Source organism: Procambarus clarkii, chromosome 93 (assembly GCF_040958095.1).
Source record: "Procambarus clarkii isolate CNS0578487 chromosome 93, FALCON_Pclarkii_2.0, whole genome shotgun sequence".
In the NCBI taxonomy this organism is placed as follows: domain Eukaryota; kingdom Metazoa; phylum Arthropoda; class Malacostraca; order Decapoda; family Cambaridae; genus Procambarus; species Procambarus clarkii.
The window spans coordinates 6,454,317-6,526,405 of record NC_091242.1 but is presented as its reverse complement, the minus strand read 5'-3'; the positions used below and the strand labels follow the sequence as shown (position 1 = coordinate 6,526,405).

At 42.8% G+C, this 72,089-nt stretch overlaps 3 protein-coding genes across 3 annotated transcripts in view; all 3 read right to left on the bottom strand.

Moving 5' to 3' along the window:
* Window positions 1-1,852, bottom strand: part of LOC123746923 (uncharacterized) — a 23,505-nt gene extending 21,653 nt beyond the window's left edge. The window contains exon 1 of the mRNA XM_045728831.2: window positions 1,400-1,852. Within this exon, the coding sequence (XP_045584787.2) occupies window positions 1,400-1,462 (63 nt within the window). The 5' untranslated portion in view covers window positions 1,463-1,852. The remainder of the gene's footprint in view (window positions 1-1,399) is intronic.
* A 22,256-nt stretch (window positions 1,853-24,108) lies between these two features.
* On the bottom strand, window positions 24,109-29,433 carry LOC138359821 (coagulation factor V-like). The gene is made up of 2 exons (XM_069319529.1): window positions 29,286-29,433; window positions 24,109-24,671 (listed from the first exon to the last, which is right to left on the bottom strand). Exons 1-2 carry the CDS (start codon window positions 29,431-29,433, stop codon window positions 24,109-24,111), a joined length of 711 nt encoding a protein of 236 aa, XP_069175630.1.
* Window positions 29,434-36,406: 6,973 nt separating this feature from the next.
* Window positions 36,407-38,357, bottom strand: LOC123746792 (mucin-22-like). Its single transcript, XM_045728546.2, has 2 exons — window positions 38,318-38,357; window positions 36,407-37,233 (listed from the first exon to the last, which is right to left on the bottom strand). The coding sequence occupies exons 1-2, from the start codon at window positions 38,355-38,357 to the stop codon at window positions 36,407-36,409; spliced, it is 867 nt and encodes a 288-aa protein (XP_045584502.2).
* Window positions 38,358-72,089: the final 33,732 nt, after the last annotated feature.

The following is a 72,089-nucleotide window of genomic DNA, read 5'->3' as shown; positions in this document are numbered from 1 at the left end:
TCGAAAGATAAATAAAAGGAAACAATTATAAAAAATCTCACAACTGCTATTATTATTGATAGTACTCAACCTGCTACCATTGAAATAATCTACTTGCTACTGCTCCTAGAATTAGAATATGTTTGTATTCCGTTTAAGAAACGACGGAGGAGGTATTATAAATTAAAGCTTTTGTTTAGTAATGTCCATTACTTTACCACAGAGCGGAAATGAAATCCTTTACTTCACCACAGAGCGACAGTGATGTCCGTTACTTCACCACAGAGCGACAGTGATGTCCATTACTTCACCACAGAGCGACAGTGATGTCCATTACTTCACCACAGAGCGACAGTGATGTCCGTTACTTCACCACAGAGCGACAGTGATGTCCGTTACTTCACCACAGAGCGACAGTGATGTCCGTTACTTCACCACAGAGCGACAGTGATGTCCGTTACTTCACCACAGAGCGACAGTGATGTCCGTTACTTCACCACAGAGCGACAGTGATGTCCATTACTTCACCACAGAGCGGCAGTGATGTCCATTACTTCACAGAGCGGCAGTGATGTCCATTACTTCACCACAGAGCTGCAGTGATGTCCATTACTTTATCACAGAGCGACAGTGATGTCCATTACTTCACCACAGAGCGACAGTGATGTCCCATTACTTTATCACAGAGCGACAGTGGTATCCATTACTTCACTACAGAGCGACAGTGATGTCCATTACTTTATCACTGAGCGACAGTGATGTCCATTACTTCACTACAGAGCGACAGTGATGTCCATTACTTCACTACAGAGCGACAGTGATGTCCATTACTTCACAGAGCAACAGTGATGTCCATTACATCATCATTGAGCGACAGTGATGTCCATTATTTAACACAGCGACAGTGATGTACATTACTTCACCACAGAGCGCTAATGATGTCCATTACTTCCCCACAGCTTGACAGAGACGTCATAACTTCACCACTGCCTAACAGTGACATCATTACTTCACCATTACTTGCCAGTGACGTCACTACTTTACCACAGTTTGAGAGCGATGTAAATTACTTCTTCACAGCTTGACAGTGATGTCATTACTGACCCATAGCTTAACAGTGACATCAATGCTCCACCACAGCTTTACAGTGATGTCACTATTCCACGCCAGTTTGACAGTAATGTTACTTTCACATGTTTAGCGATATATTATACCTTACCTTCCATATAATTTACCTATAATCATTTTCACAAAAGCAAATATATAAACTACATCTTCTGTAAGACTCACTTTGAGAGGCTATTTGACAAATTTCACATATTTCCAGCCAATTTTCGATTCATATGACTGCAAAAATAAATGTCAATTATTTGTTTCAGACTATGGGTAAGTTGTGAAGAGGAGCGGGAGATGGACGCACCTGGTGAAGAGGCTGAGAGAGAAGTGCTGTAGTCAGCAACAACACACAGGAGCGAGCCGTCATCCTCTCCCTGAGAGCTACACCTTCCTACTGACGCGTTGAGGTTACTCGCAGCCCGTCACCCCTCCCCTCCTCCTACCACACCACCCACCACCACATCCACTACCACTACTACTACTACCTACCACCACCCACACCACTACTACAATCTAAACTACCAATTTCTTCAGCTTTACCTCTTTATAACAACCATTACTTTAACTGGACACTGGTGTTATATTAGTCTCACTAAACTTCGTATCTTTTATATCCGATGTTCTCTCTGTTGTTAATATATTCTATGCAGGTCTTATCTTTCAACGTTAAATCCACGTGTCTTTGTGTGTAATGGATGTCGATTGAAAAGGTATTCTCACTATCAATTTGCCGTTGGCTGCCTGTTCATTTTGTCCAGACTCTGTGATTCACACCTATGGTTATTTTGTGTGCGTTCGCGTGCTTGCGAGGGATGAGGGAATGAGGAGAGAATGTGAGTTAGGGTGTGTGTGTGTGTGTGTGTGTGTGTGTGTGTGTGTGTGTGTGTGTGTGTGTGTGTGTGTGTGTGTGTGTGTGTGTGTGTGTGTGTGTGTGTGTGTGTAGGAAAAAGGAAAACCAAACAGGAACCAAAGCTGAATGTACCGAAAGCGTCTAGTTTACCCCTTATATACTTGAAATATTTGCCTCGCGTCATTTATATTCTCGCCAACTAGTTCCCAGCTACTGACACCACCTGTTCCTGTCAGAATGAAAAAATGAATAAATTTCTCAAGAGAAACTTCTTTACATTTACGGGCTTCCATCTTATGTAGCGTGTATGTCACTAAGATATTAGTTCGACATTCTAATGGCCTCAACTTCCCCTTTACATCTCGTAGCCTACGTGATGATGTCTATCAACAGGAGACGTGTAGCCATCTGAGAATGTGTGGATATCTGGCACGATGCTCCTCGGCTTTTTCCTCTGTCGTTGGCCATTAAATGTTACGAGACAAAGGTGTGACCCATCCACGGTTCCGGCCACACCAACACATCCCTGTTAGCCAGAGTATTAAAAGGTTCGTATTGTGACCTTCACGAAGTCGCTAAGCGGCCCACGGGGGATTTAAGCGTCACTTGACACATTACGTAATTACCTCTACATTCTCACGGAGTTGACCAACGTCAGATTTGAAATGGTTTCTCCCTAACGAGAAGCGTACTAAGCTATCAAGCCGGACGGTCTCTAGTCCAAAGAGACGTTAATATTACGATGCTATTAGTAACACTAAGGCACTGAAAATGTTACGCTGCGATCGATAGCATCAAAAACACGTGGATTATTAATCAGAACGAGGAAGTTGCTATAGAGGGAGAGACTGCAAGACCAGTCGCTGCTGGCGGCACCGGTGGACTGCATATCTTCCTGGGCATCTGAACAATGGCCCAGTGCCAAGTGTGGCACACCCGCAGTAACCTGGATAGTGGTGGCTGCATGATGATGTTCAAATGCACCTCTCAAGTTCATGCTGATGCCTGATGTTTGGGACCATAAGACATTAGTCTCATATATATATATATATATATATATATATATATATATATATATATATATATATATATATATATATATATATATATATATATATATATGTCGTACCTAGTAGCCAGAACGCACTTCTCAGCCTACTATGCAAGGCCCGATTTGCCTAATAAGCCAAGTTTTCATGAATTAATTGTTTTTCGACTACCTAACCTACCTAACCTAACCTAACCTAACTTTTTCGATTACCTAACCTAACCTAACTTATAAAGATAGGTTAGGTTAGGTTAGGTAGGGTTGGTTAGGTTCGGTCATATAACTACGTTAATTTTAACTCCAATAAAAAAAAATTACCTCATACATAATGAAATGGGTAGTTTTATCATTTCATAAGAAAAAAATTAGAGAAAATATATTAATTCAGGAAAACTTGGCTTATTAGGCAAATCGGGCCTTGCATAATAGGCCGAGTACGGCGTTCTGGCTACTAGGTACGACATATATATATATATATATATATATATATATATATATATATATATATATACTTGGTATAAAATCCAATGATACCCAGTTTCAGCAATGAAATTTGGCATTTTCATTGCTGTTCAGCCGAATTATTTTAACAATCTTTTATCATTTCATCGGCTTAGAACTCTAAATTCGTGAGCATTAAATCGAATCTGCCAATCTTTACTGTCAAAGTTCAGATTGTTCTGAAGCTGTTTTAAAATCTTTATCTGAATTTTCTTTTATATATTATTGTTATTGGTAAATATGCTAATCTTGCAGTTCATTTCTGTTGCTATATTGTATATATAAGGTAAGCAACGCAGGTCCCAGGAGAGAGTTTACATTTTTATACAAACCGCAATAAAATAAGCTTCAGTGAATTCTTCAAAATCGCCATTTAAAGACGTCGACAATTGTACAAAAAACTGTGGCTTTTATTTGACAAACAATACCTGTTTCTGTCACAAGCAGCTCGCGTCCAACCAGCCTAGTATTCCTTTGGGCTAGTGGACGACCCCGTAACGCAGTGAGGTGTGAGCTGGGTTCCTTAGGCATCGAAATAGCTGGTTACTCTTAAGATAAATGACTGCATTCCGACAATGTTTTCACACCTAGCAATCAAGTTATGATGTCAGGGAGGTTACCTTGAGGTTACCTTGAGGTGCTTCGGGGCTCAGCGTCCCCGCGGCCCGGTCGTCGACCAGGCCTCCTGGTTGCTGGACTGATCAACCAGGCTGTTAGACGCGGCTGCTCGCAGCCTGACGTATGAGTCACAGCCTGGTTGATCAGGTATCCTAAGGTAGGATACCTTAGATAAGGGATATATCAACAATAAAATTCCTAACAATAACGTAGTTTCGTAGCGCCTCCAAAGTGTGTGTGCTTTCTAAATCGTTCCCCTGAGACTGATGACTGGCTACTTACCAACAACAAACACAGACCCGACCTTGCAGCTTTCTACCCGGGGAACAAAGCGGCTCTGCACTCTCTTTATGAAGACGCACAGACATGGAACACTGACCCACACAGTATTTCACTACATCGTCGATTCAACCCAACTTTCGCCGCAGCTAGATGGAAACAATCAGAAAAATATGTATTTAGAACTGACGGTTCACAATAGTGAGGTGGAGTGCGATCTGAAGCGTATAGTACAGTTGGGTTCGTACTCGACCTAGAGTCAGGAATCCGGGATTCGAATGCCGGGCGGGACAGAAAGGGTTGGGAACGATTCCTTTCACCTAATGCCTCTATTCACCTAGCAGTATAAAGGAGTCAATCACGGGGTCTGACAGCTGAGTGGATAGCGCTTCGGATTCGTAGTCCAGAGGTTCCGGGTTCGATCCCCGGTGGAGGCGGAAACAAATAGGCAGAGTTTCTTTCACCCCGATGCCCCTGTTAGCAGTAAATAGGTACCTGGGAGTTAGACAGCTGCTACGGGCTGCTTCCTGGGAGTGTGTAACAAAACAAGAGGCCAGATCGAGGACCGGGCCGCGGGGACGCTAAGCCCCGAAATCATCTCAAGATAACGATGTTAGTCAACTTGTAGTGGGGATTACAATTTGGAATGCAGTGTAAGGGTGGATTTTTCGGCCCTAGCTGTTCAGGGGGGTTAAGGGGGAAACCTCGACATAACAGGCTTCCTGTTCCCGACAAGACGAATTATGATTAATTATAATTATTAAAAGAAGGCACCAAGTCGAAGATGACTTTTAACACCGCTGAAACGTGTAATCATAATTCATTTGACGATCTATTCACTACAGACGATTAAATAAATCCCAGCTGCGTCGGGGCACAAGTAACAGGATCACCCAGCGGGTTTGCTTCCTATTAATGGGAGTTGACTTATGCTGCTACTCCGGTACGTTAACTCACAGGATGAGTGACGCTCTCCATCAGACTAGCCATCCGGAGCAACATTCAATTAAAAGACATTACCTCCGCCCACATGGAGGAGTGTGTTACTGGGGGGGTGTCCTCCCCGAGTGTGTGTTACTGGGGTGTGTCCTCCCCGAGTGTGTGTTACTGGGGGTGTGTCCTCCCCGAGTGTGTTACTGGGGTGTGTCCTCCCCGAGTGTGTTACTGGGGGGTGTCCTCCCCGAGTGTGTGTTACTGGGGTGTGTCCTCCCCGAGTGTGTTACTGGGGTGTGTCCTCCCCGAGTGTGTTACTGGGGTGTGTCCTCCCCGAGTGTGTTACTGGGGTGTGTCCTCCCCGAGTGTGTTACTGGGGTGTGTCCTCCCCGAGTGTGTTACTGGGGTGTGTCCTCCCCGAGTGTGTTACTGGGGTGTGTCCTCCCCGAGTGTGTTACCGGGGTGTGTCCTCCCCGAGTGTGTGTTACTGGGGTGTGTCCTCCCCGAGTGTGTTACTGGGGTGTGTCCTCCCCGAGTGTGTTACCGGGGTGTGTCCTCCCCGAGTGTGTGTTACTGGGGTGTGTCCTCCCCGAGTGTGTGTTACTGGGGTGTGGGGGGTGACCTCCCCACTTGTCTGTGACGCCACCAACACCCACTTCCCACGTAGGGAGAAGTGGGTGTTGTCTCGTGAAGGTTTTTCGAGAAAACTCGAAGGTTTTTCTAGTTTTTTTGTCTCGTGAAGGCTTTGCATCCGGGAAGGAGCGGAGAGGAGGTAGAGGGAAGAGAAGGTAGAGAGGAGAGAGACGGTTACCTTACCTTGAGGTTACCTTGAGGTTACCTTGAGGTGCTTCCGGGGCTTAGCGTCCCCGCGGCCCGGTCGTCGATGAGGCCTCCTGGTTGCTGGACTGATCAACCAGGTTGTTGGACGCGGCTGCTCGCAGCCTGACGTATGAGTCACAGCCTGGTTGATCAGGTATCCTTTGGAGGTGCTTATCCAGTTCTCTCTTGAACACTGGGAATTGCCAGTTATGCTCGTTATGTAATACGGTAGGTGGGGAGTAAATAGTGAAGCACCGCATCAAGCATTTCCCATTATTTAGCATTACGACTCTCTTATAACCGCCACCATGACTACCATATCAAAATTCAAACACAATTAAGAACCCCATTAGCAAAGAAACGTCAAAATAAATACTCGTGAATGAAACTTGCAATTCATTACAATGAAAGTGTAATTCGTTACAATGAAAGTGTAATTAATTACATTATCCCGGTTGATCAACTACCCTTTGAAGATGTTTATCAAGTTCTCTTCTGAATACCAGCAGAGTTATGCACAACATAATAACAAAAATATCAAATTAGCCGACCTAAATAACCCCAAATCCAACATTACATGAAAATCTATATTTATATAAATATATAAATAAATAAATAAATGTTTATTCAGGTAAAGTACATACATACAAGAGTTTATACAAAAATTGACAGATTTATAGATAGAGCTAGTACATACAATGCCTAAAGTCACTATTACGCAAAGCGTTTCGGGCAGAACAAATTTCGGGCATATGTAGTCAGTATGTACCGAGAGCTTAAAGCAGCCCCGGTCAGAGGTGTTCACGTTCATGGGGTGAAAGGCTCCACTCTCTCCTGGAAAGTGTTCAGCCAATCATGTGGAAACAGCTCCAGGATCTGCAATTGTGTCTCAATTTTACCCACAGAATGGGTGATTTTGGAAGAACAGGGAATAATATATTATATATATATATATATATATATATATATATATATATATATATATATATATATATATATATATATATATGTCGTACCTAATAGCCAGAACGCACTTCTCAGCCTACTATTCAAGGCCCGATTTGCCTAATAAGCCAAGTTTTCATGAATTAATGTTTTTTCGTCTACCTAACCTACCTAACCTAACCTAACCTAGCTTTTTTTGGCTACCTAACCTAACCTTACATATAAATATAGGTTAGGTTAGGTTAGGTAGGGTTGGTTAGGTTCGGTCATATATCTACGTTAATTTTAACTCCAATAAAAAAAAATTGACCTCATACATAGAGAAAAGGGTTGCTTTATCACTTCATAACAAAAAAATTATAGTAAATATATTAATTCAGGAAAACTTGGCTTATTAGGCAAATAGGGCCTTGAATAGTAGGCTGAGAAGTGAGTTCTGGCTACTAGGTACGACATATATATATATATATATATATATATGTTGTACCTAGTAGCCAGAACACAGTTCTTGGCCTACTATGCAAGGCCCGATTTGCCTAATAAGTCAAATTTTTCTGAATTTCAATTTTTCATTTTTTTGTTATGAAATGATAAATCTATCAATTTCATTATGTATGAGTTAATTTGTTTAAATTTGAGTCTCAACTAATGTAGATATATGATCGAACCTAACCTAACCTACCCTACCTAACCTAACCCATCTTAACCTAACCTGAACCAATATAACTAAATCAATAATTTATGTTCTTAATATGATATAATAATAATATATAAAAGAAATCAAATGAAAACAATTTATTGAAAATAAAAAAAATCACTTGGCCTATTAGGCAAATCGGGCCTTGCATAGTACGCCAAGAAGTGCGTTCTGGCTACTAGGTACGATATATATATATATATATATATATATATATATATATATATATATATATATATATATATATATATATATATATATATATATATATATATATATAACATGGGCAATATCATATGAAGGGCTCTGTAAAATAGGTGGGCTCAATATGGAGAGATTATATATAATTAGGGCTCTAAAATATGGGTGCTCTTCTATCGCTTCATGTGCTCTTCATATCGCCTTAACTGATATCGTCTTCAGCAGTAAAGTGTAGTTAGCATTTATTAGAAATTTAGAAAAAAGAAATCACACAGACACCCAACAACTATATAGAACCCAACACACACTCGACATTCAGACAACCTCGACAGACAACAAAAGTACAAAACCTCTTAGTACAACAATAAAAAGTCTTGACATAAAGGTGCAAGAATGCAGGGCCAGGAGGTATAGAAAGCCTGAATATACAACAGATGTTCAGAATGCATCAACACACAAACAGACGTACAGAAAGTCTCACAATACCTATTGTGACGGTAACGCGTTGGTGTTCGGCTGTTTAAGGCTAGGGGTATGGCCTCGTCACATAGTTATAAAAAAAAAATAGAAAAACTGGAACTTCGTCTGTGGTAAGGTAAGGAGAAGACACACAAAACACAAGTAAACTTTAACAATGAAATTTTAATTACGTTAAATAAATCAAAACATGAAAATAATGCACAAACAAATATGTATAATAAAATCAATGAATCAAAATAATAAGAATACTTAAATGACACAATGAAAAGTTACGTTAAGGCAAAATAACAAGAAGTGCAACACAAAAGTTTAAGTGGGAGGTGCTGGAATATTGGCTTAAAGCCACCACCTCTCTCAGTACACGCTAACGTCTAGCTGGGAGGAGTGCTGGCTACGAAAGCACGGAACATTCTGAAGACTGATGTTGGGGCGACCCCAGACATCGGGTAGTATGGGGGGGGGGCGAGGCAGGTGCAGCCAGACCGGCGACCAATCAGCGGAGTTGTAGCGATCAACGGGTAGTTTGGTGGTTGGAGTTCGAACAGGTGGCTGGTTGCATACGTTTCTGCTCACCCTGGCAAGCCTTGCTGGTGTTTGTTGTCGTTGTTGGACATTTCTTCCATAGTCTTTTATATAGTTGTGAAGACGTAATTTTGGAGGGAAGAGCAGGCTCAATCTCTTGAAGGAGATTATCGTCACAACTCTCCCCCGAAGCCTGCGGTTCTGGAAGAAGTACGTCTTTATGTGGTGGAGTAATGGATGGAGTTGCTTCTACTTCATAAACTCTGGAGAGATCATGGGCTAAGATGTTGTCAGACTCTTGGTATAGCGTGTCTCCAGGTTGAATTTCTGCAGTTAGCAAGCCCATAGTAGAAGACGTTGAGATGAGAAGTGGGCGTGCTGCAGGAGGTGTAGGGTGGAGTGGTCCGTATTGATGGTGGACCGAGCACTTTTCAGGTGTGGAGTGAAGTGCTGAAGCTTCAGGATGAGGAAGAGTAGCTCCTTGCCAATTGTTCCGTAGATCCTTGTAGCAGTAGTCGCTGACAAGTGTATTCTTCTCGCCTCGTTGCTGCATCACGACACCACCCACGTCGGTACCATTGGCGTCGACATGGAGGATGAAGGGCTTATCTGACGAGGTGAGAGTGGAATTAGAAGAGGGCACAGGAGCACGAGTATTATCCTGAAAGCATTTGGGAAGATCATTAAGGATTTTGGAATTAGAAGGCGCCGACTCCTTGTCAGTGCTTTCGGGAGAAGAAGCCGGGATGGTCTCACTGTGGATGTAGGGTTCTGTGAATGTGGAATAGTTAGTCAAGACAGTGGGAGGAGTACCATTATATTGCTTCAGGAGGTTGACGTGGCACAGCTGGGTCTTCCGCCGCCTATCTGGAGTCTCTATCACATAATTATTATTATTCCTGCACTCTTTGACGCAGTAGGGTCCTGAAAATCCGTTCTGTAAAGGTGAACCTGGGATAGGGAAATAAGCAAGGACGAAGTCTCCCGGCTTGAATTTTCTTACTTTGCTGGTCTGGTCGTAATGAGTCTTCATTCTCACCTGGGCTTTCAATAGATTATCATGGGCAAAGCGGTGGACTCTCTCTAGAATGTGCTGAAGGTTTTGAAGAAACTGGGGCACATTCTGATGCTCACTGAAGGTGGCATCTCTGAGAGAGTCTTTGAAAGCCTTAAGGGGAGTACGGCACTTACGGCCGTAGAGCATCTCATAAGGAGATACTCCTAGGGACTCATTGGGGAGACTTCTGAAAATACACATTATTAGGTCAATCTGCTTATCCCAATCCTTTGAGGTTTCACTACAAAACTTTTTCAAGAGTGCTTTGATGGTCTGATGACTACGTTCAAGAGAACCCTGTGAAGCAGGATGATAGGGGCTGGACAATACCTGTTTGATGTTGAACTCCTCCAGTGTCCTTTTGAAGAGATCACTGGTGAAGTTGGTGCCACAGTCACTTTGAATCTCCCTGGGAAATCCGTATTGAGTGAAGATCTTCAATAGATGTTTGATAACCGTAGCAGCCGTGATGTTCTTCACTGGAACTGCTATGGGAAATCTGGTGGTAGGACACAGGATGGTTAGGATGTAGGCGTTACCTGAACTGGTCCGAGGTAAAGGACCGACACAGTCTATTATGAGTCTGTGGAAAGGTTCCGCAGGCACCTGTATGGGAATCAGTGGTGCTCTGGGAATGGAGACGTTCGGTTTGCCTGCCATCTGACATGTATGACACTGTTTTACGTACTGTTTGACGTTGTTTACCATACCTGGCCAGTAGTAGTCTTGACGAATCCCATGGTAAGTCTTGTTGAAGCCGTAGTGGGAGAATGCTCCGTGGGCCAGGTGTAGAATAGTGGGCCGCAGGCTGGTGGGAATCACAAGTTGTTCGGTGTTGGCCCAATCGTCCTCCTCCTTCAGTTTACTGGGTCTATATCGGCGGTAGAGCAAGTCGTTCTCTAGGAAGAACCCAGGAATACTGTCGGGTTGAGTCTCAGCCTGGAAAAACAATGGTGTTAAAGTAAGATCTTCCCTCTGCAACTTACGGAACTCCAACTTGGTCAGATGCGGGGGTAGTTTCTGAGGGTCTTGAGGGACAGCGGTAGCAGTAGAGTCAGCTGGCTGTGGACGTGCGGCTTGTGCACGGGTGGTCACGAGAACCGGAGGAGAAACTTCACTCTCTTGAACCTCTGCTGGAACATACTCAAGAATAGGGTTACTTGGCACAGAGTTACACACCTGGGGTTTGTCCATGACGATCAGGTTGGTTGGTTGCAGGTCTTCTGCCAAGTCGTTGCCTAGGAGAAGTTGCACTCCAGGCATGGGAAAAGGCTTTTCCCTGACGGCGACTTGGACTTCCCCGTTCACGTAGGGACAATCCAGGTGGACTCTGGCGAGAGGGTATGGAGTAGTAGCAGTGAGGTCAGTGATGAAGACCGTTTCCCCGGTGTAGACTATGTTGGGCACAGCCGACTTCAAGATGATCGATTGTAGAGCCGCTGTGTCCCTCAAGATCTTCAATTTGAAACGTCCCTCCGGATTTGAACCGTTGGCAGAGACAGTTCCAGTATACAGGTGGTTACTGAAAAGAGAAAGATCATTAACATCAACACCAACATTCATCACAGGCTTACCGGACTTAGGAGGAGTTGGTTTGGGTCGTTGTTGGTCAGTGGTTCCCTTGTATTGAGACTTACCACACTTGTCTATGGTATGTCCATAGAGTCTACAATACTTGCAGTACAGTTGTGAACCAGCTTGATCGGGGCTCACCTTCTCGTAACTGTACCACGACTTCTTACTGGAGGATGGTTCAGGTGTCAGCCGGTGGATGAGGCTGTAAGTGTCAGCCGACTTAGCACACTTCAGGTAGTCGGTTTCTTCTTTATCTGCTAAGTAGAGGCGGACAGGAGGCGGCACACGTCTCAAGAATTCTTCAACAAGCATCAGGTTGACGAGTTCTGTAAAAGTAGAGACATGTGCTGCTTCCAGCCATTTCATGAAATACCTCCGTTTCGTGTTAGCAAACTCGAGGAAGGTAGTGGTACTTGCCTTCAGGTGGTCACGGAATTTCCTTCTATAACTTTCGGTGGAAAGTAGGTAGGCGTCTAACACTGCTTGTTTCAGAGTGTAGTAGTCATTCTCAGACGCCAAAGTACTGAGTGTGACTGCAGCTCTACCTGTAAGATGGACTCTGAGAAGTGTTGCCCATTGGTCGACAGGCCAACTGAGTTGATTAGCAAGGGTTTCAAAGGTGGTAAAGAACACATCAACTTCTGCTTCTACAAAGGATGGCATTAACTTACTTGCATGTGATATATTAAAACTGACGGGAAGATTGGCAGTAGCTTGTTGGCGTTGAGTGAAGTGTGAAGTTTCCAAGGAGATTTCGCGTTGACGACACTCTAGAGCCAGAGTCGCTTGTTGCTTGTCATGTTCGCGTTGCATCTCCAACTCGCGTCGTTTGGTTTCAAGCTGTACTCGTTCCCGCTCCTGGAGTAGTGCAACCTCACGTTCTTGTTCGTCTCTCCTCAAGGCAGCTTCACGTTCTCTGAGGGTGATTTCTCGTTCTTGTTCTTCCCTCCTCAAAGCAGCTTCGCGTTCTTGTTCTTCTCTTCGTATGGCAGCTGCTTCTCTTTGCTGCTCACGTTCAATCTTGGCCAGCTCTAGTTTAAGTTTCATCGTTGCCAAGTCAGTTTTCTCTGCAATATAGTAAGTTTCATGAGTTTCAGAGTCTATCTTACCTTGCTCTAAATAGTAATCCAGCAACAGGTTGTGTAGGTCATTTTTGTTGGCTTGGTAGGGAACTTCTAGTTGATACTCATGTGCAAGAGTTTGTAGTTCAGTCCTCTTGGCACGACTTAAAGTCCCTATTTCACCTGCTGGATTTGCACGGAAAGTTTGGAGACGAAACATGGTGAAATTAGCAAATAAAGGTACACGAATGTTCAATAATGAAATGTCAGAAACAGGACAACGTGGCAACTGGCACCTATCCTGTGTGATCTTTAACAATTAACGTTAAGTGAAAGATATTAAATGATTAAATTAAATCAAGGGCGCAGGAAATCTTGTACCCGGTACTCATGTAAGAGAATAAGGGCAAGAAAATCCTACTAACAAATGAAACAAAGTTTCGAAAACAAATGAAACAGTTAAATGCTTCAAAAGTAAAATTGGTAGTCCAAGGATGTAGGCATACCTTGCCAAGTCTCTAAAGGACATAAAGCAAGTTTTTCCTACTGAATTTAATATGATACTTACAGAATTAGCGAACTTTTGTGCTCTGAAAAAATAAGCTAATTCCCTACCGTTGTATGTATCATCATCTCTGACTGACGTGTAGGGGTGCGAGGTGTCAACTGGTGACGAGAACTGCTGCTGAGGTCCCAATTCAGCAACTAAAGTTCGAGCTAGAGGAACTATGGCCCTCTTTGTCCTCCTACAGTCAGATTGCAGAAGATTGGGTACTCTTGACCCGGGGCAGACCACAGTACCAGGGTACCAATATGATGATCTGTCAGAATGAGAAATATTCAAGGGACATAGATGGTAAATACGAGTAATAACATGGAGGGAGAGATGACCAATTAAGAGTATGACTGAGGCCTACAGTCACCACGTAATCCAAAGTTGTCTCACCTTCACTATATGTTACTCTCGTAATGCACAATACACCGCACCTTATAAAAAATGAAATTGAATGAAAAATAGTAAAGCTACGTTAACAGAGTTAAATACGCTTACCATAAATTACCACTTGGCACCAGTACCTGAGTGAAGCTCCTAGGACAGGCCCCCATATAACTTGTGACGGTAACGCGTTGGTGTTCGGCTGTTTAAGGCTAGGGGTATGGCCTCGTCACATAGTTATAAAAAAAAAATAGAAAAACTGGAACTTCGTCTGTGGTAAGGTAAGGAGAAGACACACAAAACACAAGTAAACTTTAACAATGAAATTTTAATTACGTTAAATAAATCAAAACATGAAAATAATGCACAAACAAATATGTATAATAAAATCAATGAATCAAAATAATAAGAATACTTAAATGACACAATGAAAAGTTACGTTAAGGCAAAATAACAAGAAGTGCAACACAAAAGTTTAAGTGGGAGGTGCTGGAATATTGGCTTAAAGCCACCACCTCTCTCAGTACACGCTAACGTCTAGCTGGGAGGAGTGCTGGCTACGAAAGCACGGAACATTCTGAAGACTGATGTTGGGGCGACCCCAGACATCGGGTAGTATGGGGGGGGGCGAGGCAGGTGCAGCCAGACCGGCGACCAATCAGCGGAGTTGTAGCGATCAACGGGTAGTTTGGTGGTTGGAGTTCGAACAGGTGGCTGGTTGCATACGTTTCTGCTCACCCTGGCAAGCCTTGCTGGTGTTTGTTGTCGTTGTTGGACATTTCTTCCATAGTCTTTTATATAGTTGTGAAGACGTAATTTTGGAGGGAAGAGCAGGCTCAATCTCTTGAAGGAGATTATCGTCACACTATACAGTAACACACACACAAAACTCTCTAACCACAAACACAATAACAAAACATTCTGCGCCATCACTCGTCCAGATCAAGCCTTAGCCAACCGTAGCCAAAAAAGAACAAGAAAAAAGTAGAGTACACACGAAAGTTACCCAAACGCCAAGGTCACAGGAGACTTGACAAGGGCACTGACCTTCACATTGTGTGCGCGCGCGTGCGTGTGCATGTAAAAAAGATCCTCCCGGTAAATATATATCTTGTTAAATGTGACCCTCTAACAGGCGCTAAGAGCGAGGAAAGTCAAATTATTCGAGTTAAGAAATCCAAATATCCGGAGAAGTCGGCCACTTTCGAGATAAAACTCAAATATTCGTATAAAAACCTCAATTACCCGGATTCGCCAGAGTTTAAAAGTAAAAGTTTTAGAGAATACAAATTTCTACCCACAAAATAAGTTGTGAAGCAGGTGGATGAGTGCTGATACTCAGCTGCGCTTGAGATAGACGGGTGAGTGTAGTTACTCATCCAGCTGCTCTTGATGAGTAGCTAGCGGATTCAACACAATAAACAATGCAACGTGGGATTCAAGTGACTTCTCTAGCGATCTTGTGCATTTGCAGACAATTTATTTATTATTAACATCTTTATTGACAAAATCAATTACAATTTTGCCTAATCTGAGGATTTCGATTAAGCCTTATTAAAGTGACGATAATGCTGGTATTCACTGTCACGCAGGACAGAGGGTCATACACAAGACAATAGGTCTAAACTGGCACATATATATATATATATATATATCAAGGTTACAATCAATGTTTTAATGTATGAATATGTAAAAACAACTTTCTATTGTGCATTGCCACACAAGGGCAGGGATTTGCAGACAAGCGTTGCAAGTAAGATTCGTATACCACTGAAAGAGTGCACCTATGCAATACGCTAAACCTTGTTAGGGATTCAGTAGAAGCCTCAGAACCCCTAGAGGATTCAGTTGAATCCCAGGTTGCATTGCTTGTATGTCGTGGCTGAGTTGCTTAAGGCGTATAAACATGGCACTACCTAATGTGCAGGTTCGAATTGTCATCATGGATTCTACTGATTTTCTTAACACACCATTTAGTGAAATGAGTTCTGCTCCCCCTGTTGTGTTTTGTGCGTGTGCACAAGCGTGTGAATGCGTAGTTGCGTGTGTGAAAAGCAAGTACAAAGCTCACATAACTCCCGGACCTTCCCGCCCTCAGCACCTCACCTCTCCCCCTCTCCTACACACACACACACGTACGTCTGCATTAACAGCACTTTAGAGTCAACACAATGTTTTCACTCAGATTATTTTAATTAACGTTCGGGAATTATTCGTCCTTGAAGTAGTTTTTTTGTTTTCTTTTTATTATATTCTACCACAGACGTGGCCACACATTTACAATGCTAACCAGCATATATACATTTTCTTTTGTCCTCCATGGACAGGGTTAGAGATCTGTTAAACATATTGTTCTCGATGGAGGTGCCATTCTAATGTTTGCTTGCATCCCATATTCCACCAACGTTATCTTGTACATGTTCAGGCTATACTCTAGATTTGTTACTCCGTAAGAAATGTAACTGTTTTCCCTTGCCAGAAATGTTATAGTAAACACAAGCAACTAGCCAATTCCACCGAGGCCGATGCCTAGAAAGCGTCAATATTACGGAGTTTTGTTATTAAATTCGTCGTATTTTTAAGATATTGGTCGACTCCGTAAAAAAAATACGACCAATTAGAAGAGAGGACCGGTTGACGCCCGGCGTCAGCGCTGGAATTACCTCAACCCCCGAACGTTTTCTCTCATTGATTTCTCTACTCTCTTTCCCTGAGGGAAGACACTTGAGGACTCACCCTAGGCCTAGTACGAATCTCTCCACCGCCCTAGGCCTATTATAAGACTATCCACTATGTATTATACGTACAAATCACCACCGTATTCATCTCTTCACACTGCCCCCGTGTCTTACGGGAGGTAAGAAGACCCCGAAGAGGAAGTGGTAACACTGACAGAGCAGAACGTCTGGTAACACTAGCATCGCAGAACGTCTGGTAACACTAGCATCGCTGAACGTCTGGTAACACTAGCATCGCTGAACGTCTGGTAACACTAGCATCGCTGAACGTCTGGTAACACTAGCATCGCTGAACGTCTGTTAACACTAGCATCGCTGAACGTCTGGTAACACTAGCATCGCTGAACGTCTGGTAACACTAGCATCGCTGAACGTCTGGTAACACTAGCATCGCTGAACGTCTGGTAACACTAGCATCGCTGAACGTCTGGTAACACTAGCATCGCTGAACGTCTGGTAACACTAGCATCGCTGAACGTCTGGTAACACTAGCATCGCTGAACGTCTGGTAACACTGACAGAGCAGGAGGAGGTCCCGTTTAGGGTGAAACTGAGAGCAGTTGCCCCGACCCCATCAAAACTTTCTCCCTCCCACGGTGCGCAAACATCCTCCACAGCTATATCCGGGGACGAAGGAAAAAAAGTCCAAGGTGCCGTTTTTTAGTGTGTCGTTTTCGTGTGCGCGATGCAGAGGGCAGGGATGACTAGTGTAAAGCTGAAGCAGGGAAGGTTAGAGGGGGAGACTAGACAAGTTGAAGCCAGAATAGAAGTGAACTAGTATCAAGTTGAAGCCAGAATAGAGGTGAACTAGTATCAAGTTGAAGCCAGAATAGAGGTGAACTAGTATCAAGTTGAAGCTAGAAAGTGTAGGGGAGACTTTTGCAATTCTGAAGCTAGTAGAGGGTAGACTAGTGTAATAGTGAAGCTAGTAAAGGATACGGGAGACTTTCGTAATGTTGAAGTGGGTTAGGGAAAACGTGTTAATTCGTAGCTGCTAGAAGGGGAAATTGATCAAAATTAACAAATGGTTGGGGTCAAGGAGACTCGGGAAGATTAGAAGCTGGGGGCGGGCAGCCTAGCGTCTGACACTCGCTTCATGCCTCCAACAGACTTTCACCTTACAAGCATCTACTCTCTGTTCATTGTCAGTCCTCTTATCTCTTCCTCTCTATTTATCCACGCTCCTGTTATTCCTTGCTCCCCTCTCCCTCACCCCGCACGGATCCTTTTCATTGTCCTCCACCCCCCCCCCCCTCACCCCCGGTTCCCCTCCAAGGCAACCCCCGGCAACATCTTAGCGAGAGTTGACTCAACCGCGCACTCTTCACAGTCACTCAGTTCACTACGGCGAGCACTCTCCACAGCCACTGAGTTGACTCTAGCGAGTACTCTCCAGTCACTGACTGCTTCGCTGGGTATAATTCTACCAGACTTCCCCATTCGCTGGAAAACAAGTATATTTAATTGTTCATTACGTAATACCACATCCAGCTGCGACTGTTCCTTCACTTGTGTTCTCTACTTCAACAGGATATCCCTCCATCAACTTTCAGTACAAGTCTACTGTCGACATTCGTTACCAGAAACAAGGGATACAAACTCCTCTCCTGCCTTAGCATCCCTCTTCTCTCCTGTCTCAGCATCCCTCTTCTCTCCTGTCTCAGCATCCCTCTTCTCTCCTGCCTCAGCATCCCTCTTCTCTCCTGTCTCAGCATCCCTCTTCTCTCCTGTCTCAGCATCCCTCTTCTCTCCTGTCTCAGCATCCCTCTTCTCTCCTGCCTCAGCATCCCTCTTCTCTCCTGCCTCAGCATCCCTCTTCTCTCCTGTCTCACAACCTCCCTCCAAAATTTCGTCTCTTTACCCCACCCTTCTCCCCGCTAATATGACAGAACCCGTGGAACTATTTGACAGAATAATACAGAATAACTCGCTCGGCAAAATGCTAGCATTCACCAAAAGGTACTTGGGGATGCCCTCAACAAGATCCAGAAGAACTATGGGGCAGTACAATTTATTATTCTGCAACGAGAGAGCAACACTCCCTGGGACACTTAGGGAGCAACACTCCCTGGGACACTTAGGGAGCAACACTCCCTGGGACACTTAGGGAGCAACACTCCCTGGGACACTTAGGGAGCAACACTCCCTGGGACACTTAGGGAGCAACACTCCCTGGGACACTTAGGGAGCAACACTCCCTGGGACACTTAGGGAGCAACACTCCCTGGGACACTTAGGGAGCAACACTCCCTGGGACACTTAGGGAGCAACACTCCCTGGGACACTTAGGGAGCAACACTCCCTGGAACACTTAGGGAGCAACACTCCCTGGGACACTTAGGGAGCAACACTCCCTGGGACACTTAGGGAGCAACACTCCCTGGAACACTACGTTGCAGGAAATAACACCAGACAACACGAAAACACCAGTGAACACAACATTAGTCAACTCAAAAGCACCAATGAACATGACACCATTAGTGAACACGATAACGCCAGCGAACATATGAATAACGTGCAAGAACCTCTCAACACAACCACAAAATTTATAATCACAGTGCAGAAAGAAGCACCATACTAGAAAGGAACGGCAGTGGAATTTTTAATAGACTTAATGACATATCACAGTACGTCTGAGAACACCAAACTGGTTATTGTGCTGCAGGAAACACAAGAAAGTGATGACTTCAACCTACTTTCAGCGGCTATCAGATGTTCTCCCTACCCTATGGCGAAGGTAGACGAAGCCTCATTATTTAAATATCAATATAGGTATATTGATATATAAATACTCAGACCGTCAATACACAGAATATTGATGGTCTCCACATGGGGATGATTGTATATCACTAAGAGTAACCTACAATTGAATAACAACACACTGCATACAATTAATCTTTATATCATAGAAAAACTTGGCCTTCACATATTACCTGAATGTGCTGAGGAACTCATCTTGCAGGTCGGTGCCCTATATGCCAGGCACTCAGATTTTTATGCCAACAGTAATCAACCCATTGCCAATGGATGGAAACTCTCACTCTATGTTCGAAGAAGTGAAAATGTCAGAGTCCTGGGAGATGGACAGCCAACCCACCTCAGAGGAAGATTAGAGTGTGCTCTCCTGCTGAATGCGAAGGATAAGGATGCCAGTATAAACATTATGCACAGTGTATATAGTGACCATTGGGCGCTGCCTACCACCGTCGACGTGAGCAAACGAAAGACACAAAAGAGAAAAAGCTGTCACTCGGAGCTGATATGAGGTCGCACTTTATATATACGATGAGTGACTGGTTCGCTGAATACCAAATTCTTTAAGACACACATATTTGACGATGACCTCAATAACCAAGTTGAGAGCCAATAACCAATAACCAAATTGAGACAACAGTCTCGCTACGTGCGAATGGGCGAGTTAACCCTCAAAACAAGAAAACCAAATGGTATGAAACTGATTACATAAAAATGTTCAATAACGATGTACGGCATTCGAGAAGTGAGCACCGAAGACCTGTCACTGGAAGAGACCAAGATCTGTTTACAACTGTGTGTCAAGAAGCTCGGGAAGAGAAGATTGAAGAACGAAGAAGACAATGACTGGACTTCATTAGTTCCATTAGAAGAGAAACATCTGCATGACAAGTGTCGCCAAAAATGTGGAACTAAGGGAAGCAGAACCCGGCACATAAAGATCCCAAAGGTAAGGCTGAAGAACTCAATAGAAGTACTGTATATATAAGTACACATTATAAGTACTGTAAGGCTAAACAGTACTCAAATGGCGAGATGCAGCATCATCATCTTCCTCCTCTCTCCCTGTGGAAATTAGCACGGGTCAGCTTCTACATTATCATGACAGAAAAATTAGGACAGCAAGAGCACAGTCTAGTGACTACGAGTATGGACAAAAATATTTACACTGTGTATGTTCAGCTGAGCAATGGAGCTGGAGAATTTGTGGTGCAAGTGATGGACAGCGCCTTAACTGAGAGATTGTGGCCGCCTATAAGACATTGGAAATATGAGTAGAGTAATATATTCCACACTGAGTTAGGGGAGTACTACAGGAAAATAGCTAAAGCACAGCAGTAAAAAATATTTCGAGCATTAAGTCATTCTTTACGTAGTTTACGATGTAAGTATTTTGTATCGTTTTCTATGTGAATATCGGTGGTCAAGAGATAGAAAATGCTTATATTAGGGTTAACTAAGTTTTCTGTGCTTCTACATATGTTAAAATTGTTAAATTTGTTCTGAGGATGCGATCAGTTTTGCTCATCCTGTCAAAGAATATATACCGCCATAACAACATGTACAGCACCTTCAAATGGGAAGAAAACCCGATAGGTATTCTTATCTTATGTTTTTAGACGTGACTGGGACTCGTCCAATTGTATGAGGTTAACAGACCGTCAAACAATGATATTTTCTAATAATCTTTACGCTTACGTTATCTTGCATCCACAAAATAATTTAATCTTTTATGAACAATATCTATATTATACTAAATTTATTTTCCCAACTCAATCGATGTGGAACTTACTAAATTACACACATGGTTTCGTGGGTAGGCAGTCTATGAAGCAGCGTTCAAGGCGATGTCTTCCTCCACATTACAGATTCTGAAACTGCTCTGATTATCTGTCACTTCCATCCTGAGATTTCAGGAGTACTTGTACACGAGACAATCCTTCATATTATGAGTTTTCACCCTCGACCACCTCCAAGGGAGAATGAATGGATGACTGAGGTTGTCGGCAGAAACTGTTAGAGTGTAGAATTTACCAGAATTTACCTGAAAGCCATTATCTCTAGTGACCTCAGAAACCGGAAGTCGGTGAACTGTCAAAGATCCTACCTCCGCTCAACCTGCTATTATATATGATGATTTTTTTTTTTAGTTGGATTGAACTGGAGTTATATCCACAACTTTAAACCAGGACTCGACAAAGAATTCGAACGTCAGAACAATATAATTATAGCACAACCGGGATAGTAGGCCGGGCATGAAGAGCAAGACCTCAATTTCCTGTAATTACACCTAATTACACGGGCTCACCATAGCCCGTGCTACTTGGAACTTTTTGTTCCGAGAAGCTGAATCTAAAACAACAACAACAACATTTCGCCTCCTTGTAGCGCAGCAGTCCACGTGACACTACCACACCTATTATATACACTGTGAGGAAGAAATATAAGAAAATTCACTTTCGCAAACAGAGTGGTAGACGGTTGGAACAAGTTAGGGGAGAAGGTGGTGGAGGCCAAGACCGTCAGTAGTTTCAAAGCGTTATATGACAAAGAGTGCTGGGAAGAGCACGAGCGTAGCTCTCATCCTGTAACTACACTTAGGTAATTACACTCAGGTAATTACACCTGGAGTCTAGTCGAGTGTGGGGCGTTTACTATTAGAGACTACAACCCTATATTCACGGATTTTGACACGTCGGGGGAAGGAGGCTTCAATAAGATGGCTGCAATCTAACCGAGAAGTAATTTTTGCTTTCGAAGGGCTGCAATTATTACAAGATTTACCTCAAACATTTAAGTTCAAAGATTGGAGAGTGTTTTCATCACGACACATTTCTCATAAACACAGGGGTTCACTAGAAGAATACCACCGCCTTTGGTATTACAACAATATTTGAATTTGTTTAAAATTGTTAACTCCTCGGCAGGAGGAGCCGAACCGGAGGGGACCATGCTCTGCGACCTACCAGAATCACATGGATTGTCTTTAGGGTATTTTCTGTGCCTAGAAAGGATATTCACGCCTTGCCAACCATCACATGGGGCACAAAGATAAAAGATGAAGAAGGTATATAAAGTAAGAGTTTACTTTCACTTCCATCACGGAGCTATATAAGTATAGAGATGACCTCAGGGATAACATGGACAATTAACGCAGATAACCTTTGTAGAGATCGTGAGAGAAATAGATTCTTTCTCTTAGACTCCTGCACCGAAATAGAGACGCAACATTTTCCCCGACAATAACACAAAGGAGTTATCTTGACTCCGGCTTCAAATATTGATGAAACATTCTCAGCCAGGCGCTTCGGCCCCCGCAGAAAACACCTCACCAGAGCCAAAGCTCTGGAGAGTGACTTGCACAAAAATAATTCGGAGAGGATATTGCGCTGGCAGCTTGCTGAATATGTGAGTGCGCTGTGTAGACAGCACAGAGATCAGAGCAGCAACACGTTGACCTGAGATTCTCGAATTTGTATAAACATAATTTAAAGTCATAAACCACCATTGGAGGAAATAACTATCTTTGACAAGAACATACTCAGCAAATGATAGTACCGAGTGTGAAGATCTACGACCTCTGCTTTGTGAACAAGCAGCGGTCAACAGCCAGCGCTCTTAACGGGGCTTTGTTAAGATTGGCTTAGGTTAGGTTAGGTTAGGTTAGGTAGGTTAGATTAGGTTAGGTTAGGTTAGATAGGTTATAAAACCCGTTTCCAAACCGTCGTGTCTTCCCTAAGAAAACATATAGAAAAAATATATAATTTCATGAAAACTCAGTTTGTTATGCACCTTTGCGTATAAAGTACAATATATATTTATATATTTTAAACTCGTCACTCGTCAGGCTACATATATGATCATGTTTGGATCCCATTAATGTCGTAATGATCTTTTAACATTCAAATCAGTTTTTGGTTCTAGTTATGACATTAGGCTCTAACAAGCCACCTGAATAAAGAGAAAAATACATAAACCTGAACGATGTTCGATGCAATTTACAAGTTAATGTAATTCAAACTAATAAATTGAATTCCATGTCCATTGTGGTGAGAGAAAATCGCATACCGCGACTGTTATGTGACTGACGCGATATAATATCGCAAACAGCGACTGTTATGTGACTGACGCGAGATAATATCGCATACCGCGACTGTTATCATCTCTGACTGATTATTAAAGACGGCTTTAAACTAACGGACTATGAGGCCGAGTGTTGCCCCGAAGACAAAAGCTGAAACACTGACTACTGAACTATCCAATTCACTTTACCGTCAAATATCATTGTACCGCTGCTGTACCCGACTAGATCTACGTATACCGTTCCCTTCGACTCACTGAACCATATATGTCATCGTTCCACTGCTGGAACGTGTCATCGTACCCCTTGCTGTACCGTATGACCGTACCTCTGCTGTACCACTGCTGTACCGTACAATATCACAGCTGGCTGCCTGACTCGCTTGGCTCTAGTACCCCGTGTCATTCTCAATTCTTTAATAACATTCCTCGTCCGAATTTCTGAAATAGTTGATACGTCTCCTCCCCCCACCCTCCCTCCCCTCAGGTACTGAACAGCAGCATTCTGCTGTTATGCTGACCTAACGGTATGCTGCCAGTCAGGCTATATAGGTCAGTATTATTCTGCCTTCTCTGTTACTACTAACCAAATATATTATGCTGTTTTCTGAAGAAGCATTATCTTCACACTACACTTTAAGCATTATCTTCATTCAGCGCTATGCTAAATAATAATATTATTAATAATAATAATGCTGATAACTTTATTGCTAATATTTATGATAATACTGCAAAGCCACTGCTGATAATACTACAAAAATATTATTGCTTATGGTAATGACAGTAATATTTCTGATGATAATATTGCAAAGCTGCTGAGGTAATAGTGCTGCTGCTGCTGTTAACCTAAGCTATATTCCACTGTCTTCATGCTGCAATACTTGCCAGAATCCCATGGCAGTCAAAGCAGCTAAATGATCAGCCTTGATATGCTGGTTCTACTGTGGTGAGAGCACACTGTGGTTCTACTGTGGTGAGAGCACACTGTGGTTCTACTGTGGTGAGAGCACACTGTGGTTCTACTGTGGTGAGAGCACACTGTGGTTCTACTGTGATGAGAGCACACTGTGGTTCTACTGTGGTGAGAGCACACTGTGGCTCTACTGTGATGAGAGCACATTGTGGTTCTACTGTGGTGAGAGCACACTGTGGTTCTACTGTGGTGAGAGCACACTGAGGTTCTACTGTGGTGAGAGCACACTGTGGTTCTACTGTGGTGAGAGCACACTGTGGTTCTACTGTGGTGAGAGCACATTGTGGTTCTACTGTGGTGAGAGCACACTGTGGTTCTACTGTGGTGAGAGCACACTGTGGTTCTACTGTGGTGAGAGCACACTGTGGTTCTACTGTGGTGAGAGCACACTGTGGTTCTACTGTGGTGAGAGCACACTGTGGTTCTACTGTGGTGAGAGCACACTGAGGTTCTACTGTGGTGAGAGCACACTGAGGTTCTACTGTGGTGAGAGCACACTGTGGTTCTACTGTGGTGAGAGCCAATATATATCAATAGTGCTGCTCTCTGATCCACAATTCACCTATTATTGATGCCTTTACACCTTGCTGCTGTGATCTCTCTCTCTCTACGGATTATAATAGAACATTTACACAAACATTCCGCTCGTTGACTGCGAAAAATACTCGAGGCATTATTTTTTGCGAGTTTCCCCCGAGAACTATATACTGGTAAGGTGCTTTCTGTGGGCCGGTTGCTGGATGAATCCAGAGTGTACAATAACCACCTCTTGCTGGATGAACCAACTCGTTCTCGCACTTGCTTACAGCAAATATTGGCTTATGTAATAAGTGCATATGTGACATACTAATTGATTGTGAATATTTTAGTTTACCTTGAAAAGCTTCATAGAAAACACCGACCTCACCTAACCTTCTTAATATGTTAAGATTATATATATCTTATTATTTCTTATTATTAAGATTATATATATCTTATTGCTTCTTATTTACAATTATTACTTAACCTATCAACGGTATAGGTTAAGTAATAATTGTAATTAAGAAGCAATAAGATGCTTATCTTAACATACTAAGAAGGTTAGGTGAGGTCGGTGTTTTCTATGAAGCTTTTCAAGGTAAACTAAAATATTCACAATCAATTAGTATGTCACATATGCACTTATTACATAAGCCAATATTGGCTATAAGCAAGTGCGAGAACACAGGGTGCACAATAACTACCGCTTGCGGCAACAACAATAATAAAAACCTATTCCACCCCTCGAGTACTATACCGCAGTCTCTTAATCCTTATCTCAAAAACTCTTTCAATCTCTTTAAAACATCAATTTCCCAACACTCCGATTATTCAGTTTACTGAATAATCAGTAATTTTTATTCAGTTTACTGAATAATCGAGTGTCGGGAATGAGCTTCATCGCTTCATCACATCGCGATGAAGCACATTCGATAGTGATCAGAACCCACAATAACCCCATAAAAAAAACATTAATGCCATTTAGGTGTAAAATTATACTCTGCGATTTTAGTGGTCTCCAGCCGCTATGTGTGGCATTTTCATTCAGGAAATATTTTTGCGGCTTTGCGTAAAGGATATTAATGGAATTTTGGTAATTAGTGTAATTTTTAAGCAGAGCGGTGGCGCTATTTATATTATATAACAAAATAATAATAATAGCTTATTAATATTACTGTTATTCAAAATATATGACGTACTATTAATAGTATAAACGTATGATAACATCCACTAATGGAAGTTGGAGTAATACAACTATTATCAATTACAAAAGTGGAAAATTAAAAAACAGATATCACTAAAGACATAATGATATCAATATAGATATAATTTAATTCGATCTATATTGACCAAACATTTAATTCTACACAGCCTACTGCCCAGTTATGGTGTGTTCTTGACCCTCTGTTGGCGGGCTCTGATGTAGTTTTGCTCTTCTGTTGACAAGTTATGGTGTTGTTTTGATCTGTTGACAGATTATGGTGTGTTAACAACTTATAGCGCCCTCTGTTGACAACTTTTGGTGTCGTCTTGACCCTCTGTTGACAACTTTTGGTGTCGTCTTGACCCTCTGTTGACAACTTTTGGTGTCGTCTTGACCCTCTGTTGACAACTTTTGGTGTCGTCTTGACCCTCTGTTGACAACTTTTGGTGTCGTCTTGACCCTCTGTTGACAACTTTTGGTGTCGTCTTGACCCTCTGTTGACCAATTAACTGTAGTCCTGGCTGCCATACTTCCATGCCTCTAATTTCTTAAGCAAAGTACGAAAGACTTTCCTGATACAAAATAGATTTTGCAATACATTTAATTTTCAACAGACTCCTCTGTTTGTTTACCTGTTTACGTATATTGCATACCTAACTTCAAATGAAATATTGAAATGTTGCTCAACTGTTGAGCCCCTCAGCCAGGCTTTTGGAGTTTTGAATAGTTAATGGAAGGGAACTAGTCGGTGGTTAAGCTTGTCAAGCAGCTGTACTGAAAGCAACGGAGGGAACACAAATTTCATTACTGGTGATGGATATTTCACGCGAGTTTATGTGATATATAAACCTGTTGTGGAAGGTGTGGAGCACAGGGCGATGTTGTTGTGGAGGGTGTGGAGCTCAGGGCGATGTTGTTGTGGAAGGTGTGGAGCTCAGGGCGATGTTGTTGTGGAAGGTGTGGAGCTCAGAGCGATGTTGTTGCGGAAGGTGTGGAGCACAGAGCGGTGTTGTTGTGGAAGGTGTGGAGCTCAGAGCGGTGTTGTTGTGGAAGGTGTGGAGCTCAGAGCGGTGTTGTTGTGGAAGGTGTGGAGCACAGAGCGGTGTTGTTGTGGAAGGTGTGGAGCTCAGAGCGGTGTTGTTGTGGAAGGTGTGGAGCTCAGAGCGGTGTTGTTGTGGAAGGTGTGGAGCTCAGAGCGGTGTTGTTGTGGAAGGTGTGGAGCACAGAGCGGTGTTGTTGTGGAAGGTGTGGAGCTCAGAGCGGTGTTGTTGTGGAAGGTGTGGAGCTCAGAGCGGTGTTGTTGCGGAAGGTGTGGAGCACAGAGCGGTGTTGTTGTGGAAGGTGTGGAGCTCAGAGCGGTGTTGTTGTGGAAGGTGTGGAGCTCAGAGCGGTGTTGTTGTGGAAGGTGTGGAGCACAGAACGGTGTTGTTGTGGAAGGTGTGGAGCTCAGAGCGGTGTTGTTGTGGAAGGTGTGGAGCACAGAGCGGTGTTGTTGTGGAAGGTGTGGAGCACAGAGCGATGTTGTTGCAGAAGGTGTGGAGCACAGAGCGGTGTTGTTGTGGAAGGTGTGGAGCTCAGAGCGATGTTGTTGTGGAAGGTGTGGAGCTCAGAGCGGTGTTGTTGTGGAAGGTGTGGAGCACAGAGCGATGTTGTTGCAGAAGGTGTGGAGCACAGAGCGGTGTTGTTGTGGAAGGTGTGGAGCACAGAGCGATGTTGTTGCAGAAGGTGTGGAGCACAGAGCGGTGTTGTTGTGGAAGGTGTGGAGCTCAGAGCGGTGTTGTTGTGGAAGGTGTGGAGCACAGAGCGGTGTTGTTGTGGAAGGTGTGGAGCACAGAGCGGTGTTGTTGTGGAAGGTGTGGAGCACAGAGATTAAACGTTATGTGGAAGGAATGGAGCAAAAAGCTATATCCTAGTTTATATAGCGTGAAAGATTTTATTGACACTTTAGAAGGGATAACTAGAAGATATTCTATTATTAGTAGTAAGAAACATATTATAATTATTATTATTACTTTTATTATTATTATTATTATTCACAACAATTTGTTATTCTCTTCGAAAAAGACAAGATACTTTTTAATTATACTCACTTTAATTTCTCTATTAACTTTGAATTCAACGCATCTATAAATTATCCCTCAAATAGATTTAAATAAAATAAGTAATGATTTTGGAAATTTGGTCTTTCCCTTGATGATAAGATTTTTTTTATCGAACGGACTTCATTCTTCCCGGCACCGCTTACCAGGAATGGCTTTGTCTTCTGGGCTATCACGCGTTTATGCAACCACTTACGAAGCCTGTACATCATTCCTCAATCATGGCGACTTTGTTTACATTTAAACCGTTTATGAGCTCCAAGACACTTCGACGTTGTTTATAATAAAATAACCTTGGGTTGTGATGTTTAGAATTTCATAAACTGTTTAATAGATACCTCCATGATTAAGGAAAGATGTATAAGTTTCGTAAGTGGTTGCGTAAATGCTTGATGAATATTGGCCTATGTTGCAGGCTGCCAATCTGAAGCTTCCCAACCACTCGGGCTGGACGGTAGAACGACGGTCTCGCTTCATGCAGGTTGGCGTTCAAGCCCCGACCGTCCAAATGGTTGGGCACCATTCCTTTCCCCCGTTCCTTCCCAAATCCTTATCCTGACCCCTTCCAAGTGCTATATAGTCGTAATGGCTTAGCGCTTTCTCTTGACAATTCCCTTCCCCTTGCTACAAACAGGCTCGGATGTTTCCCCGGCTCACACAGTCAAGGCAAGCGTTTAATACCTCACACCAGCAAGCTGTAGACGCACATAAAATTTTCTAAAATATACGAGGCACATAAACATACCTCGCCCAGCGCTGCGTTATCTCCGGGGTTCCCTCCTACCAGCAGGCCTTCAGCGGGGTTAACAAAGTGTAATATACAGTGTCAGTATACATATCCACACTGACAGTATCTCCAACCACTTTTTACGCTATCTAGACATGCTTGCCGGATGGGGGGTATTTATGTATGGGTAGATCAGAGCACTGGAGGGGTAAGGGTGGGGTGGGGGTGGGGGGGGGGGGGTGGAGGAGAGGGTCTGCGGGAAGCCTGTTCAGATGTTTGGTGTCTGTGTGGTTCGACTTCTGGATAAAGTGTTGTTCGCCGTTCTTCTTTCCTTTTAGTGAATCCATCGACATAAAACGTCAATTCCATCCACTGGTTTTCAACCACGGTTCCTTCAACTACGCGTCCTCCACCCACGGATGGGTTATCAGTGGGTGGAGGATCAAAAATATAACTTTCATAAACACGTCTTCCTCATATTTAAAATCATGCACTGAAATAGCTTCAAAAATTTTAGCTGACCTTTTGCACATCATTTAATTTTAAGAATTCTAAATTTTTCTGACCTCTGACCCATTTGTGTCCCAAGCCTACGTCCGTGACCTTCGTTCTGACAGTCCTCACTTTCAGTATAACTTTTAAATTTCCCTGTGAGTCTTATTCTGGACACCATTATGCCCACGGTGTTCTCTCCTCCAGGGCGGTGAGATCCAGTCCCCATTGTCTTTACATGTAACTCAGGCAAATCGGCTCTGAAAAAAATCCTTGTTAGTGACTGCTGGGCAAAGCTATAGAAATATTTCAAGATACCCCAAGAGGAAAAAAAAAATAAAATATGCAAAAACAGATCTGGCTAAAAAAAAACACAGAAATTATGAAACAAAATAAAAATCGTAGTTCTGTTAGGAAAAAAATCCTGCAGTTTGCGCTTTTATCACCAGCGAATATAACCGCGTACAAAAAAAAATCAATTTGCCCTATTATGAATTTCCAATTTGATTTAAAAACTCATTCACCGGCGAGATTTCTGTAGTAAAACTGGATGTTGGGAAAAATAGCACTTTATTGTTTCAATTCATTCCTTCTTTCTCACAGCTTTTCTTTATTACCAAATGAGGTAATTTTTTACACTAAAACTTTTAATTTTCATTTTCGTAATTACCAAATTTGCTTCCCCCGTGTTAATTATTAAACTTGTGAAAAAGTTGATTTTCTTTTACATCCAATTATTCACATCACATCCCAGGACTCAGGAACATTGAACACTATACAGGAGCGGATATACCCACAGACTGGAGGACGAAGATATGGGATAGATAAGAAGATAAGAAGATATATCTTACATAGCATTTTAGACGGATCAATAGCTTTTGTAATAAAACAAACTAGGCGACGAATTAGGCAAAAGGACGATTCGACTGCGATGTTCCCTCTACAGTAGCATTAATGAGCGCGCACACAAGGAATTCCTGTGTAAGGAATCATTCAGAATCTTGTATACCACATATGTAAGACCAATCCTGGAGTATGCGGCCCCAGCATGGAGCCCGTACCTTGTCAAGCACAAGACGAAGCTGGAAAAAGTCCAAAGGTATGCCACTAGACTAGTCCCAGAACTAAGAGGCATGAGTTACGAGGAAAGGCTGCGGGAAATGCACCTTACGACACTGGAAGACAGAAGAGTAAGGGGAGACATGATCACAACCTACAAAATCCTCAGAGGAATCGACCGGGTAAACAAGGATAAACTATTCAACACTGGTGGGACGCGAACAAGGGGACACAGGTGGAAACTGAGTACCCACATGAGGCACAGAGACGTTAGAAGGAACTTTTTCAGTGTCAGAGTAGTTAACGGATGGAATGCACTAGGCAGTGATGTGGAGGAGGCTGACTCCATACACAGTTTTAAATGTAGATATGATAGAGCCCAGTAGGCTCAGGAATCTGTACACCAGTTGATTGACAGTTGAGAGGCGGGACCAAAGAGCCAAAGCTCAACCCCCGCAAGCACAAATAGGTGAGTACAAATAGGTGAGTACACACACACCGATGGGGGCGCCGGTGGCTGAGTGGACAGTGTGCTTACACGTAATCCTGTGGTCCGGGGTTCGATTCCCAACGCCGGTGTAAAACATTGGGCAGTTTCTTTCACCCTGATGCTCCTGTTACCTAGCAGTAAATAGGTACCTGGGAGTTAGACAGCTGTTAATGGCTGCTTCCTGGGTTTGTGTGTGTGGGGGAGGGAAATAGTAGTAACAGTAGTAACAGTCACCATTTGACAGTTGAGAAGCGGACCGAATAGATATAATCTCAATCCCAATCAATCCCTCAATCAATCCCCGCAACCCACCACGTCTGCCACATTCCTCCTCCGTCACCTATCCCTCAAGCTTCACCACCTTTTCATCACAACTGCCACAAATTGACTCGATTCCTGACCAAAGTGAGTTTATTATACTCTTAAACCAGCTTCCCTCTCGTGTGGCGGCGGCGGCGTGTCGCGTCCGCTTAATTGTCACCTGGTCAGGTGTTGAGCGGTGTACTTCCCTAAAAAGACTTACCTAAAAGTATCGACGGAGGAAGGGAGGGAATTATCAGGGGAAAGCGAGGTCTAGCCTCTTACGCCCCGCGTATTATCCTGATGTACCTATTGCGTTACAATTTAACTATTCTGACGTTCAAATTCTTTGTCGAATCCTGCCTGAAAGTTGTGGATGGAGATGGCTCCCAGTGTTTTGGTGTGTGTGTGTTGGAGCGCATTAAAGACGTTGGAGGCGTTGGGGGAATGCAATCAATGCTGAAGAACAGGATAGGAATAGAAGAGGATAAAAACAGAATAGGATAAAGGTAGAAGAGAAATGAAGGATATTGCAAGAAATATAGAGGCTTCAAGAATGATCAACAAATGACTACTTGAATTCAATCGCAATAAATTCACAGAATAGATGGAAGAACATTTATGCAATAAGAATGTCAAAAGAGAATAAGGAGGAAACCCCGACATACTTCACAGACAGACAAGGACCAAAATGTGTTAACACGAGGACTTTGCGACATACTCATAATTTGAAAAAAAAATACAAAAGGCCTTTAGGAACCTAAGTAATAAATTAGTATGAACGCTATACACTGTATACAACATACAAATGGAACTCGTGGGTGAATCGTTACTCAGAAATTGACAAGATGGCATGTATAAGAACTAAGCAATTAAAGTGATTTTACGAGAAAAACAAATCCTGGTCCCTTCTGTCTTTGAAGCATGCTTGTGCATATCATTATCATGCTGTATTGATCTTCTGGCCTCGTTTCTTTTTCCATCTATCTTCATTACATTGCATTTCCTACGATTTAATTCCAACAGCCATTTGTCGACCATTTCTAGAGTTTATTTCCTGTAATATCCTTCAAAATTCTTTTAGCATTATCCTCCTTATCACTCGAAAATAAAAGAACCCAAAAGATTGTCACAATGGTCCAGATACTGCAAGGAAGAGATAGTTGTATCAGGTAACCGACAGATGAGGAGGCGGGACCCAAGAGCCGTACCTCACTCCCCGCAAATACAGGAAGGCAAATTCGCGCACACACAAATAAAATTATCGCTTAAGAATGGCGTTGAACCATCATTCCGCCTCAGGGGAAATCAGATTTAAGGGCAATATCACGTAAAGACAAACGATACTTCGATCCCACAGACACGCCCGCTACCTCCTCCAGTGGACAACCCCAGGTACCGTTATGTTTATATTGACGTGTCTGTTGTGACGCACCTGTTTGCTTATTATAGATGTGTCTGTTGTGACGCACTTGTTTGCGTTACTACACAACAGACGTGTCAGTTGTGTAGTAACGCACCCGTTGCCTTAATATAAACGCGTCTGTTGTGTAGGTACGCAACCGTTGCCTTAAAATAGACCCGTCTGTTGCGTCAACGCCAACAATGTTTTTCACACTGCCTGTTCTTTGACTCCTAGGAACCCTACCACTGCACCGACACACCTCTGCGTTCGCAGCATCTACCAACAACGAATCTCTCCATTAGCAAAGCAGAAACCTTATTGAAATGTTGCAGTGCCTCTACGTGCAACCTTTCATCGGGTTCTCAACCAAAACGCTATAATACAATGTAACGCAACTCCTCGCTTGGTGGGGTTAACCAGGCAATTCGCGTTCTTAACTAATACGTCTCATTTTGCACGTTATGGTCTCGAACGTACAAATTACATAGTATGAACAGTAGCGGATCATAAAATTTCGCGTTTTCTGTGCATCGATAGGATAGGTCTGGTGGAGTAGGATAGGTTTCTGGTGGGGTTAAGTTTGTACGTTTCTGGTTAGGAGATGACTTTGTATTTAGTACGTTGTGACGTATTAAGCGTTACGTTAACGTACTCTAAGTCAAGAGAAGGGGCACGACCACGAGGAGGGAAGAGAGTTCAGCTTATGTGACACCAAACACCAAAGGGGTCAAGGAGGGTGAAGACCATCAAATATTATAAGCCTTCGTCCAGATTAAACGCATTTTGGGGACTTTGCCGGTAATGGAGAATTACGTGTCGGAACATTTCCGCACAATCGCCTTTTAAGATTCATTTTGATTGAATCCCTGAACGCAATTATGTTACATTAGGTAGTTTGCATTCAAGACTATTATTATGAAGCAGTTCAGTTTCAATAAAACTTGGAAACGACCCTGTTTAATAGTTATTTTATATGTTTTCTCGCCAATATGGATACTATTACCGTTTTACAGCGACAGGTCGTCCACGACCTGTGTTGGGGTATTATAGCGTCGACGACCTATTCAGGTGTTATAATTAGCTGGTTAGGACAGTATGGATCTTCAGAAGATAATACGTAATAAAACACACGCACACACACACACACACACACACACACACACACACACACACACACACACACACACACACACACACACACACACACACACACACACGTGAGTGTAAGTTACCACCAACTGACACCTGAGTTGACTAAATATCAACTGGATTAAGAAGTCAAATGGTGGCATATCTCCGCCCCTGCTGACAATTGTACGAACTCCCTGACTCGACCAGAATTTAAAGAAAGTTACGTAGGACCAACGTGACAGGAGTAGGTATGGCATATATATACGTGTGGGAGGGGAAGGGAGAGGAACGGAATGAGAGAGGAGGATTGGAAGGGGAAGAGAGTGAGGGATGAAGATAATTAGTTGAGAGGAGAAAAAGGTTTGATAATCGAAGACAAAACTGACACTCTTGCTTATATGCTTAATACCTGCTTGATGGGGTTCTGGGAGTTGTTCTACTCCATAAGCCCGGCCCGAGGCCAGACTTGACTTGTGAGAGTTTGGTCTACCAGGCTGTTGCTTGGAGCGGCCCGCAGGCCCACATATCCACCACAGCCTAGTTGGTCCGGCACTTCTTTTAGAAAATAGTCTAGTTTTCTCTTGAAGATGTCCACGGTTGTTCCGGCAATATTTCTTATACTCGCTGGTAGGACGTTGAATAGCCGCGGACCTCTGATGTTTATACAGTGTTCTCTGATTGCGCCTGTGGCACCCCTCCTCTTCATTGGTTCTATTCTGCATTTTCTTACTTATCGTTCACTCCAGTACGTTGTTATTTTACTGTGTAGATTTGGGACCTGGTCCTCCAGTATCTTCCACCTGTATATTATTTGGTATTTCTCTCGTCTCCTTTCTAGTGAGTACATTTGGAGAGCTTTGAGACGATCCCAATAATTTAGGTGTTTTATCGCGTCTATGCGTGCCGTATATGTTCTCTGTACTCCCTCTGTATTTCAGCAATCTCTCCTGCTCTGAAGGGGGAAGTGAGTACTGAGTCTGCACTCGCAGACATGCAGGCACTCGCCGAAACAGCTACACTAACAACCAGGTTAATGTAATCAAGAACTGGTGGGAATAGGTTGAGGACCCGAGTTACACCACACTGGCAGCTAGGATCTTAGGGAAGGGATGACACATGTTGACACATGATAGGGATTTGTCGACACACTCCAGGGAGGGCGACCCTAGTAGGCTATAGGATGTCGTGAGGTGTAGGGGAAGGGCGAAGGAGGGAGGGGGGGGGGGGGGAAGAAGAGGGGAGGACGAGGAGGGGTAAATTGTCGATAGTGATCAAGATAATGATGGTAGCTGTGAGTGGGGTGATGTTGGGATGCTCATAATGATTGTGTCAATGTTTTTCAATTTGTTTTTTTTCGCAGGGACACACACACACACACACACACACACACACACACACACACACACACACACACATATATATATATATATATATATATATATATATATATATATATATATATATATATATATATAAGCCCCCAGCTGGCCTACTAAGTGTTACTCATTTTTGTCTTACTAAGGCGGTGGATGAGTATTTCTGACTCGTTTATTGGGTTCAGTAACATTATATCCAAAATAACTTCTGAACTGTTATTTCCCAGTAGAATCTTATTTGTTTCGTAACTCTGCCGTGTGTTAATGCTCGAGTGGTCAGCCAGTCTCCACAGTGCTGACATTTCCTTCACCTTCTTCTGGGACTTGTAAGTCTATTTCCCATGCACCTGGGTATACAAGCCTCATGCTGTTTAAGTGCACTTCTGTTCTTCTATTGTTCCCTTTCGTTAAAATAAATGGGTCGTAGTTGGTTGAATTGAGTTGTCATCCTCTCGGGTATTTATCTACCGCTAGGTGAGCAGGTGCATCAGGTGAAAGGTAATATGCCTAACCGTCGCTTTCCCGGCCTGGGGTTGAAAGCTGGGAGCCTAGCTTGTGGGCCGAGAACGCCCCGACTGAGCAAAAGGACCCAGTATAAGGATGCTTAAACATATTATTAACAATAAGCAATTGTATACAAATTGTCATCCACACTTCCGTGGAAATGAACAATAAGGAAATAACTTTCCTTATTAAGACTACTCAATAGCTCGGTCGATAGAGTTTCGACCTCACACGCGTGGGGGCCACGGTTCGAGTCTCCTAGAGCCCAGGTCAGTGGAACAATTGTATACAATTAACATCATTGTGCTTTTGAAAAAAGTTAAGATTTTATTTTTTTACTTTCGAGAACTCCGAGTTCCATTGTTGACCGCGGGAGGGAAAGATAAATTTCCGTTCCTATTGCCGCTGTCTCTTCCATTAAACAGGATGGAGGAAACTTTAGAAATAAGTATTATTGTTTTATCGAGAGAGGCGGAAGGAAGGAGGAGGAAGAGGATGGTGCGAATGAGTGTGAGGGTGTAAGAGGCTGAGAGTGCGAGAGTGTAATTACAGGATGAGCTGTAACTACACTACTGGATGAGGGGAAGGAGGTCCAAATGTGTGGCCAGCATCACAGCGACATAGAAATAGAACCGTCAACCCGCCAAGGTGTCTCCAATCACCATGACATATAACGAGTTATTGCTATCATCACTAGGACTCAACCCGGGTTTTACCACCCCTCTCCCTCGCTCTCCCCCACAAATTTCCATTTACACCCCCCCCCTCCCTCCCTTCATCGCATCCCCTCGTTTCCTCCCTCTCCCTCACCTCGTCTGTCTTTTGTCGATGTTTAGTACATAATCTTACCGACTTGGCGCCTACTTTTGATAATTATTAACTTTTGTCGATGTATCATGGCTCCAGGTCCCAAGTAGTGTTTACAGTATTCTCTTAGCTAGGCAAGTGTCCCAGCTGTGCACAGGGTCTTAACAGGTGTCCCAGCTGTGCACAGGGTCTTAACAGGTGTCTCAGCTGTGCACAGGGTCTTAACAGGTGTCCCAGCTGTGCACAGGGTCTTAACAGGTGTCCCAGCTGTGCACAGGGTCTTAACAGGTGTCCCAGCTGTGCACAGGGTCTTAACAGGTGTCCCAGCTGTCCACAGGGTCTTAACAGGTGTCCCAGCTGTGCACAGGGTCTTAACAGGTGTCCCAGCTGTGCACAGGGTCTTAACAGGTGTCCCAGCTGTGCACAGGGTCTTAACAGGTGTCCCAGCTGTGCACAGGGTCTTAACAGGTGTCCCAGCTGTCCACAGGGTCTTAACAGGTGTCCCAGCTGTCCACAGGGTCTTAACAGGCGTCCCAGCTGTCCGCAGGGTCTCCACCAGTGTCCCAGCTGTCCGCAGGGTCTCCACAGGCGTCCCAGCTGTCCGCAGGGTCTCCACCAGTGTCCCAGCTGTCCGCAGGGTCTCCACAGGCGTCCCAGCTGTCCGCAGGGTCTCCACAGGTGTCCCAGCTGTCCGCAGGGTCTCCACAGGTGTCCCAGCTGTCCGCAGGGTCTCCACAGGTGTCCTAGCTGTCCACAGGGTCTCCACAGGTGTCCCAGCTGTCCGCAGGGTCTCCACAGGTGTCCCAGCTGTCCGCAGGGTCTCCACAGGTGTCCCAGCTGTCCGCAGGGTCTCCACAGGTGTCCTAGCTGTCCACAGGGTCTCCACAGGTGTCCCAGCTGTCCGCAGGGTCTCCACAGGTGTCCCAGCTGTCCACAGGGTCTCCACAGGTGTCCCAGCTGTCCGCAGGGTCTCCACAGGTGTCTATAACCTACTTTAGCAAGAAGAGGATATTCACTAGGAGGAATATTCTTGACAATGTAATACTGACAAGATATATGATTAGTTTGTTTTTCAGTGTTTTGCACTTAATATGTGCAAACATATATGTACAACTACATACACAAACATATATATATGCTAATAAGAAAAGTTTGGTATTTCCTATACAAGATACTACATGAAAATCTGAAATATACAGACAATATGTTTTTAGAGATGCTGACAAATTAATATTTATATGTGAATAAACCAACAAATCAAACACGTTTAGGCCATACAAAATGCAATTTCCCTTATTAAAACATATCAATCAACATGCACAAAGAGTTCGAAGATGAAAAGCTGATGGTGTTGAGGAGTTTCACAAAGACGAAACAAATTTGTTCTCTCTCCCACATTCTCTTTGCAACTATTTTGGGCTAAACTATTTTTTCACTACTCATTTATATTTTCAGGGAGCGGCAAACAGTTGCACATGCACTTAGGTTATAGGGAAAATGTATTTCGGAATTCTCGAACCAAAGTTTCACGAGTTTCTTGGCAGGTTTAAGGTACAGAGGACAGAGCGATGGTCCACGACACACTCACCTCACAGGGCTATTTCCTCCTGTCTTCTTTCTGTTGTAAATGTTGGAGTTTTTATATTTTTAGTGTGTGTGTGTGTGTGTGTGTGTGTGTGTGTGTGTGTGTGTGTGTGTGTGTGTGTGTGTGTGTGTGTGTGTAAATGGACATACAAGCATGCACTCAAGTGTTGGTAGGAAGGCACTGGGGGAAAACAAACTTATTCTCCTTCTTTTTAACACTTACCGTTCCCATTCTGCAATCCTAGTTGTATCTCTTGTGAACACAGACATCAAGTAACTATTAGTGTCCTAGTTATTTCCTAAATTTTGTAATGACATAGATGAAGAATCCTTTCGGGTTTGGATCATCATGAGCTACACTACTTTGTACTCAGCTCTGCCTTCCATAATTGGATATGTTAACAAATGTTTTTACATAAGTTCTTACATTTTGGCTTAAAACTTTATGCACATTTACTTTCTGACCAATGAGAAGCTTCAAATATCTGGCCATCCATTTCGGATCATTGTTGTTTGATCTAAGTGACTTGATAGAAATATTTGATTTCAGAGTTCACAGAAAATCAGTAAAAGTGTTGTACTTTCGTCTAGCGACAGAAATATAAGTATGTTCACCAACAAATATTTACCAAGCTAATTCCTTTAATTCCTGTCGTATCCCTCTGTCAAGAGGTTATATTGTCTAACAGCAGCCCCTCATCAACATAATTAGCTAGCAACAGCCACCTATCAAGAGCCTCAACTACCTAACCACCACCTAACAAGAGGCTCAGCTACTAACAAAACGCCACCTATCAAATGACCTCAACTCCAACACTTACCAGGCATCACTCCTAATTATATTCATAAAATTTCAACTGCCACACCAGCTTCGCATAACAACAGAATATTTCTGAAAATTCGGAAGTTAAGCGGCTGGCACAGAGGTGCCGTAAACACACTAGCCGGGCAAGGGGCGCTGAGAGCGGAAAATACGCTGCCGGGGGAAAGTCTACCGAGTGTGTGTAAAGCAATTATCTTAACAGCTTAATGTTTTAGGGTGAGAGGGGAGGGTAGGAACTTATACGTAAACGTCAACCTGCCTTGCGTTTATCGTATGACAGGACCTCAACACCTTCTCCTGGACCTGATCGGCCCTCCACGGGACCCTAAGGGCCTGTCTCAGACCTCAACAGCACCGCAACGATCCCTAAAAGCCCCACCTTGACCGTAACAGTCTCATCCAAGCTCTAACAGCTCAACTCATACTTTATCAGTCACTTGCAGAACCTCAACGGCCCCTTCTGGATATAAACAGCCCCTCCAGTAGCGTCATTACACTCTCTACACCCATACTTTATACCCCTCACGCCATCACCATACGTAGGGGAGAGTGTTTCCTCATTTGATGGAGCTTGAGAGTGTTTATTTGCACCGCTACACACTAGGCTCCTTCATCGACCTGGCTAATACACCTCTCTTAATTTATTCATGCTTCCACCTACGTTCTATATAGTCGTAATGGAATAGCTCTTTCTCCTGATAATTACTTTACCTTACCACCTTCGTCCACTTTCATCCACACTAGACAGACTACACCCACACTAATCCAGAGACTCGTCCACACTAGATAGACAGAGACTACAGGGCGGCCTGGACAAACTGGAGGAATGGTAAAAAAAATGGCTGCTAAAGTTCAACTCAGGAAAGTGTAAAATAATGAAATTAGGCGAAGAGAGCAGAAGGCTGAACACAAGGTACCATGTGGGAGGTGAAATCCTGCAAGAGTCAAATAGAGAGAAAGATCTGGAGGTTGATATCACACCGAACCTGTCCCCAGAGGCCCATATCAAAAGCATATCATCAGCGGCATATGCTAGATTTGCCAACATAAGAACTGCCTTTAGAAACTTGTGTAAGGAATCGTTCATGACCTTGTATACCACTTATGTCAAACCAATCCTGGAATATGCAGCTCCAGCCTGGAGAACATACCCAGTTAAACACAAGACAAAGTTTTAAGAAGATTCAGAGAAATGCCACCAGACTAGTACCAGAACTGAGAGGTATGAGCTACAAGGAAAGGCTAAGGGAGTTAAACCTCACGTCCTGGAAAACAGAAGAGTAAGGGGAGACATGATAACCACTTACAAAATTCTCAGGGGAATTGACAGTGTGGACAAAGACAAACTCTTTAGTACGGGTGGAACACGAACAAGGGGACACAGGTTGAAACTTAGTACCCAAATGAGCCACAGAGACGTTAGAAAGAATTTTTTCAGTCTCAGGGTAGTTAACAGATGGAATGCATTAGGCAGTGATCTGGTGGAGGCTGACTCCATACACAGTTTCAAATGTAGATATGATAGAGGGCCAATAGGCTCAATAATCTGTACACCAGTTGACTGACAGTTGAGAGGCGGGACCAAAGAGCCGAAGCTCAGCCCCCGCAAGCACAACTAGGTGAGTACAACTAAGTGATTTCACGGTAACACATGAACAACAGAACAACATCACCAGTTCCGCCTCCCCTATCAATGAAATAATCTACTCCATCAATCCCACAACCCCGTTCCCCATCAACCAGACTGCTCCTCTCCCCATCACCCACTCTACCCCTCCCATCAATCACGTTACCTCTACTGTCAATCACGCCAACCTCCTCCCAACAACTACACTAACCTCCGCTCATCAACCACACAACCCTTCCCATCAACCACATCACCCTTCCCATCAACACCACCACCCTTCCCATCAACACCACCACCCTTCCCATCAACCACACCACCCTTCCCATCAACCACATCACCCTTCCCATCAACCACACAACCCTTCCCATCAACCACACCACCCTTCCCATCAACCACACCACCCTTCCCATCAACCACACCACCCTTCCCATCAACCACACCACCCTTCCCATCAACCACACCACCCTTCCCATCAACCACACCACCCTTCCCATCAACCACACCACCCTTCCCATCAACCACACCACCCTTCCCATCAACCACACCACCTATCCTCCTAACAACCGATTCCATGAATACAAGTCCCATTCTCTCTGGTCCCATACCAGTTTATTGCTTCATTTCCCTTGCAAAATTCTCCTTTGTTTTCATTAATGCTCTTATTCCATTTCGCTCCACTCGACTCATCTATTTTTATTTTGTGTAAAATTCAGAGATTTTATATTTTACAAATATTTTAAATTACACAATGACGCTATTTATGAGAAACTCACTGGATCAGTACGGGAGTCGAACCAGCGTCCTGGTTAACAACATACGCGTGCCATAACCCTATAGGCCACCACATGTGGTCAAGGGGGTATGGCGGCCGTCTGGTGTAAATCATGGCGCTGGTTCAAGCCGATGTTCTAATATTTTCATTTCTGTCTTTGTTTATTCGAAGGTATTTGTCTCGGATACGAATAATAACATTAAAGTATAAACCGAATTCTTCAGAATTGTTCGAATTCGAACTGGGGAGGAAGATATGCAAGTCCTTCTTCTCTCTGATTGGGTTGTTACAACTCGGCGAAACTACAAGGGTTGTGTCAGGCTCCCACAACTCTCCAGTATATTGTTTCTATATACCTTCTCAATAATAATAAAAAATTCCCTTGGTACCTGCCACAATTATATCTGCCCCTTAACTCATATATTAATACATGTTTCTAAGTATCTACTAATAAAGATATATAGCTAGTTTGTATGTCAATTAATAGATGCTATTTTGCAAGTTAAATGTTTTGCATTAAGTGATGGGCGTTTGTATATCTAACACGGAATCTTAATACAATAAATGAATAAATTCACCATACAAATGAGAATAAATAAAATACAATTCCGCGACTCTATGTTTTTGTTGGAAATAAATTAATAGTATCTATTTCTATAGAATACAAATGTATCTACATTTGTCTTCTCGAGGTCTGTGAATCGCGTTATCTTTTTCATCAGACGGGGATTCTTCAGCTTTATATAGTTGAATTAGTAGGTATGATAGACGTCGCGCTTTTTGTAGGGTTGACGTTCGATTCCCGATGGTCTCTCAAAGTAATTGGGGACCGTTCCTTGACCCCGTCCTCATAACTCAGCAACGCCAAAGAAAAACAGACAATATTATATATATGTGTTTAAATCACGAAAATTAACGTGATGAAAAATGTGACAGTGTCAGACAACGGAGGAAGAATTGAAACAGGATTTTCCTTAAGTACTTTCGTATTTGATAATACATCTTCAGAAGGGTCTGAAGATATAATATATATATATATATATATATATATATATATATATATATATATATATATATATATATATAAAGAGAGAGAGAGAGAGAGAGAGAGAGAGAGAGAGAGAGAGAGAGAGAGAGAGAGAGAGAGAGAGAGAGAGAGAGAGAGAGAGAGAGAGAGAGAGAGAGTACCACCTCTGGCTGGAAGAAAGGGAACCCTTAGCCTCGGAGGAAAGCACACATAACACATTAGAAGGAATGTTTAGGTCCCCTCCAATACAGTTTCTATGTTCTTTTCTCCTACCACCTCCTTCCTTTCGTGTTTCGTTGTGCTTTATTAGATATTTAAAGGTATATATATATGAAACTGGAAATTTTCAAGTGAAAAGAAAATGCGTAAATATGAAGGCTTGGATCTGAGAAAGAAACTCAAGAGAGCCTTAAGATTTTTCTTGTGATGCAATGGTAAGCGTAGACGGGTCACTGAAGAAATGTCCCAAGTTAAATTCTCACAGGCAAGTTAGATGCGTTTGGGCAACGTTTCCTTTCACCTGATGCCTCAGTTCGCCTAACAGAAAATATATACATCTGAGGGAACGAATCTTAACTTAGGTAACTTGTGATCTAGGTTTGCGAATGAACCAGAAACTCGAAATTAACTCTTGATAGAGCTGAGAGTCGGCTGGGAGATTTTTCAGAGAGAAAATTACTAAATGATAAAACAAAATGATCAAGAGCCGAGAAACCTCCGAGAAGAGCTGTGAAAAACTCTCACGCTGGCACCCTCTTCTGAGAAAGTGTAGAGAGTAACCTCGAGAATTTTATGAGAGAAAGAAGCATAAAAACTTGCTGATAGAGAACCCCGACGTGGTCAGGAAGGCATACCCCGAAGGAACTCATATGAGAGAGAGAGAGAGAGAGAGAGAGAGAGAGAGAGAGAGAGAGAGAGGGGAGAGCTTGGGTGACAGTCGCTGGTATCCATAATTCTGTATGTTAATGTTGCCCGCCAGCACTAGCCTACCTAACGAAGGCCAACGTCTTATTTGTCCAAGGAAACACGGAGAGTGAAGAATTTTTGTTCTTTGAAGATTGTCTTGATTCTATGATGCGGGATTTTTGTAATGCTGCCGCTGTTTGTTTTTGTCGTTCTTTGCTGCTATTAGTATCCTTGTTATCGTCGTTTCTACTGTTGTTAGTGCTGCTTCTAAAGATGACTGTACACACCTAGTTGTGCTTGCGGGGGTTGAACTCTGGCTCTTTGGTCCCGCCTCTCAACTGTCAATCAACTGCTGTACAGATTCATGAGCCTATTGGGCTCTGTCATATCTACATTTGAAATTGTGTATGGAGTCAGCCTCCATCACATTACTGCCCAATGTATTCCACCTGTTAACTACTCTGACACTGAAAAAGTTCTTTCTAACGTCCCTGTGGCTCATTTGGGTACTCAGTTTTCACCTGTGTCCCCTTGTTTGCGTACCACCCGTGTTAAACAGTTTATCCTTATCTACCCTGTCAATTCCTCTGTGAATTTTGTAGGTAGTGATCATGTCTCCCCTTACTCTTCCGTCTTCCAGTGTCGTGAGGTGCATTTCACGCAGCCTTTCCTCGTAACTCATGCCTCTTAGTTCTGGAACTAGTCTAGTGGCATACCTCTGAACTTTTGAGTCCATACCTCTGAACCATATTTATCCATGAACAATACTTATCCATTTGTATACCTCTGAACCATACTGAGTCCCCTAAGGAACTCTGGAAGACCTAAGCTGGTGCTACAACTACTACTACTATTACTGATCCAGCAACAAATTTTACTACTAACAAACTACTACTGATTGTACCTATACCTTTGCTACTTTCAAGTAAAAACTCTTACTAAACATGTAATGTATAGACACTGGTTTTAACATGTCATTTAAGTTGATGAGAATGTCGTCCAGATGTCCAAAGACGCGGTGGAGTTCCCCCCTCGCACAGTGTCCCACTAGTCATAAACTTAGTTACGACTTGTTCACACGGCGCCATGTTTACCTGAAGGCACAATTCTTCCCAAACGTGCACTCAAGCGGCGAAAGCCGAATTTAAATAAGATTGGCGATGGAATGAATCGCTGCCCGAACGCTTGCTGCCGGTGTCGTTGTTCTTATAATTTACCAGTCTTCATGTTGTCTTATATCGTCATCTTAGCACCAAAACACAATGAACAATTTTGCAGCCCCGTCCCTTTTCTTTAGAGTTCTGAAACGTGGCTCCAGTCTCAACGTGAATGCTAAAGATTCCTTTTCCACTGGGGACTATTCGTGCCAAATGACGGACGCCTCACATGAGCCATTTGGCATTATATTAGCGACGCCATGTGGTAGTACTAATCCCTCATCGGTCAATCAGTAGACTACTGAGAAGTAACCAGTTGTTGTTGATACCTCCTAACTACAACATTAATTCTTCTCTGCTTCAGCCTTACCTGGTGGTTTTATGCATCAGAAAGTCTAACTTCTCAAATTGCAGTATGCGCAGGTTCACTTCTCGCGAAAGATCTAATCCTCTTTTCCAAGCTCACTCTCCCTCGCTTCTCTTCCCCACTCCCTCATATTTCAAATCCCTACCCTCCTCCTTTCTACCTCACTCTGCCTCTCACCCTCCCCATCTCCCCAGTCCTTTTAGCCACACCCGGCTCCTTCATCAACATCACGGTTCAACCCTTTTAAAGGACTACACTTTATACGTAGCCTGATGCCCATAAAGCTGGCTCCCAAGAGTGCATGTGGCATCAGGCACCCAGACGCCAGTGCACACTGGTACAGTGCCATGCACACCAGCACACAAACATGCATACACATGCAAATATTGCAAGACACGCAAACACTGTAAACAAAAATAGTACCAAATGAACACGAAAACATATGCATGACAAGAACCTCATGAACAAGCATGATGAACGAGTGGAAAAGACCCACTCACGACAGGAGCCTCGACAATCAAATCCACCAAAATGATAGTACAAACGGCAAACGGAGGCCTATATACAAATCATGAACAATTGCATATACTAAAATCCACGTTTTTGTACCAGCGAAAACGGTACGATTCATCCTGAGGCCTAGAAAACAAGACACGAAGACCTAACCTAACATCACTGCCGTAAATAATTATCAAAAGAAGGCACCAAGCCAGAGGAGACTCTGTAACACCATCATAACTGCCATGAGAGTTCGCAAATCAGATCTACTCAGCCTAAGATAACAAGATGCAGTTGGTCTATATATAGGTTTACCATACAAGACCTTCTATACCGTTGATCACAAGCACCTCAGGCTCAACTATAGACGAAACTATAAGAGAGAATTTATTGTAGAGTGAGGCAACTATAGAGCAAAAAGACTCTACCTATGATGACTCTACCTATACCCAGTCATAACTCAGACAAACCAATAAGTAGACATTAACAACACTGTCAAATACCTTTCATAATTCAATAACACCAATGGCGTATTCCAGAATAAATACGTTCGTGTGTAATATAAGAACTTAATTATTTAGTAATTATTAAATCTAATGCTTTATGATAAAAACTCTCCATCTTTTATTTAAGTCTTTTTAAACGTTAACATTTAAATATTTAATCATTTCTATATTAATTTTTTTTATTACAATGAAGCATAGTATTCCTGTAAACTAATTCCATATTCAGAGTCGAAACCCACACCAAGCAAAATTTCAGCAGCCAATAATTAAAATACTTTACTGTAAAGTAAAAAAAAAAATAGAGTGAAGCAAAACCAAGACAGAGTGAAGTGAAATCAAAATAAAGTGAAGTAAAATCAAAATAGAGTGAATAAAGATAAAAATAAACTCATTTGCTTGTATTGAAATTGAAATAAGTTTATTGAGGTAAAATACACACAAAGGGATGAGGTAGCTCAAGCTATTCTCACCCCGTTCAGTACATCGTGTTAATACATACATAGACACACATCACAAACAATAAACATATTACCAAACATTCTGAGAGATAAACATATACATTTCCTCCTTTACACAAGTATTTGGTTGTATGTTTACTTTTAATGTATTCTCACTTAGGGAGAGTCACCCCCAGATGCTCAGCGTAAGAACATGCATCTATCTCACTTGGCCACTGGAGTAAAAGTTCCACAGAGTATTTTGTCAATTATAATAAATTATTCCTAAGTAGTCCTACAGTCCTGTATGACTAACGATACTGCGAGATGGTGCATTTTTAATATAGTAGCTACTTTATACTCTCGGGCGTTCTTGAGGATATCCTCATAATACATCCTTAGTTCCACAGTGTAGACTGCTGATCACGTGTATGATTAATCATCCTGTGAGATGGGGAGCTTTTAGTATCATCTAGCTAGGTATTGACAAACTATTTAACACTGCATATAGTCTAGGATAGCTGCACAAATGGCCATATACCTATGTTAATATCAAGCCCTATAGCAGAAGATTTTTTCTATGCTTCAAGTGCAGCAACATTATTATTATTATTTTCAATGTAGCTATACCGTCCTCAGGAGCTGTTCCCTTCTTTATGCCCAGGCTTTGTCTGGCTCTCTTAGGCATTTCGTCTCCCTTCATGCCTCGGTCCCAGGCCTCTTAAATCACAATCTGGTTCATTTCCCCGGTCCTGCGTTGCTCTCTACGAGGCCAATATGAGCTAACGTCACAGTCGCTCGTATTAAGTTACAACCGCGAATCTAAACACTGCCGGCACACACAGCCTCAAACTGCCACCACTCTTCTCTTTTTGAACCAGCTCAACTGTAGTTCCTGGATTCCTAGACATGTACAATATCAATAGCTGTACTGCATGGTATTTTTTCTGTGCCTACAGATGTATTGTATTGTGTCCCATATACAAAAAGCATTTATCCCCATCATCAATGTTATCTGTTTCCATCAGCACACCCAAAATTATAATTATATTCTAATACATTCAGCTCGATACATTATGTAATGCAAAATAAATTAATAATCAAGTAATATGTAGAATATTAACACTGCTCTTTTCTTTCTAGGCTGTAATTTGATTGTTCCATTACCAGTGGGGACAAAATTCAAGAATGGCATTGTTTCCACGTAAAATCAACGTTGAAGACGTTGATCCGACGTTGAATTAGCGTTTCTCTTGTATATTATCCACTTTTAGCAAATGAGACGCATTGTGGCAATATGTAGCGACGTTCTCGCTACCTGATAGGCCGGTTGGCAAACACTTGTCTGACATCAGCAAGAAAGTACTGTCAACTTCCAGCTCTACACTCAACCCCGTGCGAAGGACTGACCCATTCTTTTTGAGCAGCTACTAAATAAGAAAGTGTCGGTAGTGGTTGGAGGCTCGCTCTCACCAGCAGGGGCCATCAACGGTGAAAAGTTGACTGACGACCAACCCGTCCTTATGGTTGGTCCGTATGCTCGTGCAAACAGCGGCCTACTCCGAAAAAAATATACATAAATAACGTAATGTTATAAAAAAGCTATTTTCTCAAATACAATAAATATCGTATATTAAAATTTGGTTTATAGTTAGGCTTATATTAGGTTAGGTATTTAGGTTGTGTTGGCAATTATTTGTATTTAGATATTGTAAGAAATAAATTATGTGACTTGCTGATAAATGTAATTATAAGGTGTACAGGTTAGATATAATTGTTAATGTAAAAATCTCCAATGAGGTCTGATTAAGACCTTTTGTGCCCTCTGTAACCCTCTTTTGCGTTACCGCTCACAGGATGATGATCAGGTGCACAATAAAGTAGTCGCCTCTGATGGCATCAATCAAATCATCATCTCTACATCCTTCAACCTCTTCAAATTACCTGTCTCATCCATCCTCTCCCTTTTCCCTTTATACCTCATTCCCTCCCTCATTTGCCCTACATCCCCTCCCCCCTCTCATTCTCAATATCCTCTCTTCCATTTAACCATGTCTCCATCTCACCGACCCCTACCTCAATTAATTATCCACCCCTTTCTTCCCCCTCCCCTTCCTCTCACCCCTCCCCTCCCCCTTCTATCACGCTGGCATCCCCTTTAAGTATGACAAACAAAATTGACCCTTGCAAGAATAATATATATCCCCAGAGATAAAACAAAGTTTATATTACCCTGGCCTGGCTGCCTTCCTCATGCCCATGGGACAAGAGTTCTGAAAAATGTTCTTAGCAACACGGATTCATATTTTTCCAAGTTGGCAAGAAAATGTTTCCAAGTAATGGGAGAGACGGATCGGATTACTTGGGGTTTGTAGATAACAGGATGCTTTATGAGGTCGAGGTCGTCAACGGTGTGGTTAGTATCTATTAAAAATGTATTAATTGGAGGTAGGACCCCAGTTATATTTATGGGTTCACTATAACCCGTGCTTCATGGACATTTCGTTCTGAATAGCTAAGTGTAAAACAACAACACTCCAGTATATTTCTCAATGTGTTAAATGTGTACAAGACTGCTATAACCACAGGTAACTGATTTCTGCACTAGAGATTGTTTAAGAAATAGAGATATGTCTGATCAACTTTCTATAATATTAAATTTCATTGTTAGTTTGGATTATAGTCTAAGTTTTAACACACCCACAAGAAGCAGACCGTAGCAGATGTCTAACTCCCAGATATTTACATCAGGTAACAGGAGCATCAGAGTGAAAGAAACTCTGCCCATTTCCATCGGATGGAACCCGGAACCTCAGGACTACGAATCCGAAACGCTATCAAGGCCCCTCATTTGTTGGGTACGTACGTAAATATTAACACCTATAAATAGAAGGAAATTTCAAAGAAAATTAAATGATTTAAGTATACTTCTTGCGTGTAGAGAAACAACAGATATTATCGAACTATCAGAAACATGGTATATAGAAAACAGGGGCATTAAGCATGATAGGCTAATCGAGCTCTCCCGTTGCTAACGACAGAGTACTAGGTGAGTGAAACAGAGTACCCACGACAGCTGACAAGCTCATGAGGTGAAGAGTGGCACTAGGTGGAAGGAAGAGTGGCAATGGGTGTTAGAATACGTGCCCAAGCGTCTAACTCAGACCGGGAATCAAATCTGAACTAACATCCATTTTTACTATAAAGTTATATACTGACTTGTTTACTCTTAAGGGAACACGGGAATACACTTTGTTTACCTTTTTTACGAATTTCAGGAGAGTTCTCAAAGAACTCGAATTATTTACCTCAAATCATCCCTTCGTTTTAAAAACTTCAGCCTAGTTGCTTTTATAGCTAAAATATTAATGAAAGAATACTGAAATAAAAAAATATGTTGGTGCCAGCCTATTATGTGAGTAAATGAGTGAGCAAATAGGGTGACCTAGAATGCCACAGCTAATCTGATGCTCTTAAATGCGTTCTCTCCGATTTTGTGATTTTCCTCCAGGAAAGTGGGGTGGCACAATTAATGGGCTTCAACAAGGAAAGGTGGATAGCAAAGTTGAATCGTTAATGACATATCCCTGGAGGCGATGCCGATGATATTTAGCTGACTGTGCAGTGTATATGTCACAGCCACAAAATGGATAATTACCTGCACACTGGGGATTCTGATCCCAACAGTGGTAATTAGCGCAGTGGTCCTCAGAGTGTGCAACATTTGCTGGTTGTGTCCCAACCCTCGGAAGACAAATCAGCCCGTTCTGACGAGCGTTCTCAACGTCAAGAAAGTACTAAAGTGCCTTTTCCTAACCGACCAAAGGACCCCACGAACAGAAAACGGGACATTATGTAAATTTTGCTAGCCGCTACCATTTTCTTGTAGGACAGTTTTTGGTCTGAGGTAACGAATACGTCAAAATATGAGGTGCTATTAGGAGGACAGGTTGGGTAGATACCTTGATGAGGACATCAAGGCCGCCTCAGCATCTCCCTAGGATTGAAAGCATATTTCCCTCCCACTGAGTAAAGTATTCTAATTTATTGAGGAGACTGGCCTCTTCCCACAGATACAATGTTATACACTGTATCACATTGATACAATATTACTGTATGGGTTATGTGTTATGATCACAGTGTTATTTTCATCACATTGAATATTACATTAATTTTAGACTGAATTTGTTCGGCAACAATGGCTTCTTTGTTACGATGACCAAGACGTTATCGATTAAATATCTGTTACATTTATGTCTTTGTAAAGATTATTTACACGCATCGAGACATGGAGGAGCTCATACACACGCGACCAAAACTGCAACGTCTTGGTTTTATATGGAAGGTCTATACTGCTTATCTTTATTTTTTGTTTAATAATATTGGTGTAAACTGCTACAGAAAATTGCCAGGTGTAAATATTTTATCAAAGACTTGGAGTTAGTTTATAATATAAATTTACTGTTTACAAATATTCATGTTTAATTAGTGGTAGTGATGGTGAGGATAATGTGTGTGTTAGAGATGATAGCCTTGTGGGGGTGATAGTATTGAGGGAGATTGAATGGGTAGCGGGGGAAGGAATAGTGGGTGATGGTCTATGTTATGGTAATGGATGAGGTGATACTGATGGGGCTGGTGGTGGCGTTAGGGGGTGTGGTGGTGGTAGTGGTGATGGTAGTAGTGGTGGTGGTAGTGGTGGTGGTGGTGGTGGTGGTGGTGGTGGTGGTGGTGGTGGTGGTGGTAGTGGTGGTGGTGGCGTTAGGGGGTGAGGTGGTTTTAGGGGTGTAGTGGTGGTAGTGGTGATGGTAGTAGTAGTGGTGGTGGTGGTAGTGGTGGTGGTGACGGTAGCTGCCAGGCCCTCGGGGGAGCTGTGGCATCACCCGAAATTATTCGCCTGAGTTGAACGTTCCATGAATTATTCAAGCGACGGAACTAAATGTTCAGGTGGAGCCGGTGAATTACAAGAGCTTCCCCTCCTCGGGCCGCACACTCACCACCCTAATGAAAACGATAAGGTTTTACCCATGTGTAATGTGGACGTAATTCTTCATTTTTATTTCTTTTTGTCTTCCACGTGAATTCCTTGGCGTTTAAGATCTTATTAACGTAATTGAAGAATTGTTAATAATTTTTTCTAGGGGTGAGAAGTTTAGTAGTTAATGCTTCATGTATATATATTTCTAAATATATATATATGTTTATTCATATATATATGTCATAAGTTATTAAATTTATTTTTAAATATATAAATTCAAAGATACTTTCGTTTGTTATATATTTAACATCATTCGAGGGTTTCAAACGGAATCAATTTTAAATTTCCAATTTCGTTTCTAAACACATTTTATTTATTAAGAAGCATTGGCAAAGTTGTTTTTATTATTAAGAAATGGAAACTAATCACTGAGTTAGTTTAGACCGGCAGGTATACCACTCTTAGTGTCGCTTAATACAGTCTTATCACCCCCCGTGACATATATATATATATATATATATATATATATATATATATATATATATATATATATATATATATATATATATATATATATATATGCCTATACTTGCATAAACCACAAGTGAAGATAAACAATCTTTGGACAACACCCACCAGTGGGACTCAAATGCCAGCTACTGGAAGGTAGTTGTGCTTTCTGGGTTCGAGTCCCACTGGTGGGTGTTGTCCAAAGATTGTATATATATATATATATATATATATATATATATATATATATATATATATATATATATATATATATATATATATAATATATATATATATATATATATATACACACCAATATTGAGGATAATTTATATATTGAGGTACACCTTTGCATTATACCTGTGCTCAGTCCTTCCATTAGCTAATTACTCACACACTGTTCGCGCCCTGAATAAACTAGTTGGCAACAGCATACAAGATTTATGGAACCCGAGGCCTCCAAGAAGGCGCGCGCATCTACAGATAATTTACCGCGATCGAGGACAGGAAGCCTGTAACTTAGAATTATGGAGGATCCCTCTAGAGCAGATATACTGACCTTCACCAGGATGTAATCCATAAGAGTTGACTAACTCACGGGTATCTATTTTTACCGCTAGGTGAACAGAACATCAGGTGAAAGGAAACGTGCCCAACCGTTCCTCTCTCGGCGGGATATGATCACGGGTTCCACAGTTATGAGTCGAGGATGTAGATCACTGCTGCAGGACCCGAATAAACATACTTATATCACACGTGTGTGTGTGTGTGTGTGTGTGTGTGTGTGTGTGTGTGTGTGTGTGTGTGTGTGTACTCGCCTAGTTGTGCTTGCAGGGGTTGAGCTCTGACTCTTTGGTCCCGCCTCTCAATTGTCAATCAATTGGTGTATAGATTCTGGAGCCTATTGGACCCTATCAAATCTACATTTGAAACTGTGTATGGAATATGCCTCCACCACATTACTGCCTAATGCACTATGTGTGTGTGTGCGCGCGTGTGCATGTGTGCGTATGCCTGCTGATATTGCTGTGCGTGAGCATATATACACATTTATCTTCAAAGCAATAAACCCAATTAGACAAAATAGTCCCGCCCACAAACCACTGTGAGGGATCACCACCATCAACGTTCTTTATGTTCCTGTACAATTAATTGTTATGTGTTTCCAATAATTTGAAGCCATCTTCACAGCCCTGAGGAAGGGGAAAGCATTGCAACTTACATACCCTACACCCTCCCCATGCATATGGGAGAGTTACAGCGTAGATTAATTGATTGATGAAAATTAAGCCCACCAAGAGGTGGCACGGGCATGAATAGCCCGTAAGTGGTTGATTTTTTGGGGGAATGAATATCATCTTTGGTCGTGAAAGGATAAACTGCGTGATGTGCTCGCATTTAAATCCTCAGTCCTTACTATGTGGCAGCTATCGTGGGGGAGGATACTGCTTGACAGTATTTATGAGGGTGTCCAGCTGCTGGACACCTTTCATTACCAGAAGAGTGGCAGTGTTGATGGCTTCAGGGTGGTTACTGCAAGATTCAGGGACTCTTGAAGCTCTTCTGAGGTCCTTGGTTGCTTCACATTCCAGGAGATTGTGAAGTAGTGACTTTTCTGTGATTGTTTGGCAGAAGATGCATTCCCTCTCTCTGGGTTCACCAATCTCCCAGTTGCATCTGTAACCTTGACGTTGTCTGAATAACCGAACTGGTATTTCCCTGTGGATTCCTTTTGGGATATTTAACCTGTCTAACTTGGTGGCCTGAAGATACCATATTGCAGAGGGCGAACCTTCTGCTACTCTGGTGTAGATGAGCTTTGTGGAATGTGTGAGAGTTTTTTAGTGATGGTGTTTTTATATACGCTATGCTTGGTTGGATTGTTTTGTGGATCACTGGATGACGAGTTAGCAGTTTAGCAGTTTCATCAGCTCTCTCATTTAATGGGATTCTAACATGGGATGGGATTCAGTTTTGGGTTATGTTGAGTCATTTGCCTTTAGCTACTGCTCCTAGATACAAAATTGTGGTAATTATTTCCACGTTGTCTTTCCACTGTTTTTTCCTAATATTTGAAGTGCAGCTTTTGAGTCTGTTTGACTGCATTTTGAGTGTTTTGTGCAATCACATATGCGAATGCCTGTTGTATGCCAAAGAGCTCGGTTTGGGTTGGCTTATAGCATGGGGGCAGGGTCTTATGATAAAGGGAGGAGGAGGAGAGGTCGATGAGAGTGGAAGGAGGAAGAAAGGTGAGGGGGAGACAGTAAAAGAACAGAGGGAGGAACATATTTAAGGCAAATAAAGAACATCTATAACAAAGATTATCTGCTGGGAACACTTAACTACTGTCGCTGGTACAGCAGCAGAGATGTATTGCAGATGAAATCTGTATAGAAGAGCAGAAAATAGGGAGAACATTTTTGAGAGAAGAGTGTGGGATGGAGATAGAGAAGAAAAGAGAAGACAAACGGAGAGAGTACTAGCAGTGGGAAGCCTACGGTTGACTCATGCGTAAAGAAACTCAAAGACCAGGAAGTCGTTAGTACAATACACTACAAGACTCCCCTACAGAAGCAAATTAAATTGACCTCTCAAAGTATTTTCAGAGATATCGCCCCGAAACCCCTAATCTATGTCAATAGACTGCACCATGATGTTGAGCTATAGTTACCGGCAAGAGATGCTTTACAACGAAGCCAACTCTACCAAGGGAGAAAAACTCGTCGTGTTTCACCACAAAAAACTATCCATGTATATGGATCTTGGCCAAGACTTTCTCAGCCATCCTTAACAGTCAGGAAAGAAAAAAAAAAGGTAAAAAAATTAGCATATGCGTCTTATTATATAGCTGGAAAGGAATGTCTTGCTATATGGGTTACACAAACACACACAAACATATCTCACCTATCAGAACTGCCTTCAGAAACCTGTGTAAGGAATCTTTCAGAACCTTGTATACCACATATGTAAGGCCAATCCTGGAGAATGCAGCCCCAGCATGGAGCCCGTACCTTGTCAAGCACACGACGACGCTGGAAAAAGTTCAGAGGTATGCCACTAGGCATACTCATGCCCAGAACTAAGAGGCATGAATTACGAGGAAAGGCTGAGTGAACTGCACCTTACGTCGCTAGAAGACAAAAGAGCTCGAGGAGACGAGTACAAAAATTCACCACGTACAAAATTCTGAGGGGAATTGACAGGGTAGACAAGGATGGATTATTTAACATGTGGTACACGCACAAGAGGACACAGATGGAAGCTGAGTACCCAAATGTGCCACAGAGACATTAGAAATAACGTTTTTAGTGTCAGAGTAGTTAGTAAATGGAATGTACTAGGAAGTGAAGTGGTAGAGGCTGACTCAATACACAGTTTCAAATGTGGATATCATAGAGCTCGAGAAGTTCAGGAATCTACACACCAGTAGATTGACTGTTGAGAGGCGGGACCAAAGAGCCAAAGCCCAAACCCCGCAAGCACAACTATATCAGTACACACACACACACCCCACCAACCTCCTACCCCATCACCCTGCTCTGCTACTACAGAAGGTGGCTAACAATAGTTCTAAGTTGCAGTAGTTTAATTTCCAACTGGCTTTAATGGTTTCCGGAGGGTAACCAGCTTGCATACTCATGCGTCCGAACCGGGCAGTTCCAACCTTTTGATGGGATTTGTTTTGTCGGTAGAGAGAATTAGAAACACTTCTGGAAGCATTTACACGTAATATTTCCTAATTATGAAAAAATCTTTTTACAATTTATATTATTACTTTTCAACTCGGATCAGAAATGGTTTGGGGGGGGGGGTTTACCTGCTTCATGAATTACTTTAATAGGTTGTATGAGTATTGTGGGGTGATACCTTGGGGTGATAAATTCTACTAATTGCTTAGTACGTCAATATTTGTACTGTGGTGCAAATAGTTACAAAAACTACTATTTAAACAATAGGATAGGCTCCAGTTTAAGTATACTTAGGAGTAGACAGTGTGATGCGAGCTGCGAACACGACCCCTTTTGATATGCAAATATCATTGTATATTTCTGGTCAAATAAATTCCTGCTTTGACTTGAACAGCAGAGCGACGCGTACTCAAGGGGCGGAATTACCATGAAAATGGGATGCTCTTCTTTTCAATACTTTTGTAGATGTAGAGGACGGTTTTCGTGCATCTATGTTAGTAAATGCAAAGGCTGGCTTTCGTGAGTATAAGCATCTGTAAATGTATAGTGTAAAGTATAGTGTATAGGGCTTTCTGCGAGTGTAAAAATGTTTGTCAATGTACAGGCAGTTTTTCTAAAATAATAATAATAATAACAAATTCCTTTGTTTCTATTATTAAATTTATTTTTTATTTATTTATTTATTTTACATAGGTAGGTACAGGAGCATACAACCTCTGACTCTTGTTAGCAAGTTGAGATTTTTCCCTTCCCATAGGTTCCCTTACATACATATGTAGGTAAGTAGCCTTACCTACTAGTTTTACCTGAAACACGACTCGTCAAGCTGTTAACAACCAATTACTGCGGGGGTGAACAAAGGCGAATAGTTAAGGATTGGAGCCCAGCCAATCCTCCCTGAGAAAGACTAGAATCCAGACCAACTCGCTCTGTATGTTGCGCATTACATTATATTAAAGCAATATTACCATTCGTAGGATTGAAATTATTTGCATATAATTTTAAATTCATGTAATTAACTAATTTGCAAAAACCCATTTTTATACATGCAAGCATACATTATAATTAACCTGTTTCTCACTTCAAAGGGGCGGGGAGGCATAAGGCTTGAGAAAAGATTGATATGGATAAAGATTACAGAAAATACATAATAAATATTACAAATATTAATAAAAAAAATATTACTCTCGCCCATTCATTACTTCACAACGCATTACACATGAGTGATAAACACCCCCACATTGCAGCAGTGATCCACAGCAGCTGCAACCTGCCGCTTCATACAACATAGTATACATATACAGCACTGACCAATACATTTATTCCTGTCACACATACAGCTTCCACTCAGCTTAGTCCCTTATGTCTCGTGTCATGTCCACACTCAACTCCAGCTTCCTCACACTCATTTTTCCGTTTCTTCATCATGTCCGCCAATCTTTTTTAAGCTGCGAAATTCTATGTCACTGAAGGAGCTTACATAAACTCTCCTACATAATTTTCCATGGAAGAGAGTAAGAAAATGGTATAATCTCAAGGGCTCGACTCTCTTATTGATGTCTATAGTGTCTCGCAGCTCGCTAATTCTGTAAATAGATCAAAATCTGCACTCTGGCATAGAAGGGTTATAAATAAATCCTTGATACTTCCCCAAGGAACTGGAACACAGGATGAAGCTAATGTATGCCTCCATTAGGCTAGGTTACCCCGTTCAATGGAAACTGGGCATCGAAATACCGAACCCTTGGGCATTACTTAATGAACTGTCAAGCAACATAAGACGAAAGAAGGACACTCAGTTTGACAAAATCGCTGGTGGAGCTCTTGTGTACTACACCCTCACCAATGATACAATCAAACTGATAAACATATTCACCACTGAGAGCGCCTGGCTTGGTCGAGAGCACCTGGCTTAGTCGAGGGCGCCTGGCTTGGTCGAGGGCTCCTGGCTTGGTCGAGGGCGCCTGGCTTGGTCGAGGGCGCCTGGCTTGGTCGAGAGCGCCTGGCTTGGTCGAGAGCGCCTGGCCTAGTTGAGAGCGCCTGGCCTAGTCGAGAGCGCCTGGCTTGGTCGAGGGTGCCTGGCTTGGTCGAGAGCGCCTGGCTTGGTCAAGAGCGCCTGGCGGCGATAACGAACGCCACAGGGGAAAACTGCAGGAAGCTTAACACTTGCTCAAATGAAAACCACTAAATTATATCAAACAAATTAAGGATCCTTATTGATCGGGTCCTTATTTTGTTATGCTCCCTTCTCGCCTCCAGACACTTATTATCCTAAACTGTCAAGGTTTTGTATCCCACTCATCATTGAGATATTGAAGGTTTTAATATCCTACTCATCAGTGTGAAGATCATCATATTAATATGGAATATCACTTCTACCTCCTCGTGCGTTATCGAGCTTCGTCAGGTGCGCATTCCATAATTAACCAGCTGGGATTACCATTAACCCGCTGGGATTACTACGGTCGATACCCACTCACCGTAGGCACTCAGGTTCCTCGATTCTGAGTAGATTTTGATTGATATAAATCTAAAATTTAATTTGTAATACTGCCCGAACCTAATCAAACCGAGGACCTACGAATAGAAACTGGGCCTTCGGTTTGGTTAGCTTCATCAGTTTTGCTGTCCGCTATGATTATTTAGTACAAGAGTTTTTTGGCCTTAAGGAATTTATACGTCAAAATGCGACGTATTATTCGAGAGACTAGGTTGCTGTGTGGGTGTAAGGGAGGGATGTCTGTCTGTATGTGGTGGGAGGAGAGGGGGGAGTGTTTAGGAAATTAAAATGGTTCCCGAACTTAGATTTACAGCTTCCACTCTATGTCACTTGCCATGGACTTGAATGTTTGCTGCCGAGGTACAGGAAGAGTACTGTCTTGAGATCATCAAACCGGTGATGGAACAAGTAATGTATGGAAGGCAACGAGGGACACACGCCGCAGTATTGTGGTAAAGGAAGCATGTGGGGCTCACCACCTTCCTTATCAGATCAATGGCTAGGTGGATACATACAGCACTCGATTGCAACCTGTACACCGGTCGATTGCAATTCGAGAGGCGGACCCAAGAGTTGAAACTCAATCCCCCGCAAGTATAGCTAAGTGAGTACACACGAGGGCAAAGACAGCAGGTCAGACCAGACCTGCAACAGAGATATTCACACACATCACTAGTTTTCCCCGAGCAATTAGGCGCACTAAAATTTAATACAAATATATACCTCTTAACTGACCGATGACTTCTGATCTATACGTGCATTCTTGACCTGTGGTTAGTTGACCTTCCCCGCGCCCCACCTCCCTTCCCCTCCCCATCAAGTTTCGACCTCATCCAATAGTATGAACAGTTTTGATGAAAAGTCTTTCGGTTAATTTGCACACACGCAAACAGCTGAAGAACGACATATGGTAAACAAAAAATATAATTATGAAGCTAGAGAGAGATATGGTAAACAAAAAATATAATTATGAAGCTAGAGAGAGAGAGAGAGAGAGAGAGAGTAGAGAGAGGAGAGAGAGAAGAGAGAGAGAGAGGAGAGAGGAGAGAGAGAGAGAGGGAGAGTCAGAGAGTCAGAGAGAGTCAGAGAGAGCCAGAGAAGAGCGAGAGGAGCGAGAGTGCAAAAGAGAGAAAGTGCAAGAGAGAGAGTGTGATAGAGAGCGAGAGCGAAGAGAGAGAGATGAGAGCAAGAGAAGAGAGAGCATGAGAGAGAAAGAGAGAGCGAGAGACAGGATAAAGACAAAGATAGGGAAACCGAAAATTAGAGAAAGAAAAAACAGAAGAAGTAAGAGAGAGAGAGAGAGAGAGAGAGAGAGAGAGGAGAGCGAGAGAGAGAGAGAGAGAGAGAGAGGGAGAGACGAGGAGAGAGAGAGAGAGAGAGAGAGAGAGAGAGAGTCAGTCAGGATAAAGACAGAGATAGAGAGACCGAAAATTAGAGAAAGAAGAAAGTAAGAAAGAGGAGAGAAAGGTCATAAATCAAAGAGCCAATTTGCCACCTAAATCTGTCCCCACCCCCGGCCTCTCCCCTGATATCAAAGGCAGTCTTTCATCATTAGCGCGGCTAAGAATGTCCCCTTGCCCCCCTGGGCGTCCTCCAACATATCCTGTTGGTGGACCACTGCAGTTTCCCAGGTTCAAGGGCCTGTGAGGAGTGCGGAAGGAAGAAGAAATAAACCTTGAATGCCACAATCTGGGTGACTGACGAGTGAGATGAGACACCAAAAAGGCTTGCTCGAGGATAACTCTTCACAGTCTGATAAAGACCTTTTGTGCCCTCTGTAATGCTTTTGCGCTACCGCTCACAGGATGAGTATGGGGTGCACAATAAACTAGCCGCCTCCGGCGACAACAATCATCAGTACGATAGACTTTCGGGAGCCCCAATGTCAACGAGACCGGGTTCTGGTCAATGTGCAACGACTTCTGAAGCTGAACTTGTAATGCCTTGCGTTGATTTACCTAAGTTCACGGGTGTGTGGGGGTTTAAGGCGGTGGGGCTCGAGCTATTTAATGAGAAAATCCTTGTGGATGGTTCTCACATTAGCCTGAACCAGGGGACGAACTTCAAGGACATTTAAAACTCAAGATGTGACCGTGGCCCGGTCTCTGACCGCGGGGCCGGTCTCCCGGTCTCGGCCCCGCGGCCCGGTCTCTGACCGCGGGGCCGTTGATCCCCAAAGCAACACAAGTTAGGTAGGTAGACCAACATACCCGGAAGACCACAGAATCTTTATACGATTTCCTCTTCAGCATTTGTACTCTCTAGTGACTACAACTAACCAAGGATGTTTATGGAATTATCTAAGGAATATGATGGAATGAGCTTCTAAAAGTAATTACTTTCAAGCACAAGCTTGAGACGTTCGAAAACAGAATTGGAATACTAACTACACAGAGTTTCTTTACAGATACATAAAACTGTGACAAATACCTAGGTATTGAGGACACTGTAAATTCCAGGTAGTATTAAGTAAAGAAATTTGGTGCGACTGAAGAAACGCCCAGGTATGGTACTGTTTTTACCATACGATTTGCCAATGTTCATTAAAATATTATTACACGATCCCCTTCCCTCCTGATAATGATAATATAGACTCATGGAGATGCAAATCCAGGAGTTATTCACTTCTCAGCAGACCAGTGGTAGCTTGTTTAGACCAGTGAGTGCTTGTTCAGACCAGTGGGTGCTTGTTTAGACCAGTGAGTGCTTGTTCAGACCAGTGGGTGCTTGTTCAGACCAGTGGGTGCTTGTTCAGAGCAGTGGGTGCTCGTTCAGACCAGTGGGTGCTCGTTCAGACCAGTGGGTGTTCGTTCAGACCAGTGGGTGCTTGTTCAGAGCAGTGGGTGCTCGTTCAGACCAGTGGGTGCTCGTTCAGACCAGTGGGTGCTCGTTCAGACCAATGGGTGCTTGTTCAGACAAGTGGGTGCTTGTTCAGACCAGTGGGTGCTTGTTTAGACCAGTGGGCGCTTGTTCAGACCAGTGGGTGCTTGTTTAAACTAGTGGGTGCTTGTTTAGACCAGTGGGTGCTTGTTCAGACCAGTGGGTGCTTGTTCAGACCAGTGGGTGCTTGTTTAGACCAGTGGGTGCTTGTTTAGACCAGTGGGTGCTTGTTAAGACCAGTGGGTGCTTGTTCAGACCAGTGGGTGCTTGTTTAGACCAGTGGGTGCTTGTTCAGACCAGTGGGTGCTTGTTTAGACCAGTGGGTGCTTGTTTAGACCAGTGGGTGCTTGTTATTATATAAATATAAAAGAGCTTGTGAAAATAGCTGTGTGTGTATGTGTGTGTGTGTGAGTGTTTATGAGAGTTGTGGAGGGGAAGGGGAGACGACTAACGCTAATATTCCCTGATCAATATCCACGTTAAAAGGCCGCAGCTGACCCTTTCCCCTATCATTACCCCCCCTCCCCCTCCCCTTCCTCACCATATGCTCCTCTTCATCCATCCCTAACGCTCCCTTTCAACCCTTCTACCGTCCCATTCCCTTTACTTCCTATTCCCCTCACTCCCACTTATTCCTTTTCTTTCCCTCCCTTTTTCAGTCTCTTTCCTCTCATTCATTAATACATAACTAATTTGTTCTGCATATTAGTAGACTACTTCCTATCCTTATTCGCAGACTTGGAGCTTTCCCGTTCCGTAACTCATCTTAAGTATTGGTCTACTAGTTTTCCCTGGTGCATGACCAGTTTACAAATTGGTCCCAACAAATTGTTAAGCGAACAGAGTCGATCAGCTAATAATCGGTGCTCAGTTGATTCTCCTTGTCCTCTAACCCGGCTGAAATTACTCGACTCCCTGCTTGCTTGACTGCCTGTGTCTGTCTGTCTGTGTGTGTCTCTCTCTTTCTCTCTTCTCTCAGCAGCGACAGGAATGGGTTAATACCCGACAGTGTGGGGATGGCACGCGGCCGTCAGCTTAGGTCGTCAGGGAAGGTGGGGATGGGAGTGGGGCAGCCACTGACGGATTATATCTGGAGCGCGGGATTATTGTGGCCCAGGGAGGCGGCGGCTGTCAACCTGCTGCTGTTGCTGCTGCTGCTGCTGTTGCTGCTGCTGCTGCTGTTGCTGCTGCTGCTGCCTATTCCTACCTTCCTTGTCTCGATGCTCGACTCCCTACCTTCCTCTCACTGTTTTTCTCCTCACCTGTCTGCATCGATACCTTCTTGACTGTTTATCTGCCACCCAGCTGCTTCCCTGCCACCCACCTGCTTCCCTGCCACCCACCTGCTTCCCTGCCACCCACCTGCTTCCCTGCCACCCACCTGCTTCCCTGCCAACCACCTGCTTCCCTGCCACGCACCTGCTTCCCTGCCACCCACCTGCCGCAGCAGCTGATCGCCTGGTCTTGACACCTGTGTGGCAGCGTGTTCTCTCTCATGTCGGTGGATCATCTAGTGTATTGGGGCGGCCTCGCGATGCCCACGGCTTATCCCGGGGGGTGTAAAGGTACTAGCGAGAGATGGAACATAATGTGTTCTTGATTTAGTCTCGTTCGCCTGTGGTTGAGACATATAGCCATCGTTGACTGTGTTATTGTAATTGTTTAACACACTGCACGTTATGGTTACAACTATATATGAGGAGGTGATCGGATAATGTTAAATGTTTAGTCTTTTATCAAAAGGTTGGAGTAGCATTGTAATAAACTCATGTGCCTGTATTTGTTCACCTATATACGCCTGCACGATAGTGTTGTTAGCTCTTGGACCACGCCTATCCAGCCTTCTAATGTATAATAAATATACTAGCCCCCGACCTATTACCTCTAGTATACACACACACACACACACACACACACATTCCTAGAATTCAACTACCACAGCAGTTAAACTTCCAGATATCTAGTTATTGCCAAAGAGAGGATGGGGCAGTGAAGGGGAGTGCATGCTTGCCTGCAGCGTACATCTGAGCGCTCATGCACAGGTACATGTTCACTACACGTACAACACGCGCATACAAACATGAAAGTGACCCATTGAACAATGGAAATGAAAGGGAGAAGATTCACTGAAACAACAATAAATAAGGACCAGGGATTTGATATGACCCCGAGGCTGAAACTAGAGGCTCAATGAAACAGGCTGACATTTTCAACACAGGCGAAACAGAATCACAAATAGGAGCCTAGGTAAGAAGGCTTTAGCATACTGTATAGGTACACAGTATGCTGAAAAGTATATAGTATTATATCAAACTTGAAAATGTCCATACGTACACAGAGTATTTTTAGAGCTACGAAAATTAAACTACGGTTAAACTGCAATTTAAAATTTAGCAAATTTAGTGATTCATAAGTGTTGTACAGGAAAGGCTATATAGAGCAGCCGTCGCACTATACGGAATCAATGATACATTATTATTACATACAAAATCCTCAAGAAAATTGATATAGTGGATGAAAATGACATGTTCAGTGTAAGGAAATAAGAACCAAGAGGTATAAACCAGGAAGAACCAGGGGCACGAGGCTGTGAGAACCAGGAGACACGGGACAGAAAAAAACAGGATACGAGGCAGGAAAAACCAGGATACGAGGCAGGAAAAACCAGGATACGAGGCAGGAAAAAAACAGGATACGAGGCAGGAAAAACCAGGATACGAGGCAGGAAAAACCAGGATACGAGGCAGGAAAAACCAGGATACGAGGCAGGAAAAAAACAGGATACGAGGCAGGAAAAACCAGGATACGAGGCAGGAAAAACCAGGATACGAGGCAGGAAAAACCAGGATACGAGGCAGAAAAAAACCAGACACGTGATGTAAACAAACAGCAGATGAATGTCACAGAATATAAACAAACAACAATCAGCACGAGACCAGTGAGCACATGGAATGAACTAGCGAGAGAAACAATAGTTAACTATTTCAATAGTTTGAAAAGTAGATACGACACGAAACACACAGGTATTATTTTGCTGAATATACGCAAACATACGCATGTGTATATTTATGCGATAAATCCTCAGGGCTTGACGGAAACGCGACGAACAGAAGAGATTATACCAATCTCACATCCATCATAGTCTTATAGGCCTATGACAGCTATTACTGGGCCAGAAAGTCATAACGCTTATGGGTCTCTTGCCTATACCTCTCCATCTGTCTGTAACAGCTGTATCGCGCCAGATTGTCAAGAAGTATTACAGACGGAATCAAATATTTTCTTTGGCTTGCGAAGCACAGAAAAGAAGCCAACTGATTAATGATAAGATCTACGACTATCCGTCTATTGGTGTTGTTTGTGGCTAAGCTCAGTCGTGTGTTGGTGATGCTTGTGGTTAAGCTCAGTCGTGTGTTGGTGATGTTCATACGTGGGGCCACGCTCCTCTCTGCACCATGAAGTTCCTCCAGGTCACTCCCCCATCGTCTGACACCTAGAGGTTCCGTGTCACTCCCCCATTGTGTGATACCTAGAGGTTCCTCCGTGTCACATACCGTCCCTTCCCCTCCGGCTTTGCCCCCAGCCGGAGGGGGAGGCGGCTTCCCCTTTGGCTGGAGCAAAGGCCCCCTCTGTGCCAAACAGCGTGTGCACGCATGCACAACAACACTATCTTCGCTGGGCATCAAGACATTTCTGATCTTTTCCATCATCCTGGAAACAGTTTATGATAACATTCTTACCCTAAAAGAAACATCTTCTAGATGGCTGCCCCTTCCAGCTATTTTATTATGGAAATATTGAAAATGTCGGCGACTTTGAGAGGCCTGGGCCTTCAAGAGAACCCTTAGGAGATGCTTACCTCCGGTATAGGAGGCATACCTGCGAGGAGGAGGAAGAGAGAGGAGAGAGAGAGAGAGAGAGAGAGAGAGAGAGAGAGAGGAAGAGAGAGAGAGAGAGAGAGAGAGAGAGAGAGAGAGAGAGAGAGAGAGAGATGGGGGAAAATGCGAATGACCTGCCTTTCATTAACAAAATTTATAAAAAAAAACGGAGGATAAAAAACACTTTCCAATACCATCCACCTCTTCGCCTTTGCCTACGGGGCCAACGGGCAACAATATGCCAAACTTTTCCTGCCGTACAACCCAGAATTAAAGGGGGAACGGGGTGAGGGGGCAGGAGGCTAGAAATGGCTCGGAAACAACGGGCAAAAGCTATACCAGAGTTGAATCAGTAGTGGAAAATGAGACAAATGTCACCTTTTGAAACTCATTCGTAAAATATAATCTCTCTCACAATGATTCGGGGTCGCTTTATTTGCGAAATTTGAAGATAATGCTTATTTGAGAATGATAGAAAAAATCCTTAAGGTCCCCAAAGCCTCTTAAAGACCTTTTATTTCTTCAGAAATTCTTGAAAATGAGTGTATGTGTACACACATATACACACACTGTCTTCCAGTTCATCACTGGAAGACAGTTGAGTTGGGAGACATGATCACCACATACAAGATTCTCAAAGAAATTGATAGGGTAGACAAAGACAGTATTTAACACAAGGGGCATATGCACTAGGGGACACAGGTGGAAATTGAGTGTCCAAATGAGCCATAACGACATTAAAATGAAGTTTTTAGCCTCAATAGTTAAACGGAATGCATTAGGAAGTGATGTGGTGGTGGCCGACTCCATGCGCTATTCAAGTGTAGCTATGATAGAGCCCGGTAGGCTCAGGAACCTGTACACCTGTTGATTGACTGTTGAGAGGCGGGACCAAAGAGCCGAAGCTCATTGCCTAGTTGCAATCCCCCACACGCAAAACTAGGAGATTGCAACTAGGCGAGTACAAACACACACATTATATATATATATATATATATATAATATATATATATATAATATAATATATATATATATATATATATATATATATATATTTTACAACACAGTTGCGAAATTTACGGTGATTAAACGAATTAGGTGCAACACTGTGTATCAAGCGGTCTGTAAAAACCTAATGTTTACATTTACTAAACTCTCAGGTTCTATTTTTTGTCGGGAAGAAGGGGAGAGGGGTGGGTTTGCATGATTCAGGTGTCAGAATAAATTGCTTAAAGTCACAATATTCTTGGTCTCTCTCTCTCTCTCTTGGTCTCCTAGAACAGATAGAGGGAGAGGGATGGGAGGCGGAGAATTATTCATTAAGGTTGAGGTAATAGGATAAGGAAAAGGTATTATTTGCTGGCTCGTCCACTGTGACGCTGATCCCTAATGTTGGGGTATAGTTGGATAGTGTCTGTATTGCTGGGAAGGACGACGTTGGTGGTGGGGTCCTCGACCTAGGAGCGCCGGTGGCGGCGGCTTGGGCCTGAAGGTTCTGTTGGCGAGTGAGATTCCATATGAATGGCTGCCTGCCAAGAAATTGTGTGTTCATGACAGCCAGTGCGGATATAATTAAATTTTTGCAACGTTTAGAAACGTTACGGGAAACAAACGTTCACGCTTACGGTGAGTGAGGTTCGAACTTGGAACTACTGTAAAGCTATTATAACCAAGCAGCCATGGCACTCTTGAATCTAGATGGTAACATACGCTGAAGGACGCTAATTAAATCTATTTACCTCAAGAATTTTAATATGCATGTTGGCTTTCACCGACCTGCACTAGCGGTCATCTAGAGCAGCACTCCACTGTTTCACAGGACGTAGTGTAACGCCACTGCTTCATATGACCACGTGTACCTCACTGCTTCATATGACCACGTGTACCTCACTGCTTCATATGACCACGTGTACCTCACTGCTTCATATGACCACGTGTACTCCACTGCTTCATACGACCAAGTGTAAGCCACTGCTTCATATAGCCAGGTGTACAGTGCTCCCTCAGACAATCACCTACCAAATGAACACATTACTTGTGACACGTCACTTGTTCAACGATATAAACAACATTTTTTGTGGTATTTTGTAAGCCAGAATCTGTAAGTCGATAGATAAGTGAAGCTTCAATAAGGTTCTAAGGAGAATGACTGTAATGGGACATGGGATCGGTCACTGGGAGCCAATCCTATCATTCTAGTTAAGTTGTAAAAAATATGCGGCTTGCCACCACTAATATTAGAGTATCCAAACAGCGAGTTGAGGCCGGAGAGCCAAGAGCCTCGCCACTCTTGACTCTTGTACGTCAGGAGTGACTGTGACTGTGCAGGGAGGCTCTCAACAACGACCCAGTTTCTCCAACATGGTTTGTGGCTCCCTTGTGGTGTGTTTACAATATTCTCACTATTGGCCTGGGGCCAGATTCACGAAAGCACTTACGCAACCACTTACGAACGTGAACATCTTTCCTCAATCTTTGACGGCTTTGGTTACATTTATAAAACAGTTTACAAGCATGAAAACTTCCCATTCAACTGTTGTTATTGTTATAAACACCTCCTGGGTGCTTCGGGGCTCATTAACTGCTTAATAAATTGGAAACAAAGCCGCCAAAGCTTATGAAAAGATGTACAGGTTCGTAAGTGTTTGCGTAAGTGCTTTCGTGAATCTGGCCCCTGGCACTTGGTCGCAGGTGCGAGTCATCCCAGGTGTTTATATTTCCCAATAATGATGCGATGGTTTTCATGACAAATACGAAACCATGCATTAAATCCATTGACATTTTCACAGTGGTTTTTATACCTTCTGAATCAAAAGAACGACAACAAAACATAAGAGCACAACTACTCCTTTTATGATAGTTTCAGATGTCTTCGTGATAAGTAAGAGATTATTCTGGCTTAGCAATTCACTCTGTTAATTGTTTTATAGTGGAAAGCAATATATATAAGAGGGACAAATGTTAATTTGCAAGAGAGGTAATGTTAAGTGATTCTTTACGACCTAATTTGTGAGGCGCCTGCCTGCTGCGAATAATATTTGCATAACATTATACTCAAAATATATTTAAAGTATATTGTGAAGTGTCAATATGCAAGGACAACCCAGGAAATGTGAGGCAGAAACAAAGGGGGGAAGAGAGGAGGGAACAAGAGAGGAGGGTGGGGGGGGGGGGGGGAAGAACAAGGGAGAAGGAAGGCAGGGAGAAGAGAATATATGTAGGTTAAGACAAAGGAAAACAATGAAAAATGTATTTAATTTTATAGTATCTGGAGCCGTAAAACGGGGTCATTAACGCTCGTAATTATACGATAGCCATTAGCGGTCGTAAATTGGAGGGTCATTAGTGCTCGTAACCATGGTGTTATTAGCACTCGTGATCACGTGGGGTCATTAGCGCACCTAACCACGGGGGTCATTAGCGCTCGTAAGTATGGGGTAATTAGCGCTCGTAAGTATGGGGTAATTAGCGCTCGTAACTCAGCGTACTCAAGCCGGCGTCAAACAGCAGGAAACAAAGTTCTATGGTATATCAGGCTTAAAATGCAGTTAGAACATAGTTAGTCTGTCTCCTATCCTCTGGCACGGACAAGGGCTACACAAGATACACTCAACTGCCCCCAAATCATCAAACCAAATAATCCACGTCATTGTATCCCCCTCAACCACCACACGACAACGAGGAAAGATGATAAAAATATAAACACAAAAACAAAATCCAAATGATATTATACACGGCAAATGTCTGATGAAGGAAAAGAATATCTGGGTGACATTGAGAAGTGCATCAAGTCAAAATCGAAATCTATAAAAGTGGATGTCTGTCCATTATTGGAGGCTATGGAGATAGCCTCATCAAAATTTTCAAAGATGACCCAATTAGGTACCCCCATCAGAGTATGCAATAAATTTCAAATATTCAGCCAGGTTATCTTGAGGTTATCTTGAGATGATTTCGGGGCTTTTTTTTTTTAGTGTCCCCGCGGCCCGGTCCTCGACCAGGCCTCCACCCCCAGGAAGCAGCCCGTGACAGCTGACTAACACCCAGGTACCTATTTTACTGCTAGGTAACAGGGGCATAGGGTGAAAGAAACTTTGCCCATTGTTTCTCGCCGGCGCCCGGGATCGACCCCGGGACCGCAGGATCACAAGTCCAGCGTGCTGTCCGCTCGGCCGACCGGCTCCCAGGGCCCAAGAGTTGTCAAGTATCTGTTCTTAAAGACCCAAAGAGTCTCAAAATACCTCAGTTACCCCACAAATTTAAGTCTTCGGTGTTCACACCAACCACGTCTGTGGTAGAAAATAATAATAATAATAATAATAATAATAATAATAATAATAAAAACATCCCCGGGCTATGATGCTCCTGCTACACAGATCCCCGGGGATCCTTTTATAATTTTAACTCATTGTATGTTCAAAATCCGTTTTTAATGAATCAGTATTATATACTTGAATTGAGTGTATGGCTAGGCCTAGGTTACATGCTTTGGTTTTGTTGTAAATGTTTACATTTGCAATATGTTGGCAAAGCATTTTTGAGATGTGCGATTCGAACACAGGATGCGAGCGAAGCACTGTACCAAAACTGTTTAAAGCGTCGTCATTTGCGTGCAAAGTGCTTTCATTCATAAGCTGGGAGGGTGATTGCTAACTTAACGAGCATTTGGCCAATGTTCAGGAAAATTGGGGTGTTCAAATGGTTCAACTAAGGACAAATTACCCAATAAAGCCCAGGTGCACTTCAGTTTCAAATTCTCAGTAACAGTTAAAACCCCATATAGCTCGCATATTCCAAACGATCCAAGCGCCATGTGCACTGTTAGGATAAAGTCCCGACCATTTATAAATATTATGGGCGCTCATCAAGGATAAACGTTTTTTATTGGCAAAACAATGCATTAACCTGAACCGTCCAATCAAGCCAAAAGGCTCAAAGGGTCTCAAAGTCAAAATTTCCAAAGCAAATGCATCACAGAGATATCAAATAAATTCATATTTCTTCGGTTTAATAGCTTTATCAATATAGGTAAATGTTTATATGGTCAAGGATGAAGGCGCGGGGCAAGGAAGGAACTATCAGAGGAAAGCGCCAAATCATTACGACTACATAGCACTTGGAAAGGGTCAGGATAAGGATTTGGGATGGAACTGGGGGAAAAGGAATGGTACTCAAACACTTGGACGGTCAGGGATTCAACGCCGACCTGCATGAAGCGAAACCGTCGTTCTACCGTCCAGCTCAAGTGGTAGACCATTCAATTTTTCACCAGTAATTACACTTGGGTACATGCCCAACATAGGTGGGTCGGGATTGTATAGCAGTGTCAATGTGACCTTCCACCCATGAAAATCTCTCTATACCATATGATTCAACTCTGAATTTTTATTATTATTATTGTTATTATTATTATTATTATTCTTAAGCCACATCAGAAACTGCTGATCATGCCAAAAATAAACAAAACAGTCTAATCATAATACTTTCCCTTCTAACCCCCCAAAAGACTTATTGATTATATGGTTTTCTATTTAGATCTTTATAGATGAATTTTGGTAAAGTGTTCTAATAATGCTATTAGTGATGTTGTAGGAAGAGGGAGGGATGATGAATAAAAGATATATATATATATATATATATATATATATATATATATATATATATATATAATATATATATATATATATATATATATATATATAAAGGAACACTAATCAAGATGGTCTCTTTCCCCGCGTCCAAATATTGACGCTGCTCTTCCCGTCAGAGTAGGTCGATGTTTGCTGAGCCTCGCCGATTGATACGTGCCTCCCTGGATGATGGCGAAGAGCGGGTGCTCTTCTGTGAACACCGGATTTTCCGACCCCATACGTTAGCCATTATTTTCCTGGATATTTCTGCCACACATGTGTAGTGACTTTACTCGGATACTTCGTCTCCAGATATTTCTTTCATTGACGTTTATTACAGTCATGTCCTCATTCACTTCACCAGCCACTTGGTCTGGACGGTAGAGTGATGGTTGCGCTTCATTCAGGTTCACGTTCAATCCCCGACCGTCCAAGTGGTTGGGCACCATTCTTTCCTCCGTCCTTATCCTCATTGTTTCCAAGTGTTATATAGTCGCAATGGCCTCCTGCTTTCTCTTGATTGAATAACCATTCTATTCTTAAGTCAAGCTCTTCTAGCCATGGCGTTCCGTAAACTAAATTCGTAAATTTGTTCAATCTCTTAACTATAAGTGTATTTTACAAAATATTTAATTATTATATATACAATATTGTCAATATTTTGACTCGGACATTGGGGCAATGTTGAGTCATGTGGCAAGTGCTTTTGAATCGATTATGTTCTGATGACGTGCTTTGAAAATATGATCCTGAACTTCTAATGCTCTTGAATGGCTCGTGTAGACGGCTTTGAAGTCCTCGTATTTTTTTAGGGGAGAGAAGAAAGGGGGGGGGGGTGAAAGATGTAGCTGCTTCCTAACCACGTTAGCGCACCTACAAGAAAGTGGGTGATGTGGATGACGGACTGATACTTAAAAAAAGAGCTAGAAGTTTTAAGTGATAAATTTTGAATATAGTATTCTCGAAATTGAGTATCTGAGGCTCAACGTTTAGCAGCCCGCCCCTTCAAACAAAGACCCAAAGGCCATTCCATTCACTCGCCAAACACCCTGTTAATGAATGAAAAACGGTTTACACACGATTCACAACTGATGACGTCCGAACACTTCCGGAACAAGTGCTTCGCTGACGACTTCGAACTACAACGTTGTAAATGCTGCACTCACGTACTACAAATAAAAATAATCACCAACAGAACCTAAACACCTAACCTAACCAGTGCCTAAATATGCACAGCAGGCTAATATATAATATCAATTATAGTTGATAAAATTCCTGTTTTGAATGAACATCATGTTCAAATTGATGAATGCGTCTTTGGGTCGACCGCCGGATGGAATGGACTTGGTGTGAGGACGTGTCCGTTCAGACCTGAAAGGCGTGGAAGTTGCAGCTCGTCCTCAACTTACCTCAGCCTCAAAGCAAAACGTGGCCGGGTACAATATGCATTAGTCAAATACTGACAAACTAGCTCCACCTAGTTTGTACGAAGTTGCTTTTGAACATTCATCAGCCTGACCCTGTTCTGAGCCATGAGTCGAGATATTCCTCACTCACTCCTAGTCTCGGGCCCCCTCATCACAAACAATGGCAAACTGCTCTTTACTCCAGCGTCCAAAACCCCGTATTTTTGAATGACAAACGCTTTCCAAACGACTCATAGCTCATGGTTTGAATTCTTCAGCATTGCTTCGCTCACTTCATTTATTCGCATCGCACTTCTATGAATGCTTCACCCAAGTACTGCAAATACAAATAATTCCCGAAAAGAGCTTCAGCTTAACTATACACAAATTTTGAATATATAATAATACTTTACACTTGAAAAAATACTGATTTTGAATATACATACATTTGCATTTGAGAATACGTTTGTAGGTTTGGCGCTGCTTGGACGAGCACAGCCGGAGAACCGGTTGCTTGTCTGTGCGGTAAATACACTGCAAATCTAATCAATACACCTAGCTTTGACCTAGCCATTTTTTTCCTACCATGTGAAAATTCATTCTGTCATATGTTAGGTGTATTAGTACAGTTGGCTTCG

Coding starts and splice junctions, on each gene's coding strand:
- LOC138359821 (XM_069319529.1), bottom strand. CDS start 29,433: ATGGGGACTGGATCTCACCGCCCTGGAGGAGAGAACACCGTGGGCATA. Junction 24,672..29,285: donor TAGGCTTGGGACACAAATGG/GTCAGAGGTCAG, acceptor CTCTCACCACAG/TAGAACCACAGTGTGCTCTC.
- LOC123746792 (XM_045728546.2), bottom strand. CDS start 38,357: ATGGATGGCCAGATATTTGAAGCTTCTCATTGGTCAGAAA. Junction 37,234..38,317: donor AGCTTCTCATTGGTCAGAAA/GTAAATGTGCAT, acceptor CCCTGCGGACAG/CTGGGACACCTGTGGAGACC.